General features: G+C 49.6%; 2 protein-coding genes across 12 annotated transcripts; one reads left to right on the top strand and one right to left on the bottom strand.

Annotated features, from left to right (window-relative positions):
* Window positions 1-1,761: 1,761 nt before the first annotated feature.
* NOD2 (nucleotide binding oligomerization domain containing 2) lies at window positions 1,762-37,557 on the bottom strand. Of its 10 annotated transcripts, none has more exons than XM_032486284.1 (13): window positions 37,497-37,557; window positions 32,582-32,841; window positions 31,232-31,698; window positions 24,509-24,614; window positions 20,060-21,875; window positions 15,648-15,731; window positions 15,343-15,426; window positions 12,892-12,975; window positions 10,881-10,964; window positions 10,357-10,440; window positions 8,581-8,664; window positions 5,089-5,172; window positions 1,762-3,581 (listed from the first exon to the last, which is right to left on the bottom strand). In XM_032486284.1, the coding sequence occupies exons 3-13, from the start codon at window positions 31,688-31,690 to the stop codon at window positions 3,509-3,511; spliced, it is 3,042 nt and encodes a 1,013-aa protein (XP_032342175.1). In that variant the 5' UTR covers window positions 31,691-31,698; window positions 32,582-32,841; window positions 37,497-37,557; the 3' UTR covers window positions 1,762-3,508. The 10 variants fall into 10 exon arrangements, 9 of the variants coding, with proteins under 9 accessions (XP_032342175.1, XP_032342176.1, XP_014413737.2 ...); XM_032486285.1 differs by having other exon boundaries at window positions 32,582-32,773; window positions 37,497-37,528; XM_014558251.2 differs by lacking the exon at window positions 37,497-37,557 and having other exon boundaries at window positions 32,582-37,480.
* A 5,461-nt stretch (window positions 37,558-43,018) lies between these two features.
* Window positions 43,019-51,762, top strand: SNX20 (sorting nexin 20). Of its 2 annotated transcripts, XM_006183536.3 has the most exons (4): window positions 44,075-44,206; window positions 46,914-47,052; window positions 48,433-48,584; window positions 49,837-51,753. In XM_006183536.3, exons 2-4 carry the CDS (start codon window positions 46,923-46,925, stop codon window positions 50,503-50,505), a joined length of 951 nt encoding a protein of 316 aa, XP_006183598.1. In that variant the 5' UTR covers window positions 44,075-44,206; window positions 46,914-46,922; the 3' UTR covers window positions 50,506-51,753. The 2 variants fall into 2 exon arrangements, with proteins under 2 accessions (XP_032342174.1, XP_006183598.1); XM_032486283.1 differs by lacking the exons at window positions 44,075-44,206; window positions 46,914-47,052 and adding an exon at window positions 43,019-43,023 and having other exon boundaries at window positions 47,064-48,584; window positions 49,837-51,762.
* Window positions 51,763-53,928: the final 2,166 nt, after the last annotated feature.

The raw sequence follows: 53,928 nt of genomic DNA, 5'->3' as shown, positions 1-53,928 counted from the left end.
GGGCCTAGGCTGCTTTTGGTGGATCTACAGGGCTTTCTCAAGTTAAGAAGCTTCCACTCTGAGCTCTAATGGTAATCACGTGTCAGTACCACCCTTACCTGGGCCCTCTCGATCTCTTCTTTCTCCATAATCTCTCCCTGGGTTATGTCATCCAGGCCCAAGGACCCCGTTCCCCTTCTGATGCTGAGGACCCCCATGCTGACACTTATATCTCATGGTGACCTCTCCCATGGGCTCTAGACCCACACCTAACTTGGCGTCTCCATCTGACTTTCCCACTTAGATACCTCAAACTTGAAAATCCAAAACAGAAGTCTCTTTGGCTTCCAAATTTGTTTCCTACCTGTCTTCCCCAGGTCCCCCATTACTCAGGTCAAAAATCCAGGAGTCATCCTTGGGTCTTCCCTTTCACTCATCCCTCTCATCCTTTCTATTTGGAAACCTTTGAAAATTTACCACTAGAATATCTCTGGAATCCATCCTTTTCCCTCCACTTCCATTGATCCCTCCTTAGGTTGCCCAGCTGCCTCTCCCCTGCAGTGATTCCTAGGTGGTCTCTCTAGTTCCTCTCCCCCTCACCCCTGCCCCTGTGCATTCCAGTCCCCTCTCCACCCTGGGAACAAGAGAGATCTTCTTTAAATGTAATGGGATCGCACTGTCTCTGCTTAGAACTCTCCAGTGGCCTGCCGTGACTCTTGACCATGGCCAACTAGGCCCTTCATAGACTAGCCCTACCTGCCTCTGTAGACCCATGTGGTGAACTCTCCCCTTTACCTGCCTCAGACATACGTTATCAGTTTCCTGTGGCTGCTGTTACAGATCACCACTCACTTGGTGGCTTAAAAATGACACAGATTAATTCTCTTACAGTCCTGGAGGCCAGAAGCCCAAAATAGGCTGGAACCAAGAGAGCTGCAGGACTGCACTTCCTTCAGAGGCTCCAGGGGGAAATCTGGTTCCTTGCCTTTTCCAGCTTCTAGGGCTGCACTCCTCCGTCCACAAGGTCCCTTCCTCCACCTTCAAAGCCAGCGATATAGCATCTTAATTCAGTGGCCACACTGCCGCCTTCTTCTATGTCAAATCTCCCTTTGCCTATCTCTTATAAAGACACCTGTGGTTGCATGTGGGTCTATCCAGATTACCTAGGATCATCTCTCCATCTCAAAACCCTTAACTTAATCACATCTTTAAAGTTCCTTTTGCCACATAAAGCAACATTCACAGGTTCCAAGGACTAGGACCTGGATATTTGGGGTCCCTTATTCAGCCTACCACACCTAACAAGCTCTTTCCCACGGCAGGGTCTTTGTACAGCTTGCCCCCTGTGCCTGGAATGTTCCCCCATGACCCCCTTTACTCCTTGCATGGCCAATTCCTTCTCATTTAGGGGGCTGTCACCTCCTCAGAGAACCTGTCTCTGAGCCACCCCCAATCTGAAGAAGGTTTCCCTCTATCTTGAACCTTTGTTTATTTCCTCCCTTGCACTTGCCACGGTGGACCTTATGTTATATATTTTCCAGTTTACTTGTTTTCCACCTGCCTCTGCATCTCCCCTCCCCATCAGTGCTTTGAGGACAGGGATGATGTCTGTTTTGTTCAGATGGCTTTGCAATCCAAGATGGCGCTAGGCAAATGGGCTGCTCTGTCTACTCTTTTGAGAAAGCAGGCCCCTCTCCATCTCCCTCCTGATCTTCTCTGTTCAAAACCATGGTCTGGAGAGAATCTGACACCACCAACAAAGAGAACCCACAGACAGGCTCACGTGGGCAGCGGCCCAGGGAGATGCCGCAGCATTTAATGAGCCAGGAACACACGAAACCTTTCAAAAGAAGCAGGTCCCACCTTGGTGCGCATCCACCTGAGTCCTAATTAAATGCAGCGAAGAATTATTTCGCTGAGTACTACCCAGGAGGCTGCTTGCTGAGGAGAGCTGTTTCCAAATCTTCTCCATCCTTCTCTTGCTAAAGACTCCTGAAGCCTTTTGGAGAAAATCGAGGGAGACCCAGAGGCCTTCCTACATGTCTCACATTCTCTACAGCCTTTCAGCTGGGGCACCACGAGGCTCTTGCACAGCTTAAAACTTCATGCTGGGTTAGATTTTTCTAAACCAAAGCCAAATGTGTTTTGATTGCAAGGCTGTTTTTAAAAATTGCTTGTGCCTTAAGCAATACATTATCTGGTCGAAACATCATGTTTTTCTCCCTTCAAGTAGAAAATTGTGCTTTGATATTTGACATTGTTCAGGAATATTTTAAAATGTTTGGTCACAATGAAGATAGCTTTGGTGACTCAATAGTCTTCTCTGCAATTATTTACAGCATAAAATTCATGGTCGTGTTTTTTATAAAAGCATAAACTTGGGAGAATAAAACAAAGTGGTTGATAAATATTAACCAGTTTTCACAAATAACAGTGTTTAAAATAATAACACTGGCACAGCACCTGACAGTTTACAAAAGCTTCAACACACTTCATTTTGAAAAATCCAGAAAAACATCTTCTTCTTAAGGAAGGGCCTTTGATTTTGCCACTGTAAACTTCTGATCCATAACTTTATATCCTAAAGCATTCTGGCACCAAAAAAAAAAACAAAACAACCTGAACCATCTTTTATGAATATATTTTGGAAGTCTGCTGTCAGAATTCAGCTCATAGGCATCAAACAGAGACCTAGTGGAGCTGTTCAAAATTCTGGCCCAGATTAATTTTAAAAAGCTGCATTTGGATAGGGAGTTGTTTCCAAAGGTTGAACTGAAGAATAATTGATTTCACCAGAAATCAAAGTCCAGATATGATACTAGCTGTAGAGTGGTCATATTTTTCTTGAAAATCTGGAATGTCTTAGGGAACAAATGGCTGTCACATGTCTGCTCCCTTTCAATAATGTCTTAATTACCAGAAAGGAGAGAAGGGTTAAATTGTAGCCCTTCCCACTCTGCGTGTAGGGGTTTGGGGGTGGGGAATGGGAGGATGGGAGTACGGCTGGGGTGTAAGAGAAACAGCAAAGGTGAGAACACACTATTCTGAATCTTCAGCCACAGACGAAGGGCCCAGGACGAGTGGAGGAACCAGATCCAGAGAACAATCTATGTGGATGACCATGAGTTGAGACACGGCAGGAAGTCACTTCCTGAACAGCCCTTACTGTGAGAGGAGGTGGGAGGGGACTTTCACACAGAGCTCTCTACACCAATAAGCACTCGGTGACATCCGTGGGCCCCACTGACCTGTGTCAGGTTGGCCAGAGGCCAGTCTTATAATGTCCAGGAGGGCTGCCCGTCTTCTACATCCCAGGATTGAATCTTGGGAAGAATTTGATGGAAAAGTAGGCTTTGGGAAAGTCTACTCAGCAGGGCACTGATGCACGGAACAGAGGTGACCTATTGTGTTAGCCCGGGACAGGACAGGGCTCCGTCTGACTGGGCTGCTGTCAGATGTCATCCCCACTTCTGGGACCCAAACCCACAGAACGCTCCCAAACAAACAGGTGAACGTCGGTCCACAGACATCAGAGCAAGAGTCTGGTGTCCCTGCGGCTGAGCTTCCCAGTTTCCTCTGGAGAAAAAGTGTTTCCTCGGAGCCTGAAGGGGATAAAGCAAAGAGAGGCTTGCGTGAGGGCAGGACCAGAGCCGTGCCGTCAGTTGGAAGCTGCCCACTTTCTAACCCCGTGCCCAGAAGGCCTGGCCCTCCAGCCCAGCTGCAGCTCTCCTGGGAGGGCAAGTCTATGCTGGTTTCACCCTCTGTCAGCTGGGGCGGCTCATGAATCACTGTGCACGATTTAACAAGCCTCCGTGACTCTGCAGAGTCCACACCAGACCCAGCCAGCCCTGACTTCCAAGGCCGGCGATTCTTTTTAAGGCAACAGCAGAATCTGTCAAGAATGCAATGCGCCAGTCCTGATGTCCTCCCAAGCTCTGCCAACGGGCAGCAAATAACATCAGAACCCTTAAAATATCAACCTGACGCCGGCTTGCTCCGCCCGGACACAGAATGTGACATTTCTCAGAACTGTGCAATGATTTTAAAAAAACAAAACAAAACAAAAGCCAGGCTCTGTCCAGGACCTGAGGACCTTACAGGCTACAGGAATTATATAACTGCACAGAAAGGAAAAAATCTCTCCATCACAGGACAGATTTTTAGAAGTCTTTTATTTTTAACTTCATCATTTGATAGCTACAGTTGGTACTGCCTTGATATGCTTTTTGAGGGAGGGACAAATCTGCATATTTAAGGTGGGGTCCATGAGCTTCCAGGGCTGTGGTACATAACCTGCGGCAGCCAAAGGGGTCTGGGCCCAGACGATCAGCTAGTGGGATCTGGGGTCAGCGTGAGCCCGTTTGCCCAGACGAGTGGCATCGGCCCTTCCTCTACACTGCTTAAGTACTGGCATTCCAAATGGGGGCCCAGAGTCACCAGCTTTTTTGAGAAACTCCCGAAAGATAGATTTCTTTTTCATAGGGAATGTCCTCATTTTAAAATATTGGTTTCTAGCCCAGTGCCTAAAGCATATACAGCAATGTTCACTCATAACATGTTAAACCAGGGGAAATCTTTCCACTTATCAACTGAGTATTAAATAGAACCCTGGAAAGAAGAAGGATAAATCTTTGAAGTTGTGACAGTGCTTTTTTAAAAATATGTGAAGAAACGTGACTTTCAATTCTGTAGAAAGACTTGGAAACACTGTGTGGCAGTTCCCATTCTGTGTAACATCCACCCAGAACTGCAGAGGGTCTAATGCAACAACAGCCTTGGCCTGCGAAGGCAGGTGTCATGCTCAGCAGGGCAGGAGCTGATTTCTCTTCTCTGTTTCCCTCTTCAACCACACCCCAATTCCCACACTATTGCCTAGAACAGAGACATTTCTGAATAAATACTCATGATTTAAAAATGAAAGAGTTGGTGCCTGCTTAGAAACATGAAGATCTCTTTCCCAGAGAACCATATCCATCACATGCAGAGTGGCACCAAATGTTAGAGTCCCAAGGGATTTCAGGAATTCTCAAGTTCCTCTCTCACTTCACAATTTACAGATTGGAAAACTGAGGCTGAGAGAGGTTAAAGAGGTCTGCCCAGGGGTCTTACCAGACTTCCATGATGGTGTCATTCTTTTCAAGGGCCTGCAGGAGGGCTTCTGCCCCAAGGGAGGTGATGCAATTGTTGGACAGCCTGGAGAGGAAGATGGAATGGTGAGCTTCAAGGATGCTCATGAGCCTGTCCAGTTCAAGGAGGCTTTGGGAGTCAGCCAGCCTCCCGAAGCCCACCTGCCCCCCTCAGAATGTCCCTCTCCTGCCTGAGATTCCCAGTGAGCTCATCAACAAAGGTTCAATGCCCCAAGTGAAATGCACTCCCCTCTCCTCCATTCACCAGGTGAGTATATCTAATGAGGTAGCTGCTCCCTTAAGAAGGAACTATGACGTGGTAGTTAAGTATGTGCATTTTAGCGCCAGACTTCCCGGGTTCAAATCCACCTTACACTACTTCCTTTTTGATCTCAGGCAAATTAGTCCCAATTTCTTCATCTGAAAAATGAACCTAAAAGGGTACCCACCTCATGGAGCATAAGAATTAAACAAAGAATGGCATATTCTAAAGCAGTGGGGGCCTCTACTTAACGGATAGAAAATAATCCATGAACAGTAATATTTTCATCTGAGGGCCTCGGGGGCACAGGGACACAGACAGATTAAAGAAAATATAAGGTTGGCAGAAAGACTCACAGACATAGAAAACAAACTGTGGTTACCAGGGGGGAAAGGGGTAGAGGAGGGATAGATTAGAAGTTTGGAATTAACAGACACACGTCACTATATATAAAATAAACGACAAGGACCTACAATATAGCACAGGGAACTATATTCAATTTCTTGTAATGAGCCCTAATGGAAAGAAAATTGAAAATATATACATGTATGTATGTATGTGTATAACTGAACCGCTTTGCTATACAGCTGAAACTAACATTGTAAATCAACTACACTTCAATAAAAAATAAGAATAAAAAAGAAGAATATATGAGGTTGGGAATAGGGAGGGCAGATGGCATACAGTCAGGAATAGCGGGGGAGAGCCAAGGGTTCCCCACGCTGTTCTTTCACTCATAGCTTGGCCTTCTAGGTTATCTCCACTACCCATCTTCCCCCTGCACAGTTTCAGGAACTTCTGAGAAGCTGTCCCTAAGGCAGTGCTAATAATAACAGCAGCCAGCGTCGGTCCAGCTCTTACCACGAGCCAGCTCATTACTGACATCCTCTCAGTGCGTGCGCAGAACCCTGGGGCGAGGGTTCAGCTATTACCCCATTTACACTTAAGGCAACTGAGACCCAAATCCAGGGAGGACCAATGTTAATGGTGCAGCTGGGGCCCAAACCCCGGCCACCAGGCTCCACTCTTAACCAATGCTCGGCAGAGACTGAGCCTGGAAGAAAGATGTAGGCTTCGCTTTGCTTTTTTAAGATATGTGAGCAGCTCGATTTTTATGGGGAAACAGTGGAGGAGGATAAAGTTCAGTGATGCTGAATTATAAGACTCTCAACGAGGCAGCGTGGGACAGCGGCCGCTGCCACTGCCTGGCGTCCGTAGGGGCCCTAAGTGGGTTAAGTCTGTGACAATGAGTGGGGACAACTTGGCCTCATTCACACCTCTTCGATAATAAACCAGGCATTGCCAAGGTCCCCCAGGGTGCAAAGCAGGTTGTCCCAGCTCAGACCAACCTAGGCTCCACCCTGGGCCTCCCAGCCCAAGCTTCACCCATGTGACGGTGGAAGTGTTTTCCCCAAATATTTGGAAACTTCCGAGCCCCTGTGAAGCAACACAAGCAAGTGCTGCCAGGGTGGATGGCGGGCTGGCAGCAAAGCAGACGTTCTCCCAGAGGCAGCTGTCTGCCTGTCTTGGAAGGCGGGTGTTTTCCCTGGGCCCCGTTTGCCAGGGCAGATGCCACGCTCCTTTAGCAAAAGGAGCCATCTGTTGGTGCCCTGACGTCCCCAGGAAATGAGGCCTCTGGCACCACGGCTGGTGTGGCGCCAGCCTCAGAGAGCAGCACTTCACAAGCCAGCCTCCCGCTCACATCCGCCATCCCTGTCCCTGTGGCATGAGTCCCTGCCCGCTGAATCCATCACCCATGGTACCCCGATCATTTCCCCAGCAACACTGCCGCAGCCCAGCCCCCTAGCTCTGGACCTGCAGGACCTCCACGAGCTCCGGTCCCTGTTCACCCTTCCTCCACTGCCATCAGCCTGATCCAGTCTCCTTCATCACCCAGAAGGCTGCAGGAGCCTCCTGGCTGGTCTCCCTGCTTCCCTCTTGCCCCTTCCACCTGTTCTGCACAAAACAACAAGCATGATCTTTCCATGATATAAATCAGATCACGTGACTGCCCTCATTCAAACCCTCCAAAGGCTTTAGAAAGTCCTTAGGATATACCCCCAAATCCTTCCCATGGCCCTGAGGGCCCTATGGCCTGTTCCCCCCACCTCTGCCCCGCCACCATCTGCCACAGGCCAACCTCACAGGCCCTCCTTCTGTTCTCAGAATCACCAACCTTGTTTCTGCCACAGGGCCTTTGTACTTGCCATCCTGGCCACCTGGAATGCATGTCCCTAAGACCTCACATGGCGGGAACCTTCTTGTTATTCAGGTTTCAACTCAGATGCCACCTTCTCAGAGAGGCCTTGCCCAGCAGCAGCTACCCCACCCTCTCCGGTCAATCCCTGTCATCTCTCTCTTGAATTTTCTTGAGAGTACTTATTACTAACAGAAATGATCTTATGTTTATCTGTTTACTTGTTCATTATCTGTCTCTCTCATTCAAGTCTAAGACCTCCGTGAGCAGGGCCTTTTTGCCCACTATATCCTCAGTGCCTCAAACAGAGCCTGGCACAGAGTGGGTGCCCCAGAAGCATTTCTTGTATCAACACATAAATGAGTAAGTGCACAGAGAAATAAAAGCAAGCACGCCTGCCTGCATAACACACCAAGAGGAACCCCTGGAGATGACCGTCAAAATCCTCCCACCTGAGTCAGAGGACCCGTGGAGAGGGGGATAGAAGCAGGTGCTGTGGGCACCCTAAACATATCTGCTCAGCTCTCACCTCTAATTCTGAGGGCTGCTTGCTGAGAAGTTTCTACTCTCTGCCTGAGGCCCTTCTGCTGACCTGAGGAGCATGCCCAGCCACGTTCAGGGCAAGCCAGAAGTGCTAGAAATTGAATATCTCCACCAGCACCCTTCAACATATGACGGACAGGCAGTTGGTGGATAAATAACCCCACTGCCTCACGCCTGTAGGATTGTGCCCCAGTGGTCCCCAGTGATAACCAGTTCCATGACACACCCTTTCTTGGTTACCTTCCTTCCCAGCCTCACTTAACCACTCTCTCACCAGTGTTTGCCGGGACCACCTCCCAAGTAATCAGTGCACACTGGAATCCCTGCCTGTGCTTGGGGGAACCCAGCTGCCTTCCACCTGGCCACCTTGTGTGAGTTAGCCAGGCTGGGAAGCTGCCCAGATCTCTGATTCAGAAACACCCCCTCCCAAGGCCGGTCATCACTGTCCAGGCCCCTGCTTACAGGTTCCTTACTTCAGTACTTTCAAAGTTGAATTTCTCTTAAGTCCTTCAGCGAGAAAGCACACACCTTCATCCTGGACATGGTTCTCCTCCAGGCTGGCAAGAACAAGAGGGAAAACCCAGTTGATAGGGTGATGTTCATTATGGAAGGTGATGTCAATAAAGATGAATCCAGGTGCCCCCCCCCCAACACCATTTAGAAAATCCAACATCTGAAAACCCACATTTACCAATGAAGTAAGAACACATAAAGCAGTGTGTGAGGGTTCTCAGTTCCTGGGACATCTGTAGGAGAGAATTCGCCCAGAGCTCCTCCACATATGAAGTTCCCTTACGTCCCCATAACCCAATGCCCATTTCCCCTTTCTTTCTTTTTAATGGAAACCTAACTTCATTTGGGGCAGCCATGTGCTTGGTGGAAAAACCACATTTCCCACTCTCCACTGCAGCCAGGGTTGGCTAAACAGCATCCACATGGCCATCAAAACATACGGAGAAGTTAACAGATGAGGCCTCTAGGGATGCTCTTTAAAGAAGAAAGACCCAGTTGGCCTGTGCCTTTTGACCTTCCTGGATATACAGACTGAACCTGGAATACAGACAAAGTGCTGCAGGTGCAGCAGCCATCTTGTGACCATGAGGCAACCAACCACGAGGATGAAGCCGCACACTGAGGATGTAAAGGAGCTGAGAGAGACACAGTCCAGACCCCTGCTGGCCTCGTGGAGCCGCCATATCAGCCCTATGCTGCCTACCTCCAAACTGCATACACAGGAACAAAATCATTCCTTTATTGGTTTAAGCCACAGTAGATGGAGCTTTTCCATCACTTGTGGCCTAATGTAGTCATAAACGATACACTCATAGTGAGGCAAGCCTCTAACAAGAAATTCCGAGTGCTAGAACCCAATCAAGAGACACTCCATGGTACACTGGCAGAGAAGGGAGCCCTGCTGACAGCCGAGGCCCATCAGCAAAGTCCACTTTGTGGCCATGCTCATAGATTTCAGTGCCTTTATGCTTCCTGGAGAAAATCAAACATTCAGCACTGTATGTCCCTGATATAGTTTGGAACTGCCCAGAATATGTCATAAGAAGACCAGGCGTCTAAAGGATGGAAAGCTTGGAATCAGGTCAACAGAGTAAATATGATTCATGGTTCATCTTTTAACTTCCCCCAAAGCCCACTCCACCTTGTAGGTGACGCTGACTCTAATGGCCAGTGCCCTAGGCACTCAGGCTCACCATGAAATGACAAAGCTGTAGTGGTAGCAGCAGCCACAGCAGTAATACTGTTACTACTACAATTTCACATGGACGCAGTGCTGACACATATGCCAGGCATGGGGTTAAGCTCCATACAGGCATTGTCTCATTTAATTCTTACCAAAGTGTTCTATAGTTGGAAGCAACCACACTCCCATTTTACAGCTAAGAAACCTGAGATTCAGAGACGGTTACTGAATTTGCCTAAGATCACAACAGACCTTGAGGCCCAGCCTGCTGGATTCCAAATTCTTTGCTCGTACCATTATGCCACACGGAGGCGGTAAATGAACCAACAATCCTTATTGGCAAGCTACCCACAATTAAATGAAAAGAATTGGCACCTATACACCAGGCTCTATAAGCTTCATGCCACTCAGGACACAGAAGGACAAACACAATCACCCAGTCACTCAAGCATCCACCTTGGTCTTATCCACACACCTGCTTCTACAGATGAGGCCAGGGAATGAAGAAAGGCTGGTGTCTGCCTCCCCCAAGTGACAAATCCCCCAAACTCACCAGAGCTCTTCCAGGGCCACATTCTTTTCCAACATCAATGCTAAGGCTCGGGCACCCACACTGCCGATGTTGTTTCCCACCAGGCTGGGTGGAACCAAGGAACAAAACTGTGTCAGAGCAGGGAGGGACCTCAGAGATAAGATAACCTATGAAAGGCAAAAATGCATGGCAAGCACAGCCCCATGTCCTCATCTGCTCCATTTCAGACATCACTAATTGATTACAGTGCTCTTTTTCATTAAGCCCAGAGGTAGCCCTAGAATCCTTCCCAATGTGATGTACTGGGCAGCCAGTACTAATGGATTGGAGTTGATCCTTTAGATAAAATGTATCTGATCCAGCCCAAGATCTTCAATGTACAGACAGAAAATCAAGGCCCTTGAGGGAAGGGACTCAAAATTTCATGGCTCCAATCCAATGGTCTTTCTTTCTCATCCCCATTGTCTAACATGGAGGGGTAAAAATGCAGTTCAACGAACTTCAAAACCAGCCCAAGCTCCTCCCTCCTCATACTGGCTCCTTACCTGAGCCACCTCAAACTCTGGTGATCACCCAATGCTTCAGCCAAGGCCTGGGCCCCCTTGTCACCCACCTTGTTGCCCCAGAACCTGAAAAGTCCAACAGAGTCAACAGATATGTCAGTGAGAACCCGCTATATGTTATACACATGTGCCCTTCCTCTCTACAGCCCCAGCCAGAGGGGAAGGACCACTCAACCCTAGAAAGGTCTCAGGGGGACTCTGAGGTCCCAGCAAAGTGGACCTGCCTCCATCTTTTTGGAGAGACAGCCAAACTTCACTCCAAATGGGTTTTTTAGCTTCTTTAAATCAGACTTACAAAATAATTAGAAGGCCATCCAGTGTATACCCTCAGAGAACGGGGAATTTACTCTCAGTGGCAATTCATGGCTGGGACTTTTTTTTTTTGGCATGAGTGTCAGACCTGCTTCCGCTAACTGCCACCCACAAGTCCTTAACCACCTCTGGGACCACCCAGAACAAGGCAGCCAGCTCTTCACCTCTGGCTCCTCCTCTACAACCCCAGTTCCCTTACAGTGTCTTACTCCTTCGCCTTCTGACTCATCCTCCTCAGATCCACCATAATTTGGAAACACCCCTTTTCAAAGGTAGAGCCCAGCTCATACCTTGGGACCCGGCCATATTACATACGGGCAGTTAGACTGGACCTGCAGGTGCCCTCGTGAGCAGAGACAGTGGCACTGGGATGTTCACTACACTCTCACTCCTTAATAGTTACTCATCTCTGGCTCTGTGCCAGCACTGCTCTGCGCTCCGGGGATGTGAGACTGTAACAGCAAAAGCCCTGGAAACAACCTAAAGTGTGCATCACCGTGAGACCAGCGAGAGCGATCACAATAGCCAAGCACTGGAATACTAAGCAGCTACTCTTTTTTAAAAATGAGGTCATGTGACATGAAAAACAAACAAACAAAAACACCTGTAATATATCGTTAAGGCGAAAAAATGCAAGTTAACAGAACAGTTTGTATCATATGACAGTGTTTGGGGGTTATTCAGCACAGGCCCTGACCCAGCCAGGTGCCTTAATAAATATGCTGAAAGATAAACACCCCAGATGTGTCAGATGCGACCTCAAGCAGGAAAGAGCTCAGAGAGGCTGAGGCCACACTTTTTTAGATTCTCTGCTGCTACTAATGCATCTCAGAAGAGGTGTTGCTCTTTCCAGCAACACGGTCCCATTCTGGGCTCAAACGGAGCTTGTGGGTAGCTTGCCTGTCTGTAAAATGGGTTGGAACACCTGGGCCTGAAGGTTATTCTTTCTTCCTACAGCCCTGGGTTCTAAAACTCCCAGTTGTCGTCAAATGGATCCTAGTTCACACCAGGGCAAGACAGGACAGGAGAGGGGCCTCCCGGGGGGCATCACTCCGCCCAGCAAACAGAGGAAGCCCCCCTCGGGGGCCCTGCGGTCTGCGGGACTGCCCTCCCTGCCTGTGTCTGATTCCCCTCCCCTCCCTGGCAGGCCCAGCCGCGGCCACAGGAAACAAGGGCTCTGAAGGACCTGGCGCAGCCCCCTCCCACCCTGGATCCAGTGTCAAGCCTTCCCCACTTCCTTCTCTCTCCTTGGTTCTCACCCCTGGCTGCACATCGTCCGGGGAGCCTTTCAGAATGACTGATTCTTAGACCCCGGCATCTAGATATGTTATTGAATTAGTCTGGGGTGGGGCCCAGACAATGGTGTTCTTCAGAAGCTACCAAGTGGTTCTAAGGGACAGACGAAGGAGAGAAGGACAACCCGAGCACCGTCGAGGACCAGAGGGTTTCCTGCTGCCATTCATGGGCACTGCCCTCCCCCAACCCTGACATCCTGAACTTCCTGTTTATCGAGTGAAAAGCAAGGCAGAGGCAGCCCGGGCCGCCCACTTGCTCCCTGCCTCACCCTCCCCACTGCAACCTGCGCGTCCTTTTCTGGCTAAAGGGTTCATGTCACCTGCCCCTTAATCCTCACAAGCCCCAAACCCCTCTGTGCGCCCCCTCCCCCCAGAATCCCACCTACCCCAGGAACTGCAGGGAGGTGTTGGCTCTGAGCCCGTGGGCCAGCACCTGGGCTCCTGCAGCAGTGATGTGGTTATTCCCCAGCCTGGAAGGGAAGACAGAGGAGGCTGAGAAAGAGAGAGGACACAGGGACCCTTAGTGCCCTGAGGCCCGGGTCAGGTCGGGGAAAGCGCAGCCTGGACAGAGAAACAAAGAAAGCTTTGAAGACCTCTCTGCAGGATGCAGGATGCGGGAACCAGTCCTCTAGCTCCAGCCGAGCAAGTGCATGGGTGCTGTGTGTGCTCAGGGAGCTCCCTCAACGCTCCTGCAACTTCATTTTCCACCAGCAAAGGGAAAGTAGTGAAAGGGCCTGTTTTGCAAAGCAGTGTGAGAGGCACCAACAGGCACCAACAGGCAGCTGTCCATGGAGGTGGTTTCCCCAGAGGACAAGGGTGACTCACTGTCACATCTCCTCCCGTCTCAGCCCCCTGCAGCCTTCCCAGATCCACTGTCACTGCAGGTAGCATTTATCTGATCGGAAAGAGCCTGGGGCAGGCCCAGGTGGCTGGACAGAGGAAAGGATCCTCAAAGCCTTCGGGCAGGGGTTGAGGAGGGGGTTTCAGCAAAATCTATACACCTCAGAGAGTTTCAGGGAGGTCCCCAGAAATCTCACCCACGGCTCCCAGGCTTCCTGCAGTAATAATACGATTTCATCTTTCAAAGAACTTTCATACACTTGAAGCCACTCTGGCTCACAATAATCCTATAGGGCAGGTATTATTACTATCCCTTTTCAGAAGGGGTGTGGTAGCCTCTCAGGTCACTGACCTAGGTGTGTAACTAAGGGCCCCAGCTCTTATGCTGGGAGGTCCAATGTCCCCTCTGCACCAAGTCCCTCTTCCCACGGGCCGCTCCCAGCCTGGGACTGGGAGACATGAGACCCCTCTGCGGGGCTCGCTGGCTGGGGGACTCCCCAACAGCCTTCTGTCCTCTCTCGGAACTGCACTGGAGTCTAAGATTCTTCTTCCCAACCTTCCTTGCTTCCTTCTCTCCATCACTCAGGGTCAGACCTGCACTGCAGTCAGCTGATCCTCTCAGCCTCTCCCAGCTCCCTTCCCTAATTTCCCCTCACAGGCATTTCCCCAACAAATTTTTTTAATTCCCCCTTGGAGGGCTGGACTAATAGGATAAACATGCTGAGAACTTACATGATTTACCCGCCATCTTTCAGGCACCAAGCTCACTATATAAAGCAGTTACTATATTGTACCAGCTTTTTGCATATCAACTTGCTTAAATGTCACAACAACTATAAGATAGCTACAATTATTATCTCTTTTTTTTTTATGAGAGGGAGGTGATTGGGTTTATTTATTTATATTTGGAGGAGGTACTGGGGATTGAACCCAGGACCTCATGCATGCTAAGCACGCACTCTACCACTGAGCTATACCCTTCCCCAATTCCCATTTCATAGAAGGGAAAACAGAGGCACAGAGATATTGGGCTGACCCATGGTCACACAGCTAATGAGGATGCAAATCTCAGAGATGCTGGTCCGGTTCTAGAGCCCCGGGCTCTCAACAATGATGCTACATTAACCCAAAACCCAGGCCTCACATTCTTGGTGCAGCACCTTTCTGCTACCCTACAGCCCTCCCTGGAGGTTGGGCCAACCAGTTCGAGCCCCAGAGGCTCTCAGGTTTCTAAGTCTGTGGGAGCAGGTAGTAGTGGCAGAAGAGAGTCCTTGGCACAGAATGACAGCTCTAGGGTGGCCTTAGCAGCCCTGAGCCTGAGCTACACAGTCAGCAATTTAAAAACCGCAGCTCCCATCCCCAAAAGGATGGAAGCAAGTCTTCACTTTGTCTTCTTTTACTGCCTCATAAATCCAGGAGGCAAGATGATCCCAGAGAGAAAGAGAAGCCAGGCCAAACTGGGACCAGCTGGAAGGGCAATGTAATGGTACTAGACAGAAGAGAAACTCCAGCTAAGACCAAGGGGTTCAGGAGTTGCAGAAATGCAGACTTTCCAGACTAGGGTGCAAACCCTGCACCCACCATGCAGTAAAAGGACCTTCTGAGAGCTTTCTGGGAACTGGCTGCCACCGCTGTGGTGGCAAGTGACTGCTGCCTTCCTCCCTGCGCCCAGCACGTGCTCAGCGTACATCAGGGAACTTGTGAACCCCAGAGAGCTGGTGACACTTTTAGACACAAGGAAGAAAAAGGTCCTGGAAACCTTCTTCAGCCCTTAGGGGCTGAAGGTCAAAAGGCAGGAAGCCTCAGCAGAGCTGGTCCAGAGTTTGCTGGGGAGGTCACAGCTTTGGTGAAACTCTCCTCAAAATGAGACACTCGCCCTGTATTCAGCCTGCAGATCCTGTGCACCACACGGGCCAAACCAGGGCCAAGACCAGACCAAACTGACTCAGCTGTGGGGACAAAAAGCGGTTTCCAGGGTAGGGAGGCCCCAGGCTCACCTCAATGCCAAGAAGTTCTGCCTGCGTGCAAGGAGCCTAGCCATGGAGTGTGCACAGCCGTCGGTCAATCTGTTGTTGAATAGACTGGAAAGTTCCGAGAGAGGAGACATGGAGACGAGGCACAGTGGACAGTGACCACCTGAACCCCAGGTAGCCAGCTCCCTCAGGACAGGAGTCCCCTGTGCCCTCCAGCCATGCAAACACCCCTAGCCTGGCCCAGCCCTCGCTCACAGCTGCTGCCTAGGTGGCACAGCCTGGAGTGAGGCTGGGGACGTGGGGCCCAACGTCCGCCCAGCCTGACTTACGCTAGCTTCTGCAGCTGCTCACAGTGGAGAGCATGTTCGACGAGCTTGCAGATGCCTCGGTCTGAGATGTTGTTATCTCGCAAGCTACAAACAGATAAAAAAGATAAAGATAAACCTGAAATCAAAGCAGATGAGAGGGGGGGAAGAAAAAGAACAAAACCCCAAAAGAGACCTTTGCTCAACCCCGAAGTGCCAGCGTCTGTGCTTCTGGGAAACGCCACAAGGATGGAGGACCCCGGAAAATGGAGACTCCCCCCTGCCTGGCCAGGGTGCTGATGTCACGTACTCTGTGCGGGGGGGGGGGGGGGGGGGCGGTGACTCCAGAAGTGGGGACCCAGAGACCCTGCAAAAGAGCACTGGAAGCCTTGGAAAGGCACTACCTAACGGGAGGCACTGTTTCCAGCTTGTAAAAGGGAAAGGAGCATCACGAAGGCTCTGTGGTGGGATGGAGCAGGTATAGGGGAGGGCGCAGTGGGAACTAGACAGGCCACCATCCAGGGGAGTAGAAGGACCACCAGTTAAACAAGTTAGGCCAAAACTTTAAGAAACCAGCACTAACGGCAACGTTAATGCTCCCATAGGCCAGCCTCTGCCTGGCAGGTCTCTTCTGACACTCCCCTGGGGGCAGTGTTCCCAAAATTCACCTGATCACAAGATCGTCTGAAAGCATCCCTAAAATACAGACTCTCAGGACCCTGGCCTGCAAATTTTGAGTCTGCATGTGTGAGCTGGGGCTCAGACATCTGTGTATGTTAATAACTGCACCCAAGCTTCTGCCTCTTCAGGCCAACTTGGGAGGTCCCGACTTAAAGGTTAATACCTCAAGCTCTGAGATCCCTTAAAGGAAGTTCTGCTCCTGGGAAGCCACCTACTAGCTATTTGTTGGTCCCTTCATCTGTGTGAAAAAGAAAGGATAGTATTACTGACCTCTCTGGGTTCTGGTGAGGATTTAAAGAGACAGTGCACACAGTAAAAGCTGTGAGCACCTGGCACATAGTAAAAGCTACCTGTAATCTGATCCCTTGCACAGATGGATTGTCTGCTGTCCTAGGGCTGTCCTCAGCATGTCCCAATAGTAAGGATATTTAAATTTCACAGCCCACAAAGTAGGTACTACTACAATGTCCAACAGAGAGAAAGAAACTGAGGCACAGCACTTGATGTGACTTCACCAAGGTTGTACAGCACCTAAGGGATTTGGGGCTAGATGGTCTGGCTCCAAAGCCCACTCTTAGCCACGACCTTGTACGGCCCTCTCCCTTCCCACCTGCTCTGGGCTCTAAGGTCAGATTTCACGCATTGGGGAGTCACAAAATCAATTCTGACGGTTCTGAGCAGGATTTTTAAGCACAAAAAGAACAGAAAGGAAAAAGAGAGCAGAGTGTGTCTGGGTTAATCAGAGAAAGTCATTAAATGAAATTTCAGTTTTACATGCCTGCTCATACCCTCTATCACTGCGGGTCACAGTCAACAAACTTTCAAAGCCATCGCCTAGACCTAGAGTCAGAAGCAGGGTCTAAAGAAACCTACGTGCACAGGGGCACTTCGTGTATGGGGCTTCTTGACGTCTGAGGACTTGGGTTGGCATGGGAACGTCTGAAGTGGGAGAGAGGCGGCTGGGCACCGTGGGAGAGAAATTTCTCTCTCTCTCTCCCCCTCCCCTCTCCCTGCCTCTGTCTCTTTCTCTCTGCCTCTCTGCCCCCCTCCCTCACTCCCTCTCTGTCCCCGTGCCTCACACACACAGGAAAAGCCCACGCAGCAACTTCATGGCTGTCTGCACACCTCCCCTCCCCCCCGGCCCCGACCCCGGCAGCAATGGCAGTTTCAGTACTAAGCGTGTGTGGGGTAAAGGGCAGCGGAACTTGGTCAGGGACTTTCACTGCCAGGGGGAAATCAAGCAGGTTCCCACAGGTCCTCACAGGGTGGTCTCTAAAGTGCTTGTGTCAGAATCACTTTTTTCTTTCTTTCTTTTTTTTGGTGGGGGGGGGTAATTAGGTTTTGTTTCTTTTCTTTTTTTCTTTTTAATGCAGGTGCTGGAGAGTGAACCCAGGACCTGCTGCCTGGTAGGCATGCACTCTACCACTGAGCTATATCCTCCCCGCTCAGAATCACTATGTTTAAAAACAGGGATTCCTGGGCCCCCACCTCAGATCTACAGAATGGGAACCGCTGAGCACAGGCCCAAGACTCTGCATTTCCACAAGCCCTGGTGCACACGACGGTCTGAGCACAATAATCAGACCTCACCTTTCTCTGAAAAGAGAGGCTGGCCCACAGCCTCCACTCAGCCCTTCCACACACCCGGGGAGTCACGTGGGCCTTCCCACCCGGGGACGGGGTGTCCCTTCATGCTAGGGATCCATCTGCGAGGACCACCCAGGCCGAGTGGTTCCTGACCTCTTGGGGTTCAAGGACTCCTCTGAGAACTACCAGTCCACTCTCTGGAAAAATGCACATTCACAATTCTATCAGGAAAACAGCGCCCACAGAGAGCTCTCCAAATTCCTGGGTGAAAATACCAGGTTCCTCCTTCCGAGGGAAGCACTGTGCTGTCCTATTGTGTCCACCTGGCCAGATGCTCTCGCCCCCTTCCCTGCCCGGCTCTCGGTCCTGGACTACATCAGCAGACCCCCTGCTCTGGCTCCCTGTGGGTTAAGGCAAGAGTAGGGAGGAGAGGACGGGCCAGGGATTCCCCCCAGACCTCACCCTCACACTGTGCAGCCTCAGTCCTTTCAGCCAAGAACCACTCGGCCCGCCCCCACTTCAGGCCTAAGGAGGTTGACGGCCCTCTCTCTACCCCAGCCCCACTGCCTTAGCCCAGGACCCTTCACCGCCCCTTTCTGCTCTTCTAACTCCTGCCCAAGCTTTTGCAAACAGTCCCTTTATTGAACTCTCCTCAAAGCATCCAATTTAAGTGTCCTCAGCTTCCTCCTGATACATTCATACTTACCATATATATTAACTCTCATCGTCTATATATTAACTCTCTATGATGTGCTATATATTACATTATTATTGCATTATATTTATAAATCTACGACCATGGTCCCTCTGTAAGGGACAGCAAGGACCACCACATGGTTTCCAGTAGACTTTCATGTGTTTGCTCGATGGAGAATAAAATCTTCCTATCTTCCTGCTTTGGCCCAGAGAAGGTGTGTCACCTTAATACATTCAAGGAGAGGTTCATCCTTTGCTCAGGGTGAAATAAGGTCACCTGAGGGAGACCAAAAGCCCTGGGAGGCTGTGAGTTGATTTCAACTTTGAGCTATAACTTCTGCTTTCTCAGAGGTTTAAAATAGGGAGCAGGACATCCCCTGCAAGGCTGTAAGAGAAGCTGGGGTGCCCGCAGCATGCCCTCTGCCCTCGCCTGGCCCAAGATGTGCAGAGAGGCCCATGGGTGCTAAGGCACAGCCATTCCTCTGAGGGAAAGCTCACACCTTCAACAGGGGGCTGAAAGCAGGCAGTACAGTGCCAAAATCTCTGCGCTTCATAAGGAATAAAAAAAAAAGCAGGTGTTGCTCTGTGGCCACTTTCTATCTCTTGAGTGTCAAAATTCCATCTCATTGGGATTTTAAAGTCTCTCATGGGGATCATATGGGATTAACAGATGCACGCTACCATATATAAAAATAGATAAAATAGATAAACAATAATAAATAGATTTACTGGACAGCACAGGGAACTATATTCAATATCTTGTAACAAACTAGGATGGGAAAGAATTGAAAAAAAGAATACAGATATATACATATGCGTATGTGTCACGAATCGCTTTGCTGTACATCTGAAACAAACACAATATTGTAAATCAACTACACTTCAATTTCAAAAATAAATAAACTTTAAAAAAATGAAATAAAATAAAGTGTCTCATGAGGCACAAGTCACCTCCGATTTGGGAGTAGTTCCTAACACAGACATATGTGACACAAAACTTGCCTGTGATTTCCAGGTTGCCTTAGTGCCTCTGAAGCCCATCCACAGACAGCTTGCTTGTGGGGAGCAAAGACTTGTTACCAGAAAGATGTGATTTGTGAATCCCAGCTCTGCCATTTCCTGCGTGACCCTGGACAAGTTACCTCACTTCTCGGAGCCTCAAATTGAGGATAACGGAAATAATAACATCTCTGCCTACAGCCCAGGGTGGTCGTGGAGACAGAAGGATGTAATTCTGGGCCGTGTGTAACACAGAGCCTGGCACATGGGACACTCAGTGAATTATGGCCATTGTTAACCTATGTTGAAGCTAAGGCCCAGACTAGGGAAGGGACTTGGCTGCAGTTGTACAGAAGGGGTGGCAGGGCTGGGGCTGGGCCCAGACTCCCGGATCCCAGCACGGAGCTCCCATACCTGCATCCCGATGCTGGTATTCCCACCGTGCCCAGCCAGCATCGCCCAGCATCACTCACTAAAGAGCCTTGCAGACACTGAGGCAAGGCAGCAGCTGCTCCACGCCAATGTCGCCCACAGAGTTGTGGTCCAGCTGCAGGGCCACAGGCTGCTGGAGGTGCCGCAGCACGAAGGCCAGGGCAGCACACTCGGCAGGGCCCACACTGCAGAACGTCAGCTTGAGGTGCCCAACGTTCAGCCCACGCACGGCCTCCCGCGCCAGCCGCTCCTCCTGCATCTCATACAGACTCCGGATGAGCCAGATGAACCCGGGCATGGCGTGCATGCTCTTGGCCTCACCCGGCACGGCTGATGGGATGGAGTGGAAGTGCTTATGGAGGCTGCGGGCCAGACACCACCGGGCGCAGGCCTGGCGCCGGAGCAGGGCCTTCTCAGATGCCTGGCACTCGGCCAGCAGGTCCCGGTGCTCCTGGGACAACAGCCCTGCCAGGAAGGCCGCTGTGATCTGGAGGTTGTGCAGCTCAGCCTCCTGCAGCAAAGCAGCCACACTGCCTTCCTTGCACCCCGAGCCCCGCACGCACAGTTTGGGCAGCAGCCTGGCCAGCGGCAAGCTGCTGGGCTTGTGGCAGTTGAAGAGATGCCTGAGTGAGGATGGAGACATGTCAGCACTAAGGGCGAGGTAGAATGCAGCAAAAAAGCACTGGAAGGTGATGTGCAGGAATTCCAGGGGGGCCGTACTCCCGGGCACAGCCCTCTTGGCCTGCACCAGGAAGCCAAGAGAAACATCCTCACTGTTGACGTACGCTGCCTGCAGTTGCTTGGCTGAGAACACATAGCAGCACGTGCCCAGGCCCCGGAGAGCCAGGAGGCCAAGGTGCAGGAGGGTGGGGAGCCTGCCCCGAAGCAGGCTGGGCCCCAGACCGTGGGCAGCTGAGTCTGGGGGACAGGCGTGCAGCAGAAAATGCTGCAGGATCAGCAGGTACATATCCGTGGTGGTCTTTGGGGACCCTCCGCCCTGCAGCAACAGTTCTTGGTGGCACTTGGACACCATCCATGAGAAGACGGGCATGTGGCACAGACCATGCAGGGCTGAGGTGGCTCTGAGCAGGCGGATGAGGCGATCGGCCACCCCAGGCTCACGATGGCGCTTCCTCAGGTACAGTTCGATGCCCTCTTCGGAGAAACCCTTGAGGTTGAGTTCCACGCGCACGTGCTTCCTAAGGCCCGCTGACACCGCGTCCGGACGGCTGGTCAACACCTTGTGGGCATTCTTTAGCAGGTTGCCCTGCAGGAGGTTGAAGAGCAAACTCTGGACAGACGTAGGGGTGGTGGGAGAGCAGTGACGCTCGCGATCCGTGAACCTGAACCTGAACTCATCAAAGCCATCGAAGGTTAAGAGGATGCGCTCAGGATGGTCAAGGAGGACCTGGAAGATGTCCTGTTGGCCAAGGTCGGGCCAACAGCAGTGTTCAAAGAGCAGCATCTGCATGGACAGCGGTTTCGCCAGGCACTGCAGCTGCCGGCAGCTGAATGGGAAGACGAAAAGGAATTCCTGGAAGCCCCGCCCCGAGGCCCACAGCAGGTGCAGCTGCTGCAGGAGCGTGCTCTTGCCGCTGCCCGCCTCGCCCACCACCAGCACGGTGTCTGCGTCTCCGTTGATGTGGCCTCTGGTGCTGAAGAGCTCCTCCAGGCGCAGGGTGGCAGGGCTCTGCTGCGGAGGTCCAGCCGTGCCTGCCTCCGTCCGGATCTCCAGAACATTCTCTGTATATATTTCTTCCAGGCAAAGATTCTCTGCCCCATCGTAGGTGCTCAGAAAGCGAGACTGAGCAGATACCGTGGTCCTCAGCTTGGTCATGTACTTTTTACAGGCGGCATCTGGAAGACGGAAGAAGAACCAGATGAGGCGGTACCATGATGAAGATGAGGCCTGACCAGAGAGTGGGCTGCCGGAGGGAAGGGGACGTCACACGTGGGTGAGAATGGCTGGCGGCACCCGTCCTGGCTCTCCACTCACAAGCTGTGGACTTTGAGGTTGGTCATGTAAACTTCCTAAGCCTCAGTTTTCTCCTGTGTAGAAGAAATGGTCCCTACCTTACTACCTTACGCAGGCAGGGACCCACGTGAAAAACCATGGATCAGTGAAGATAATACATTGTTTAGTGCTTTGTTCGGTGTCCAACACAAAGTGCTCAAAAGATACTACTTAGCACTATTATTATTACTGACATCGGAAAAAGCTGTAGAAGATTAGAAGAAGCACCAGGCTGGGGTCAGAAGACCCACATTCTGATGCCTGTCCCACCATATTGGTTTGGTAGCCTTAGACAAATCCCTTTACCAGTCAGCCTCAGTTGTCCGTCTAAAGGGAAACAAAAGATCTAAGGGCTTGGGAGCCCAGTTTCTTAAGTCAGAAACACCTGAGTTTGAAACCTGGGTCCACTACCAGCTGGGGCAAGTCACTCATCTTCTGTGGCCTCACTATTCTTCTCTAAAATTGGGGACAATCCACATTTTCAAGGATTATTTTATGAAGAAATGAGATAAAACAGAGTTTAGAAGAATGGTGACATACCCTCCCAAAATGGTGTTTATTATCATTATTATTATTGGGTGTGGGAGATACAACGGTCCTAGATGTCCACATCCTAATCCCCAGGATCTGTGAATATGTTAACTTGCTTGCAAAAAAGACTAGCCAGATGTGATTAAAGGCCCTGAGACAGGAAATGTATCATGTGGGTGGACCTAGCACTGGATGGCGTCTGGGTCACTGGGGTGTCCAGGGCATATGCCCTTGGACAAGATTCCGTGATCAAGATCCACTTCCCCATCCTCTTCATACAACCCTCTGCAATAAAATTCTCATGTGTAGGATGTGTCCAAAAAGCTGCTGTTTTTTTCTGTATTATCCTAACACTAACATGTGCAAACCACTCCCTGTGTCAGGGTTTAGTTCTTTTTATAGGAAATGGGGAAGTGATGGTCCAGAGCCCCAGGGTGATGTGACCTCAGAGCATCACAGCCCCACTGCCCCCAACCAAGTACTGGCCCAGTTTTTCTCAACGCAAAGGCTAACCAACAGGTAATTTTCACAGAGCGCTCTCAGCACACAGAAGCTGTGTTTACAGTGGTCCAAAGGACGTGCCCTGTGATTGTGTTTCCTCTTCTGTTCCCAAAGCTAATGATTGGCATTGCTTTTAGCGCTGCTTGGATAAACCAGGAGCACTGAATGAAGACCATAAAATGTACTTTTCCCTCTCTAATACCCTGATTTCCTATACAGGTTTCCCAGCTGCTACCAATGCTATCAAAATTCTCCAGGAAAAAAAAATCTCTCATTTTAAAAATAAACATATATTGTCACCTTTAGAACTGTCACCCTGGGGAATTTTGCACCATGGCACAGTGTTACAACACACGAAGAGCCAGCTGTGCTTGATGACATCAATAGCAAACATTAACCAAGGGCCAAGCTGGCACCACGCTCTGGGCTATGCATCCCCTGTCACGCACCGATGCCTGCGGTCTGTTCTCAAATGAGATGGTGCACACCCAGGCGCCAAGCACAGGCTTCCGGGAATCCTCCCCATAGGCAGGCTCACTGCCCAGAGGGCAGGGCCCAGGGTGATAAATCCACCTGCCAGCACCATGCACAGTTCAGGGGCCCTTGGTGCCAATGAGCCTTCCCTACAGTGACGTGGGAACAAGACATATCAGGCTTGCATCCTCTCTTTACAACTGACAATCTCTTCTCCTAAGAGAAAGCAGAGAAGCAGATGGTCTGAAACCAGATCCATCCTCCTCTACCTCGTCACTTGACCTCCCTGCCCCAGTCTCCACATCTGTAGGGTGGAGAAAACAATACCTAATTCTCAGGGTTGTCGCCAAGGACAGACATCAGCAATAAAGCACCTGGCAGGATGTCTGCGCTGTTCAAGCTGTGTTATCTAAGCCTCTCCAGTTCCTGAGTTGGGGAGGGGACCATGTGAAATGTGAAATACCACATTGTCTAAATCCATTTGGCTCCAGAGTTTCTGATGGTGAGTAGCTAAACTGCAGAGATCAAGTGATACCATCCATCAGAAAGTGTATCCACCAGGGGAGGGTACAGCTCAGTGGTAGAGTGCATGCTTAGCATGCATGAGGTCCTGGGTTCAATCTCCAGTACCTCCATTTTTTAAAAAAGTGTATCCACATCTTTCCAGAACAGATAACGAGAGTACGGCTAGTAAGGAGCACCTGAATTAGCCCTCGGTAGCTTCCTGCAGTGCAGGAAGAAATAAAAGCAAACCCTAATACTACACACAGTAATCTTGTTAATCCTTCTAATAGCCCAGTGAGCCAGTGGTGGTGCCATCCCTAAAATGAGGACAGCGAGTCTCAGGGAGGTTTGCACAGCCAGTAAGTGGGATTCTAATTGACGAGTCTCACGACGGAGTTTTTGTTCCCAGCCACAAATCTGAACAGCCTTTCTTCCACTCTCTGATGAACTGAGAACACATATACACCTTCAAAAGGCAGGGCCAAAGGGACGGGTAATTCCTGAACATGTTGCAGAAGGAAAGCAGCCAATCCGTTTGTCTTCACTGTGGCAAGATTGAGGAGCCTTCTTGCCTGTGGGGAAAGCAAAAGTCATTATTTTTCCAGAGAGGTGTGGGAAGGTTTCTATTGATTACAATGTCATGGGCATCTCTCTTCCACCACAATAAAAGGTCAGAAAAACATCCAAACAACAAGATGCATTTAAAGAAGTCACTCAAGTACTGAATGGTGAAATGGACACTTGAACACACATATCCAATCTGGCTGCCTCTCAAAACCCACTGGAAGAGTGACTAACTGAAACACACACACACACACACACACACACACACACAAATACATAAACCTATAAACCTACAACAATAGGAAAAACAATTCTGGAAGCCAGAAATCACTTAGATGAGAGGTGATTTCATCGAGAGCCTTGAAATACCATGTTTGCATATGACCCCCATGTTCCCCTCTCCAAACTGAACTGTTCACCTGGGCCTTGAACATGCACATCCACTGCTTACTGACCATCTCCACTTAGATGTCTTATCAACTTAACCTCCAACCTAAAACATCCAAAACTAAAGTCCTAATCAACATGCACATGCCAAATCCATAGCCTTCTTTGTCTCAGCTAATAATATGACCCCCATCCTTCCAGTTGCTCAGCTCCAAAGTGTTGGAGTCACCCCTGAAGCCTCTCCCCTGAGATCCACCAACAACTCCTATTGGCTCCACCTCTAAAATGTATCCAGCACAGCACTGCTCACTGGAAGCACAGTGCAGAACACAAATGCAAGACACATGTGCAATTTTGAGTCTTCTACTAGTCACATTTTTTAAAGTAAAAAAAAAAAAGAAATTGATTTTACTATGTCTTATTTAACCCAATACAGCTATAATATTACCATTTTAACATGTAATCAATACAAAAATTGGTGAGCTATTTCACATTCTTTCTTTCATATTAAGTCTTTGAAACAATTTTATTGTGGACCAGCCACATTTCAAGTGCTCAGTAGCCGGATGGTCTATGTCTACCATGTCGTATGCACAGCTGTAGAGCCCCACTCCTTCTTGTCACCTTCCGCCATCCTAGTCCAAGCCACCATTACTGCTCACCTGGAAAACTGCAAAGCCTGCCTATCTGATCTCCCTGCTTCTGTCCCCAGGCACACAATCTACGCTCAACACCATAGTCAGAGTGTAATTCTTTAAAAATGATAGCCAGGTCATACCACTCCTGTTACAAACATCCTAACAGTCCCAGCATTTTCTCAGATTAAAAGCCCAAGTCCAGCTGTAATCTATCAGGCTGCAAACAGGCAAAAGTCCTGGCTGTAACCATCTGGACCACGCTGGTTACTTCTCTGACCTCACCTCTTACTCCTCTTCCCCTGCTCATTCCATTCAGCACACCAGCCTCTGGCTTCCTGAAAATATCAAGCATGCTCCCACCTCTGGGCCTTTGTCCTGCTGTCCCCCCAATTCGAAATTCCCTTCCCCCAGCTATCCACGTGACTCGTTCCATCTCCTTCTAGAATTGCTCAAATTTCACCTCCTCAGTTCTCCCTGACCACTCAGTTTAAAACTGCAATCACTTAACCACCATACCCTGCAACTGTCAAGCCCCAAACCCACTCTACTTATTTTCTATGGTACATATCACTTTCTAACCTACTCTGTCATTTTTTTCTTTTGCTTATTGTCTATCTCTCTCCCCCATCACTGGAATGTGAGCATCTCCAGGACAAAGATCTTTTTCCACTTTGTTTTGTTCTCTGATGTATCCCCAACACTTAGAAGAGTACCTGGCACACAGTAGGCACTCAAAGACTTGAGGAGGATGTGGAGAAAAGGGAATCTTTGTACACTGTTGATGGAACTATAAACTGGTGCAGCTGCAATGGAAAGCAGTATAGAGATTCCTCAAAAAATTAAGAATATAACTACATATGACCCAGCTATTCCACTTCTGGGTATTTATCCAAAGAACACGAAAATACTAATTCTAAAAGGTATCTGCATCCCTATGTTCATTGCAGCATTATTTACAACAGCCAAGATATGGAAACAACCTAAGAATCCACTGATGGATGAATGGATAAAGAAGATGTCGTGTACACACACACACACAGTGGAACACTACTCAGCCATAAAAAAGAAATAAATCCTACTATTTGTGACAAGACAGATGGACCTTGAAGGTCTCATGCTAAGTGAAATAAGTCAGATGGAGAAAGACAAATATCATATGATTTCACTCATATGTGGAAACTTAAAAAAAATGAACAAACAAAATAAAACAAAAACAAACTCATAGACATGGAAAACAGATTAATGGTTACCAGATGGGAAGGGGGTTGGGGAGTCGGCAAAATGGGTGAAGAGGGTCAAAGGTACAGTGATGGATAGTAACTAGGCTTGTGGTGGTGGTCACTTTGTAAAGTATATAGATATGATACACCTGAAACTTAATAGATAGATAAATAAATAAGGTTCTATAATGAGAAAAGAGGAAAAAACAGGAAGGAAACATCAATAAACTAATTAAGAAAAATTTCCAGAACATAAAGACATGAATTTCCAGATTCAAAATGCTTCTTGGGGACCTAGTACATTGGAAGAACACTAAGACACATAGCTGTGACATTTCAGAATGTTAGGGACCAAAGGAAATTTTTACAAGTTCCCAGAAAGAGTTATCATTGGTTTTGAAATTCTTCCAGCAATTCTTCTCTGGGAAAAGGTAGATAAGGGAGTAATGCTCTCAAAAATTCTGAAGGAAAATAATGGCCAAAATGGCAGAATTTTATACCCAGGAAAACTGCCAATCAAATACAAGGGAACTTTTAGACATGTAAGAGCTTAGAGATTTTAACTCCCATACACTCGTTCTAAAGAACTGACTGGAGGACATGATCTACCAAAATAGAGCAAACCAACAAAAAGAAAGGTACAAGAGAACCAACACAAGAGGACCATGCAGGAAATTTCTGGATGACAGCTCCAGCCTACAAGTACAGGGCCACCAGTCCAGAGAGATCGGAGCAGTGTAACTCAGGATTCAGACATGTTAAGAACAGTTACTTCCTAGGTGTCCAGGCAGGCCTGGATCTAACCCTTACCGATACTTGGCTTGTCTGTACCATGGTCTACTATCATTCTTTCTTTTAGCCCATGTTGCCTGGGTCAGCTAAGGACACTCACCTCACCCCACAGAATTGTGGAGCCTGGCCCTGGTCCTGCATGCTGGAAGAGCCACTGGCAAGCTTACAACTGAACATCCAGAGCAGCCCACTTCCTCTGATCATATTCCTGCTGGACACCCAGCCCCTGACTCGCATCTTCCGAACCGGATCCACCAGCTGGAGTGAGCCCTCCATGTCCCAGGACTCACTCATCACCTTGCCCACTGACTTCCCAGATGGGCCCTTGTAAACCCCCAGACCCTGTTCAGCCTCCCTGCTCCTGGAAGTCTTCACCTAAAAAGGAAAGACAATCCTGCCCTTTCCTGACACAGCTACGTTTGTGCTTGCTACTCAGCTTTTCAAAACAAAACTATCCATCGGGGATTTATTTTACAAGGTGTTAAAACTATACAGAAAAAAAGCAAAGAAATGATTAACACAAAAGTCAGGCTAGTGGCATGCAATTGAGGAAGGGAACAGGTGCTGGTAACAACCTATTTCTTCACCTGGGTGATGGGAACATATTTATACCATAACATACGAAAGTAGATACTTTTCTGCAGGCGTGGGTACCTTTCCCAAGTTAAACATGCTAAGTTAAGATCCTCGTGAAGGAGCCAAGCCATTCCATCCGACACTCGCCCCATCAACTTCCGCAGTTGCATGAGTCAGATGGGCAGCTGGTATTACAGCTGGTGTTTAGACTCAGGTTTGCTAACAACTGTTATGCCCAAATGAGTAAATTTACCATGAGAAGCACCCATGTTTCATGTCAGAGAGAGAGGACCACAAGCTTTGGAGACCGGTGGGCATGGATTCAAATTCTGGCTGGGCCACTTCTCAGTGGGTGACTTGGGCAGTTTCTGCATTGTTAAGGAAGAGTGTAGCCACACTACACCAGCGGAAGGCAGTGGTGTGGCTTAAATGAGATAATAAATGTAAAGGGCTAAGCACAGTGCCTGGTACAGTAGACACTCCCTCAGTAAATAGTAATCATGGGTAGTTAGGGATTTAGTTCTTTAACTTGAACTTTGTTTCATTTCACAGCATTTTTTTAAGCCTTCAACCTGCAATCCATGACAGCCACCTCTTTATAGGATATTACAAGGTCAATTTATGAGACTATACAAGGCAGTCCTGGATTAGCGGGGGAGTGAGTTGGATAAACCGCAAATACCACTCACATTAAATCAGAAGTTCAGCCACTGAAGGAAGGCCACCGAGTTAGAGAATCACAGAGAGCCAGAGCTCACAGGAGGCTCAGAGAGAGCTGGATTCTAAAACTTAAGTCTCAGGCAGCTCAGTTCCTTTGTAAACTCATAATTCTCAGATTTCCTGTCTGCTGTCTTTCTACCTGCTCATCTCAGTGCCTATCCGCCATGTTTTTGCTATCTACCTAGCCCTTTTATTAGCCTCATTTTAATGAGCTAATGGATTCTTTTCTCATTGAAATGAAGCCTTTCTTCTTTCCTAATATAAACATTTAAAGCTATAAATTTCCCTCTATGTTCTGTTTTAGCTGCAACCCATAAATTTTCATAAATCACATTCCCATTATAATTTGGTTCTGAATATTTTCTGATTCCCACCTCCTTTGATCCCTGAGTTCTCCTACTTTCTTTTCCTCATTCATCCAAATACTTCCTTTAATCATGCCTGTCCCCTCCAGGGCCTAGAGTTCTAGGCCACCTTCTCTAAACCCCAGAGCATTCCACACTAGACCACACTGTTGGACACTTGATCAAAGGTAAAAAGCACATAATACTGTACATCAACTACACCTCAATTAAAAAAAAAAAAAGATGACAAGCACAATCCTATAACCATGTGGGCTGATTCAATCCCAGCAACAGATCACAAAAAATACCAAGGTAGGTACAATAACAAACATGTCTTCTGTAATTCCCACAAGGCCAGGCTCAAGGAGATGGTGCTTAGGGTACAACTGTAGGTTTCAGCTACACTAGTGAGAGAGGACCGCATCATGTCTACTCTATAAATACTTGGCCATCTTGAACCAGTTTTTTTTTTTTTAATTTTTTATTTTTTTACTTTTATTGTGGGGGGAAGTAATTAGGTTTATTACTTATTTATTTAATGGAGGTGCTGGGGATTGAACCCAGGATCTCATGCGTGCTAGGCATACACTCTACCACTGAGCTATATACCCTTTGGACAGGCTTATTCCATCAGCCTCAACTAGGCTTACCTAAACTCACTTGGACAACACATACATATTTTAAAAAATAGATTAAAAAAAAAGGCTAGAAAGCCCCTAACCCAGACCATCTTATCAATCTCATGTTATTCTAATTCATTCATTCATTCAATAATTCATGTATTTTTTTAAATTTATTTATTATTTTCAGTTTTTTTTTTTTTTTTGAGAGGGAGGTAATTAGGCTTATTTATTTCTGTCTTAATGGAGGTACTGGGATTGAACCCAGGAGCTGTGTGTGCTAAGCAGGCACTCCACCACTGAGCTACACCCTTCCTCTCTAACAATTCATGTATTTCATCAACAAGTAGTTCTTGAGTACCTACTATGTATAATATAAGGTCTGAACACAATAAGCTCTAAGACACAGCCTGGCATGTAGTAAGTATCAAAATAGATTCTGGTTGAGTAAATGAATGAATAAATTAATGATGAACGAATAAGCCAAGGCACTAGGTCCAGCAGTGGCCCTCTCATTAACTACTGTAAGCTCATTCAAACCCTTTTCTGGGCCTCAATTTCCTAATCCATAAAGTGGGGTATTAATGACTGTTCCACCTGCATCACAGGAGGACTGAGGTTCACTATTTGGGGGAAAATAAAACAAAGAGTTTCAGAAATACCCAAAAGATGCTCTTCTGTCCTTGTGAAATAGGATTTTCAGAGGCAATTATATCCCAACTCCAAATGTCTATGATCTAATGCAATTTCATATTAGAAATCCTATGCGGGCATTTAAACTATATTAGTACATAGCATGCTATAGTAATTATTAAATACAGATTTGATAAAATGAATTTTGAGGACCTGTTGAGCTGTTAATTTAAAGCAGGCAGCAATAAAAGTGCACAAGTACAGAATACCACTGAAAACAGAATTGACAGTAGCCAAAGGTAATGCTTATGAGTGTCTGCTATGTGGACACCGTTGTGTTACACAGCTCACCTCACTGAATTCTCCCCAGAACCTTACTGATGTTTCACATATGCAGAATCTGAGACAGGAGAGATTAAGGATGGAGAGTTTCCACAGAGAAGTCTGAAGTCACACGCCTTGAGCCTGTGCCGTCCCGACTCCAGAACCCACGATGCTGGCCACCACACAACACTGCCTCTCATCAGAAGTGGTATGATACCAGAAATCCAGAGCAACTTCTCCCTGCCTGGCTACCTTTAAAGGGGGAGCACCACGACTCACGTCTCCCCGTAGGGCTGACTTCAAGAATTAGTCTTGGCAACTAAGCACCGTTTTCCTGTGAATACTGATTAGCCAAGAGGGACGCGCCTTACCCGCTGGGATGATGTGAAGATAGGCAGCCGGATTTCATCACTTTCGTACCGGCTGATGAAACCCTGCTCTTGCGTCCGGTCCAGCACATCCTCCACGTGACTGTAGAGTCTCCTGACGATGGCTGGCCGGTGCCTCTGGAGGTCACGGACTGGGTGGGGTGAGTGGGGGTCCCAGCAGCCAGAAAGCTCGGGGGGTTGGCTGTCAGCTTGGGACTTTTGCACAGCTGTGATGAGTTGTTCACAGCCCCAACCACCCTTATTCCAGACAGTGTCCAGGAGGCGCCTGGCCAAGTGGGAGAGGGGCTGGCCCAGGAGGCTGAACCCCTCATAGTCCTCCCAGGAGAGAACTTCCCAGGAAAGCAGCCAGTCCAGGATGCTCTCGAAGCCCTCCAGGGACCCCGAGACCAGCAGCTCCACCAGCTGGCTCCTTTGGGCCTGGAAAGCCTCATGAGAGCACATTTCACAATCTGGGGAGGAGAATGAGGTCAGTACAGGAAGGACTTCTCAGGAAGCAGGTGGGGGGTAGGGAAGAGGGCAAGTCAGCTCCCCAACCCCGAGTCCAAGTCAGCCCTGGTTCTACCCTCAGACATCACCAATCCAAGCTGCCCACTGTACAGATGTACAGACTGAGGACCAGAGAAGGCAAAAAACTAGCTCAAGGTCTTGCAGAGGGTTTGAAGCAGTCAGGAGTTAAATCAAGGCCCCTGGCTCACACATCTAGGCTTCACCCCTTGTTTAAGAAGTTTAAAAAGGCTTGAGCTAATATTAGGAACAATGTCTCCCAAAGGACCAGAGAATCTATCCTCTTTGAGGCTGTATGGCCCGTAGGGCCTCTGGCCCTTCCATGCTGGTTGAACTCAGGCTATAGCAGCTCTCTCTTCAATAATAGCTAATACATACTATCCACATGCTATGTGGCAGGCCCCATTCTAAGTGCTTTCACATGTGACTTCATTGACCCCTCCCAACCACTCTGAAGTAGGTACTGGGAGAAGTCCCATTTTACAGATGAAGAAACTGAGGCACAGAGAGGCTAAGTGGCTTGGAAAAAGATAAGGGTTCAAAGCTAGATGAGGTAGAGCTAGGCTTTGAACCCAAGCAGTGCAACTCCAGAATGCATGCCTTTAATTCCCTTCTATTTGGGTACCCCACAGGAGCCCGAGCCCATGACTCTGTAGGTAACCCACCGCTACCCCACGGGGCAGACCCAGAACACTGCCATAAAGATCTCCCCCAGGTGAAGCAAAACTCATGGTACAAACTAAGTCACTTCAAAGCTTATGGGTGCACTGATCCCAGTTCACTGCCCCTTCCCAAAGGCCCAAGCCCTCATATCCCCCCGCAACTCACCAGTCACCACCGCACACTATGTGCTGTCACCTCTGTCAGGGGCTTACTCTGGGCTCAGCCGTCAGACTCAGGGTTCTGGAGATTTGCAGGAGGCGATCTCATGGAGCTTCCAGCCCTGGAAGTGTCCCCATGAGGCAGAGAAAATCTCAGCAAGGTCTATTCTGCGACTGTCACGGAGTCCAGGGATGTGGGCTGGTGGCCCACAGAAAATAAAAGCGAAAGGACGTAGGCATGGAAAGAAGAGGAATGCCAGCTTCTTTCTACAAAACAGGGACATTCCAAGGTACTTGAGGGAGCAGACGCCAAGGAGCCTGGAGCGACTGCATCTTTCTTATTGGTTGTTTATGTGTCTAACTCCTTTCCTGGCCCAAGTTGAAACCTGGGTCTTACTCATCCTGGCACCGCTAAGCTTGGCACAGGGCTGGGCCAAGGGGAGGCTCGGAGGGAATGTTCATGAATCAGAACATCTACTGCGGGAGGGGAGGGGCTGGAACATTCTGTGCCTGTCCTCGCGTGCCAGCCAAAGTAAGGGAAAGGAGCAGTCCCCAGCTCAGAACGCTGCCAACACTTAGGCTGGAAGCCTTGTGCTGGCCAGAGGAGGAAACCAAGGCAATGAGGTGACCCGTGGGTCTGGCCACTTGGGAAGGAGGGCATCCCTGATGCAGAGGCCACCGTAAACCTAGGAAGTGACACAATTCTCTCTGGCCAAGCAGGCCTCCTCCCTGTGTCCACTGCCAAGCAAAGGAGTCAAGAGGGTAGAGGTGGGGAGAGGGGAGAGGAGAGAACGGGGCAGGTAGGAGGAGCTCTGAGCTTGACCCTGGAGTGGTCCTCAGCTGTGGAAATGCCAGCCCCATCACCCCCTGTTCCCAGGTCCTAGGGAAAAGAACCACCCACCCCTCCGGAAATAACCCAGAATTTGGGTCAGAGCTCTCTCTCTGACCCAATGCCTGCAGGGCATGTGTGCAGCCAGGAATTAAAGACATTGAAGAGTTAAGATGAGATAGGACAACACCTGCCCCTCTCACCCAGAGGATGCCTGAGGATGGACAGCTGCTGTCTCCTCCACACTGGGAGAGCCTGGACCACCCTGTCCCCCATCGAAGATCATGAGGCTTGGGGAAGCAGGCATGGCCAAGTCATTTGCAGGCAGGCCTTTAGCAGGAAGGCAAGGCTGCGTGGCACAGGACTGGAAGGTCTAGATTGGCCCACAGACCCTACCTCCCTCCTGGGAAAACCCCTAGACAATGGGCACACCCACAGATGTGCTCGCCCACAAGGGGACAAGCTACAAGGAAGCAGGGGCCCTTCCCAAACACACCAAGTCTAGGTCAGCCAGTTGGCTTGAGCCACACATGTCCAGCTAGTGATGTTAGGGAAAAGGTAGAAAGAGGCAGGCCCAAGCCATAAGGTTTGGCACTCTATCCTCCCTGTAGCTGGAAAGTCCCATCTCCGTCCTGGCCTTCTTCTGGAAACCTCGGAGCCAGGAGAATCTCCAAGAACCAATTTGGCCAGCACCCGTCTCTAAGAAGGCATTGTCTTTTCTCATCTAGCAGGGAGGACCAGGCCTTGTTGCTGTCCCCACTACCCAGTTCAGGAAGTTCCTCATTATGTCTAACTGAAGTTTTTCCTGCTTCTGTTTCCACTGGGAATGAGAGAAAACAGATGTCCACTCATGACCTATTTCATTAACACTGTCCCTAAAATCCTGCCTTTTGCCACTTTATTCCCTGCTCAGACTTCCCCTCTTCAGATGAAATAAATCAGCCTCTCTCCACTGCCTTTTCTTCTCTACTTCAATCACTGCCACTTTGGAGTCATTATCGTCTTTCCTCCAGGAAGGTGAGGTCTGTACAAAGAAAAGGGCACTTCCTTGTGGAAACAGAGGGTCAAGTGGAAGGGGCAGCCCACACGGGCCCTCTTTTATCCCCAAGCCAAGTCCTGACACCTCTTTCCTTCCTGAGACACAGCCAACCCAGTTCTCTGGAATCCTGAGCCCATGGATTTACTTAAGTGTTGCAGTCTCAGCCTGAGGCAGCTGCAGACAGGAGAGAGGGAGGCCCTGAAGCACAGCTTCTGGAATCTCCGGGCTCTCAGCTGGGGCCACGCTCCCCTGGGGCACTGGACCCATCCCCCTCACTTTCGGCAGCCAGCCTCCGTTGTAGCCCTCTTCACCGAGCTTCTTTCTGGGAGAGCAGTTCTCACCAGCATACAGACATACTGGAATTTCTCCATCCAACCCCATTTCTCTGTCCATCTTCACAGCAGCTTTTCTTGTCTGTTGTCTGTACTGCTGCCCTCAAGTCCTCCTCTCCTATCCCCTCCAATCGTGTCCCCCTTGACTCCAGCTGCTTTTGTAGTTGTCACCAGTGACCTCCAGGTTGCTGGATTCTCAGTCCTCACCTCGCTGGCTCAGGGCACCAGGAGAAAGAGGCAGACTCAAGCCATCTGTTAATCACTCCCTCTCTCCTCCTTGAAGTACCTCCCTGACTGCCATCCAGAAAACGCCAACTCTCTGGTTTTTCCTCCCATCTCACTGGCTGCTCTTTTCTGTCTCCTTGGCTGGTTCCCAATGCTGAGAGCTCAGAACTCCCTGGTGGGATCTCTTTTCTCTGCATCACTCTCTCCCTAAGTGAGCTTCCCTGCTCTTATGGCTTTAAATATCAGCTATAAGGTGATGATGCCCCAAATTTTATTTCCAGTTCCAACCTCCCCACTAAACTTTTCCAACTGCCTAATGGTCATCAAAACCAAACTCCAGATCTTCCCCCTAAACAGCTCCCATCTCAGCTGATGTCTGCTCCACAGAACAAAAAATCTCTGGGTCATCTTTGACTCCACCTTTCTCTCACATTCTAAATCCTATCTCCCCTACCTTGAAAATACATCCCAAATCCTATCTCCCCTACCTTGAAAATACATCCCAAATCTGAAAATCTCATATTTTTTCACCACCTCTGTGCCATGGGTATAAGGCCCCATGGTCTTTCCTCAGAATGACAACTGTGATCCCCTCACTGGTCCCCCCACCCTTTTGCCCTCACCTCCCTAAAGACTATCTCTTGCCCACAGCCAGATAAACCTGCTAACATCTAGGTCAGAGTAGGTGATGCCTCCGCTCAAAGCCCTCCAGTGGCTCCCACTAAACTCAGTGAACACTAAAGCCCTCCCAGTGGCCTTCAAGACTGCATGCAGTGGATCCCCACCTCTCCACCCCTTACCTCTCTGTGCTCCTTTCCTACTAATCCTCGCCCACCCTGCCCCAGCCACACTGGCCTTGTTTCTAGAACAAGCCAGACCTGCTCCCACCTGTCATGCTTCTGCCCCAGGGCTTCTGCACACGCTCTTCTCTCTGTGGGTGCACTGTCTTCTCCCTCAGATATTCACATAGCTCCCCCCTCACCTCCTTCAAGGCTTTGCTCCACTGTCATGATCTCAAAGAGGCCCTCCCTGACTATGCTTTATAAAATCACAATACCCAGCCCAACACTTCATCCTCCTTGCCTGCTTCATTTTTGTCCATAGTACTTCTCACCACCTGACACACTGTGTATTTACGAATTGGACTGGTGTCCAACTCCTTTCTAGAATACAAACCCCATGAGGGCAAGGAATTTGGTCTGAATTTTTCATTACTATATCCCCAGTGTCTCATCCAGTGCACTGATAAAGACTGTGTGAGTGAATAAAAGAATGAATTCACTTTGCATGGTTCCAGAGGCAGAAGTGAAAGGAGAGGTAGAATCTGCAAGCCACAGATTTTAGCTAACTGAAGCCAGAGCAGCAGGACACTGAACTGTGCCTCAGAAGTAATGAGCCCCCCGTCACTGAGTGTATGCAGCAGAGGGATCCTGCACTGAGTGGGGGCATCAGTGGGCTAGATGGGGTCCCTTCCCACCTGAGATCCCAGTGTGCAGATTGGCTAAGGGGATCTGAGTAACCAACAAACTTAGCGGCAGAGTGATTGGGACAGGAGAGCAAAAGCAACAGGAATGCCACTCTGGTTTTTACAAAGGGGTCAGGGGATTGGTGACATGGTGAGCTTCTCCCCTCTACGGGACAAGGACCCTGTGGCCAGGTAACAGCCCATGGGGAGATGGAGGCCACCACAGGGAACGGCCTAAGAGCTCAGAAAGAGGGAGAGAAGCAAGAGCAGACTCAGAGCCAAGGGTCCAGCTGTGAGAGGCCCTCCTGGAGAGGATGGGAAGGCCTTTTAGTTTGTTGCAAAGCAAGTAGGACCAGATGGCTATTCCTCAATGTGAAGAGCAAAGGAGAGGATGAAGGCACAGAGGATGAGATGCTGTGGGCCTGCCTGGGCAGGGATGGGGGCTGAGCCAGGGTCTCCACACCCACCAAGGTAGGGAAGAGGAGGAGGCAGGAGTCTCCCAGGAGAGTTACCAGACCACAGGTAGGGTTAGAGAGCAAACCGGCACTCTGGCACGCCCACTTATAACAACCCATTCACAGGCAAGGTAAAAGTGGGGAAACTGAGGGAGAGAGGAGGGACTGAACAGAGTAGACCCTGCTCAGACCTGAAGCCTGACTTCATTCCCAGGCCCGCCCGGAACCTCAGGACTTCTCATCCTGCACGTTCCGCCCACCCCAATCCGCCTCCACCCCCAAATCACAGCCTCTCTCCAGACCTCAGAGGCTCCTGAGGCTGAAATTCTCTCCACGTCCCCAAGCTCCTCATCTTCTGTTAACTACAGCCCGGCAGGAGGCTCCCCAATCTCAAAACGCCCCCTTTCCTTCCACCTTCCATCTAGACCCGGGGACTCCCAAAGAGAAAACTGAGGCAGCCCCTCTCTAAGCCCGGCGGCCTGGACGGCTCAGAAGCCAGATGTCCCAGTACCGGAGGCGGACCCCTCAGCGCCTGCCGTCTGCCCGCCGCCCCAGCGCTGGGCTCGGGAGCACTCACCACCAGCACACTGACTCCTCCGCGCGCGCCGTGGGAGCTGCGACTCCCGGGCTCAGCTCCCGCCCGGGATGCAATGGGAGCTCGGCCCCGCCCCGGCCTGGCCCCGCCCCTTCCCCTAGATCGTTCTCAACGGAGCGCTGAGGAGGGACCGGGCGCACTGCGGGGCTGGACGACCTGTGCTATGTGACCTGGGACAGATGCGTCCCCTTCCTGAGCCACCTTTCAACCGGAGGGAAGGGAATGGAAGAGTCTCTCAGGACAAGTCCCTTTCCCAACACAGACACAGACACACAGACACACACACAGACACACACACACACACACACACACACACACACACACACACACACACACACACACACACACAGACACACACACACACACACACACACACACACACACACACACACACGGAGATAAACTACGAATGGAAAAACTAGGAAGGCTGTTGGGACAGTATTAAACCACGCACCCTCTGAGGGTCAGTAAGTCCATAGTCATCTAAAGCCTTAATATTGTGAAGTCCCAGCACAGGGTTTTCCGGGGTGTGATAGTTACATGTTTGGTAAGAGTGGACAAGACATTTAAAGTTCCTCTTTCTACATTTTTCTTTCGATTCTTCTAAGTTCAGGCAAGCCATCTCAGTTTGGCACCAATAGGGCTTGAACTCCTCCCTAACACTGCCTGGTCGACTTAGCTCTGCAACAGTACCTAATTAGAATTTACCACTGCTGTTCTGTTTACATTAAACTTATTGTATTTTCTGATTTCTTACTCTTCCCAGCAAGTGATCACTGGTTTTTCATTGAAGGTATTCATATAAACGTTCTTTTTAAAACATTTGTTCTTGGAAATGTTTAAATGTGAATTCACCTTCAAGGAAAAGAACTGACATTGTCTAGTGCTTTTTACAGACATTAACTCACTTAATTCTACCTATGGAGTATTGACTACCATTACCCTAATTTATAGAGGAAGAAACTGAAGCACAAAAAAGTTAATGAATCTATCCAAATAGTGACAGCAGAGCCAAGGTAGGCTCTGACACCAAAGTTCATGCTCAAACGACTAGCCTACACTGCCTCCAGGTAAATACCTGCACAGGTGGTGCACAGTCGGCTGAGGCTGGGAAACGCTGCATGAGGAGGGACTAAATATACCCCAGGAAAATCATTCCAGATGGTGTATAGATCTTCTTCAAGGATGTTCACTACCATATTATCTATAACAGCAAAAAGCTGGAAGCCTCCTAAATGCCCAATAATAGCAAGTTACTTAGGAAAAGTGACAAAGCAACTGAACCTGGAAAACTTAATTGACTCATTTCTCTTATACCCCACACCCATCCTGGGAGCAAATTTGTCAACTTGACCTTCAAAATATATCCAGAATTCACGCCTTACTCTATCTACCATTACCACCTGGGTTCAAATCACTGCCATCTTTCACCAGGGTATGGCAAGAGCTCCCAGCCATTCTGATGATTCCAAATAATCTTTCTTCAACCCCAGCCTCACACTGGGCCACAGTCTCCATGCTGGGCACCTGCTCCAAGCAGCCCACTGACCCACCAGTGTCCAGACCCTTCCACAACCAGGACGAAATGAATGAACACATGATACACCAGCATCCAGCATCCTTATAGTTCTTGGTCCTCCCATCTCTGTGCTTTGCTTGCTCAGTGCCCCAGTGGGAGGCAACAGGCTGAATAGCATAGGCTTTGGGCTCAAGCAAGCCTGGATTTGAATTTCAGCTCTCTATGTCCTTGGGCGAGTTATTTAAACTTGGCCTCTGTTTCCCTAACAGCTCAGTGGTGCGAATCATCCACTTAGATCTTGTCATGAGGAATACATAGGTAGAGCTTTGCACGTGGTAAGCACTGAACACTCTATAATATGAATGCTATTTATTGAGCACTTACTATATGCCAGGTACTGTACCCTTATCCATCATATGATCCTCACAGCATCTTTATGGAATAGGTACTATTCTTTGTCCATATTCTCAAGAAGAAGAGACTGAAGTTCCAAAAGGTAAATAATTTCCCTAAGAAGACTCAGCTGTGGGATGGTGGACCTGTGAATTAAGCTCACATCCCTTGTTCCCTCCTTCTGTTGGGACTTGCCTATCCTTCAATGCCCACCTCCCTCAGGGAAGCTTTCCAGACCCCCAATGTCCCCCATGGAAGTCTTCAGTCCTCTGAGCTGCCAAGGAGCAGCCTGCTCGTGGTCTTGTTTGCTCTCAGCCTACATGTTGTTCTGGTTTAGCTCATGCTCCATGTGTCCTTCCTGTTTCTCCACTGCTTGAGACATCCTTTCCCCATCTTCTGACCCAGAGCTTGGCCCAAGTTTGTTGAATGACTTATTAAAAGAGAGACAATGCACGATGGAAAGACACAGGAGAGCAGGCAGCTCTCTACTGAGCTGCCGCAAGCCTGGAGAACCTGATTTACCTGGGGCCCTTGACCAGCCTCTGGTCTCACCCCATCCCCTCCTCAAGACCAGACCCCGCATTTTGTCCCCTCACCCCACCTCAAGCCCTAACCCAACTCCAAGCTCATCAGTGAACTGGGCAGGTCTTGCTGAAAATCAGACAACCAACAAATCCAGCTCCCCTCCTCCACAGACCCCTTACTGTGTCTCCTCTCTCTTATCCCCCTCCCCATATGGTTTCCAGAATCATCTTCATTTTCTCAAATCCTTTGTTATAGCCCCAAGCTTACAAGTTCCACCAGCTGAACAAACTGTCTTTGAAAAACAGCTCCTCGATCCTCCATAATTAGTTCACTCACAGCCAGCCCACATCATGCTTATTTTCAAATTAGAAAAAGGCACTCCTTTTACCTGCATGGACACAAAGCCGGCTTGGCAAAGCGGAGTAAAGGCTGGATTTCAGCCCCACTCCTGCCCTCTTGAGTCGCTCTGTGCAGGGTGCAAACCTTCAAATTACATATGATGGCCCTAAACTCCCACCCAAACTCATCAAAGCCTTCACCTAAGCAAACAGATCTCCCAGGAACACAAGGTGTTTGTGTTCTGCTGATAATTAAAGTTAGATTTTCTCCACATACTAGCCATGAATCCTTACACAGATCAGAAGAGCTGACAGTCCTGAGCTTGCACAAGGCCCAGGAGGGCCAGAGGGCTTTCCCCAGTCTGCAGTGTAGAAATGAGGCCTGCACTCTGGCCCCCCTGCTATGTCTCAGGATAACCACAGCCCCACAGCGCACTCTGTCTGTGACCCTCAGCTTTAAAATCTTGCAGTATTAAGAAACTTTGAGATTTTTAAAAGCCTAACGTGTCTTTACCCAGCTATAGAAAAACAACACTGACACAAACAAATTTTGCTTCACCTACCAACAAGCACCTCATTGATTTGCAATTTAATTTAATCTCACGTTGCAATTAGGGAAACTGACATTCAGAGAGGGCGGTGGCCTGGCCAGGACTCACAGTGAGTCAGAGCTGAGCTGGAGTCACAGCCCTGATCTCCACGTCTCTGCATTGGCCCACTCATTCATTCACTCACATAATCACTGAGCACCCACTAGGTGGCAGATGCTGTGGTGGGTGCCGGGGACAGAATGCTGACACAGACCAAGTCCCTGCCATCGTGGTGTCTGAGACTGGCAATAAACAAGTAAACAAACAAGCAAAATGATGATAAGTCTTGACAGAAGGGTCAGGGAAGGCTGCACAAAGGAGAGACCATCAAGCTACACCCTGAGGATGAGAAAGAACCCATCATGGAAGGAACCCAGAGAAGGACATTACCGGCTGAAGGAATGGTGAGGACAAAGGCTCTGAAACACGTTTGAGGAACAGAAAGCCCTCCAGGAGGGCTGGTGTGCGCTCAGTGATGCCAGGAGGGGTGCAACATGAGGTCAGAAAAGGAGCAAGCCCCGGATCACGGAGGCCTCAGCAGGGGGTCCGGTTTACTCGGGATGTAGTGGGAGGCCACCACCGAGTGGTCCAAGCGGTGTGAATTCTAGGAGAGACACCTAGACCCTGAGACTCCAGCACTTCCTGTCCTGACCCCTCAGGCCCCTCGGTGTCCCCTCCTCACCATCTGGCTCCAGATGTTGCAGTAGTGGGACACCCACTCCTGTCCCCCCATGACAGTGAGGCCTTGCCTGCCCTGTAGACACGTACATGGTGTAGAGCACTGTGCTGCAGACAGAAGCCAACACCTGGCAGGTGGCCAAGGGGGCATCTCCAGGTCACTCTGGTGCAGCTAGGTCCTTCCTATGCAGGCCAGGCTCCCCTGGGTGCCTGGGGGTTTCCAAAAAGCATTTCCCGCCCCCAGAAGAGGAAGCAGTGGCTTCTACAGACTGTTCCTCATGGCTGCTGGCTGCTGGGTGATAGGCTGACAGAGCTGCAGGGAAGGGCTCAGAGTCCACCCTGGCGTCTGGCAGATTCCAGGCCCGGGCAGAGAGTAACGGAGAAGACTGGAAAGCGGAAGGAGGAGGGGAGAGGGAGTTTTAATCTTATTCTACATAAAGCCCGCGCCTCCCGGCCATATCAGGCCATCGGGAGAGATGCGGTCCCTGTTCTCAAGGGGCTCACCAGCTCGTAGGCACACTGTTGATGGCTCTCCCCTTGAGCTAAGCAGACCCTGTCATGTGTGGATACTGTTTTTATAACAGTGATGGCACTGCAGAGCAGTGGACTGGGTGGCCATTTCAATAAACAAGGCCAGCAGGTGCACATGGGGCGGGGAATTCACTGGCCCGCCTCCCTCACACCACACACAAAAATCTACTTACTCTCAGTGCATGATAGAGCCCCAAGTGAGAAAGCCAAACTAGAATGTTTTTTAGAATAACACGAATTTCCTGCACTTGTACAGTGCTTACTATGTATCAGCGTGCTTTGCACATCTTAATTCATCTGAAGCCTCCCAGTGGCCTGTGAAGCTGTCACAGAAATGGCAATAAGTGGGGAGGGTGTAGCTCAGTGGTAGAGTGGGTGCTTAGCATGCACAAGGTCCTGGGTTCAATCCTCAGTACTTCCGTTTAACAATGAATTAATTAAAAAAAGAAATAAGCCTAATTATACCCGCCACCCCCCAGTTTTTTTTAATTTAAAAAGAAATAACAATAAAGAATAATAAAGGAGAAATGTCCATGATCTTAAGATATGACATTGGCTGTGAAAGATTGATACGGTTGAATACTTTAAAGTTGACAACTTCTATTTATCCAAAGACCCCATAAGAAGCACAAATGCAAACTACAAGATGGGAAAGGATATTGGGAAGTGTATGAACCACCAAATGAGTACATAAAAAAAACACCCACAAACCACTGAGAAAATAATCTAATCAAAATGAGCAGTGGAGTCGAACAGACCCTTCACCAAAGAGGACATAAGGATGGCAAAAAAAACAAACAAACAAAAAAGCCCATGAAAAGATGCTCAGGATCACGAGTCATTAGGGAAATGCAATTTAAAACCGTGATGAGACACCACCACGTATCCATTGGGGAACGGCTCACATAAAAAAATACTGGCCCTAACAAGTGGAGGTGAGGATGCGGAGTACCAGAACTCTCGTGTGGGACGGCAGATGCCTCAGCCACCCAGGAAGCGGCTTGGCGTAATCCAGTACAGCTGAAGTTTATTCATACTCTAAGACCCAGTAATTTCTCCCCAGATAAACATGTGCCCCTGGATGAATGAGTAAGAATACTCCCAGCAGCACTGATCACGGTGGCCCGAACTAGAAACAGTCCAAATGCACGTCAACAGACACACACACACAAAAGGTAAGTACTGGTGTATTCAAACAACGTGTATTCACAACAGTGAAGATGAAAAAAACTTCAGCTACCCGCAAAACATTGACGAATCTTATTCACATTAATGCTGAAATGAAAGAAGCAAGGCACCAATGCATATGAACAGTATGTGTGGCTCAATTTACATACAATTCAAAAACGAGTAAAACGAAACTCGATTGTTCAGGAGTCTGTTCGTAGGTGGTACATTACAAAGAGAAGCAAGGAAATGACCCCCATCACAATCAGAACCGGGGAGGGGAGGACTCTCAGCTGGGGAGAGGCACAGGGTGGCCCTTTCTGGGGGCTGGAGAGGTTTTATTTTCAGTCTTGTCCCGGCCTTCTGCCCTCTAGGCCACAATACTGTTGGCCACAAATCACACTATTGCCCAGAGGTTTGGCTTCCCTGGTACTTTCTGTCAGATGTATGAGATGCAGCTTCGCCCCGATAAAGGTAAGTCTACCCCACCTCCCTTTCTCATCAGGCACTGGCTCTGTGTCCCACCAGCTCTCTGCTCCAAGCCTCAGTTTCCCCATCTTTCAATGCCTTGCTCACAGGGTAGGATAATGAACAGTAAAGAGCTTAGGGAATTTATGTCCAAATGCCAGAGATAGTCAAGGACCCTGAGGGTCAGCCAGGCTGCTGCAAGGCTGTGGGAACTGAGGTCCAGGCCCACCCTGCCCAACCCAGCCCTGCCCAGCGGGGCAGCCTCAGGCTGTCTGCCAGTTGAGTTCACTACTATCTTTCATCAGCCAATAGACTGAGGCGACCAGGAGCGGATCACACAGCCTATTTCCTGTTTTCATACGGGGAACTTAGCAAAGCCACAGCCACTAGCCTGCTCGCCCGGAGCTTGGAACAGAGAGCCAAAGGGGGGCCATGTGATACCCCTCCCAGACCCTTGGACACGCACAGGACCAGAGGCCTCAGGTCAGTGTTTGATCTCAAGCTCAGTGGGCCTCTGCCCACCTGTGGCCTGAGCCTCCTCTTCCTCTGACTCTCCCTCAGTACTCCTTGGGGGCAGGGTGGGACGGAGAAGGGTTTGTGACAGCCTCTGTACACCGGGCTCCCCTTGGAGACTTGCGGTAGAGCAGGGAGCAGCTCCTTGACCCTCCATCATCTCAATTCCTTTTTTTAAATTGAAATATAGTTGATTTACAATGTTGTGTTAGTTTCTGGTATACAGCGTAGTGATTCAGTTATACATACATCCCTTTTCATATTCTTTTTCATTATAGGTTATTACAAGATATTAAATATCTTTCCCTGTGCTATACAGATAAACCTCGTTGTTTATCTATTTTATATATGGTAGTTAGTATCTGCAAATCCCAGACTCCCTCCCTTTCCCCTTGGTAAGTATAAGTTTGTTTTCTATGTCTGTGAATTTCTTTCTGTTTTGTAAATAAGTTCATTTGTGCCACTTTTTAGATTCCACATATAAGTGGTATCATATGGTATTTGTCTTTCTCTGTCTGACTTACTTCACTTAGTATGACAATCTCCAGGTCCATCCATGTTGCTGCAGATGGCATTATTTCATTCTTTTTTATGGTTGAGTAGTATCCTTTTGTGTATAGATACACAATTCTAGTGTGTGTGTGTGTGTGTGTGTATACACCACTTCTTCTTTATCCAGTCATATGCTGATGGACATTTAGGTTGCCTCGATTCCTTCTGAAGTGCCAACTGTTTCTCCACCATTGAGCTTGAGCTTGAGCTTGGGGAATAATCCACCACACCTGTGTTTCTCAAAAAGTGGTGCCAGGGAGCCCCTGTGTCAGCACAGCTCTCAGGACTTGTGAAAATGCAGACTCCAGGGCTCACCCTCAGATCTGCTAGGTTGGACTCTCTGAGGTTGGGAGCAGGAGGTCAGCTTTGGACAAACCCTCAGCACCGCCACTGCCTCCCCCAGGAGGTTCTGATGCGTGCTCACGTTTGTCAGTGTGCCCCTCCAATGACCATAAACGTCTGTCTCCCAGGTCAGACCAGGGTGTTTACTCTGCTGGAGTCTCCAATCTGATGGAAAGTCCCCTGCCGCCCTCTCAGAAAGGTAGCATGGGCTCTGAAAGGTGCCCTGTGTGCCCACCAGAAGAAGGCTGGACATGGCAGGTGGCCCTGGGAGGGAGAATTGATGCTCAGGCATCTCAGGAGGGAAGGAATAGGGTGATCACTCGTGGAGCTGGATGGCAGAGGGACTGGGAAGCTGCTGTCACCCTAGGCCAAGGGCAGGTTCCCAAGCCGACAGCACCAACACTTGCCATATATTATTGTAAAGTCTAGACATCATTGCTCTCCAGGCTGTGGAGAGGGGAGGGAAGGGCCCGCAGAGCCCCCTGTACAGCTGTCCCTAAAGAGCTTTTGGATGACAGGATTGTTTGCCCCATTTCACAGAAAGGGAAACTGAGGCCTAGAGACTCCATGGATGCACCAATGACAACTTTCTCCTTGACACTTTCCACTCTCAATCCGTCCCATGAGAGAAAATGGAGAGCCTGCTTTGGCTGCTGAATTTGATTTTTATCCTAAGCCCTGGGTTCATGCTCAGCTTTCCCAGATCTTAATTCAGAGTCATATATCTCTCAGATATTTCCCAGAGCATCTGTCCTGTGTCAGATGCTGACAAGGGGGACTATTATATGATGCCTGATATGTTCAGGGCCCTGAGCTGACACTGCATAGTCCGCCTGACTTAACTCTCACACCGGCCTCATGAAGGTGGGGGCTGTTATCAGGCCCCTTTTGTAGGAAACTGGGGCCCAGAGGAGTTCAGTAACTTCCAGGCACTGCTCACCTTGTTCCCTTGCCTGGATCATAGACAGAATTATGCATAAACTGAACCCCAGGACTCCTGCTGCCTGCCCTCCCCTGAGTATTGGGGCAAGGGGGCGGGGTGTAGGAGTCTGAAGTTAGAGCAGCCTGCATCTGTGTCCTGTCCACCAATGACCAGCTCTTGATCCTGGGCAACTCATTTTCTTTATCATCAAATGGAGATGAAAAACTCCTCCTGTACATGGATTCGGATTAAGTGAGAGAGCAGGTGTGGAGCGCAGCGGGTGGAGCTAGCCTGTTGTGAGAATTTGGCTTTGCTTGTTGGGCATACAGACCAGCCACGTGACCTTGGGCTAAACCTCAGTTTCCTCATCTGTTACTGGGATCATGACAGATTATTGTGGATGCGAACAGCCTAGGTGCATACGAAGTGGGTATAACATGTTAGTAAATGTCTGCTAAAGGATAAAAAGGGTTGGGGGGAAGGAAAGGATACATCCCAATCTCCCTGCTTTGGACACTGAAATTTCATATGCACGTGTAATATAAAATGGAGTGTTAGCACGTTTTTCTGGACAAGCCAGCATCTTTCTCCCAAGTAGTCATGAAAGCCATTATGTTTGCTTGACATCACCTCATTTAAAATTCGAAGCAACTCAATAACATAAAGATCCTAACGTTAAGAGAAGGTTCTGCTCAGCCTAGGAGACATCCAGTCCAGCCAAGGGCCAGGCTGCCATCTGGCCATTGCGTGGACAGCCAGGTGGGCAGTGGAGGGCACAGCAGTGGGGACTAGGCACCCCAGGACCCACCGGGCACCCCAGCAGGAGTAGGGACTCACTCTCCTCTCTTGTCCCCCCGGCAGCCTTGGAGCATGGCAAATCCCAAGCACCACGGGAGCCCTGGATGGACAGAACCTATACACCAGTGCATGGCGGGGACCAAGCCAAAAGCAGCGGCCCCTGGCCCAGACCTCCCACGTCCAGGACCTGAAGAGCACTTAGGTGGGCTTGAGGCTTGGGGCAGGGTCGGGGGATAGAGGTTTGAAGACATACGAAATACCAATGTGGTTGCTTCAGCAGATGCCATCAGAAAGCAAGACAGCTCACTTAACTTGGGGAGATATCTGGGAGATGATCCCAGGAGGTATGGCAGGGACTGGGAAGGTGAGGAAAGGAAGGGCAGCAAGCCAGAACAGAGTGTTGATGAACAGGTTACCACTGTGGGCAGGTGGGGTCCAGTCCCAACGGGGGTTCTCTGGGAGAATGCATGGAACACACCTCAGACTGTCCCATCCCAGAGGCAGGGAGGCCAGGCTGCGATCCACCAGCCCATCCTCCATCAGCTGAGGGACTTTCCGCAGCATGCTAATATGGCTGGAGAAAGCCCTCACGGGGAGAGTCGTAGGTGTGTCCAGTGGGAAGCCAGTGGGATGTTCCAGAACAATGAGTACCAAGGGGAGTGGCAGGGCACTGACCCATCTGCTACAGCGCCATCTCCTGGAGCAAAAAATTATCCACCATATTCATGCCATGGTTCAAGATGCCTGCCTTGTACCTGGCCCTGTGTGGGCGCTGGGGAAACAGGAGCCAACAAGCCCCGTGTTTAGTTAGGGAAACAGACCTGTGGGATATAATGTAAGATCCCACGGAAAGGGCTACGGGGACAAGGTGGGAGGCTCTTACTCCAACGCCAGGGGGTGGTTGAAGGGATAAGTGGGCTGGGTCTTGGACATGTTGGAGAAGGGCTCCTGGGACACAAATCCCTTGAAATGAATTTTATAGTGATTTGTGCATTTGGGGTGAGAAATGATTCTAATCTTTCCCAAGATTCTCAGAATGGCCCACGGCTCAAGTGAGGTTTAAGAAACACTTTGTTTTCCCAGAAGGGAAAGAGGAGGAGGCATTTAAGGCAGAAGGGGTGGCTGATGCAAGAAAAAGCCCAGAGTGTGGGAAATGAGATGAGATTTAGGAGCTGAGCCTGGAGCCTCAGCATCCTCTCAACTCCCTCCGCCGTCTGCTGGTGTGTGCTCAGCGGGCGATGACCACGGAGTCAAGGCTGTAGGGAGGGCAGAAACAAACCATCTACATCCCTGCTCTCCAGGAGCATGGGATTTCACAAGGGCCAAAAGTGGACGATGCATCCCAAACACGCTCCAGTTTCATAACCAAGAAGCCACCTGGAGACAATGGGCTCTGCCAGGTCGTCAGCGACAGGATGCATTCAGCTGGGCTGTGTGCAGGGGCCTGGCTGATGCCCAACTGGGCCTATAAATGGTGGGATGGGGGAGGGAGGTATTCACAGCTCTTCCGGATCCTGTCCCCAAGCCCTTGCCCCCAAAGCGCACTGACCCATGCTAGTCCTTAAGGGTGCGGTCCTTCCAGATGTCCACAGCAGCCCAAGCTCCAACTCCAACATGACCACCCGGGAGCTGCAGGAGTACTGGCGCAGCGAGAAGTGCTGCTGGAAGCACGTCAAACTGCTCTTTGAGATTGCGTCTGCCCGCATCGAGGAGAGGAGGGTCTCCAAGTTTGTGGTAAGCAGAGACTAGGAAATCATGGCATGCCTTTCACCACCTCTATCCTGGCCCTGGGCAAGGCTGGTGGAGCCTCAGTCTCCCCATCGTGAAATGGGTTGACACACATGAACTCACAGGGTTATGGAGAAAATGGTCCCCCTCACGGCACTGTGAGGGTTGGAGACGTAGGAGTCAAGGTCCCTGATCCTAAGAAGGATTCAGCCCCAGTTTAATCCATGTTACCCAGTTTCTGTGTCCCTTCTTCACTGCATTTGACATCCCTGTATCATTTTTATTATTCTTTACCTAATTTTTTTTCTTTAAAGTGGATCACTCTTTTAAGACACTGAATAGATGTATTTCAGAGGGAAATATCTTAAATGGAAAAACCAGAATCCCATGGCATCAGAAAAGGTCATTATAAAAGTAAACACAAGGAAAGCTCAGTGCTGGTACGAAATTCTGGCTGGTTATGGTGGCTGGTGGAAAGCTGTGCCTGGGGGCTGCTCTCTTTGTGGAAACGGAGTTTCAGCCCACGTTGGGGGAAAGGTTAATGACTACAGAAGAGCCACACAGCCTTTCTCCCCCCACACCTACCCCCCTTGATTGGGATGGAATGGTCACAATAGCTGACACTGTGTGCTGACTGCATGTCATGGTTATTAACTCATTTAATCCTCACCCAGTGAGGCAGGCACCATTCCTATCCTCAGTGTATGGATGGGAAAACTGAGGCTCAGAGAGGTTAAAGTCCCTACCTAAAACCACACAGCAAGATGGTGGTGGAATTATAACCCAGGCAGTCTGTGCCCCTAATCAGCATTCTCTTAAAAGAGAAGATAAAGGAATAATTTTCTCACTGTACTAACATCACTGCCAATAGATCACCTAACACCACCTCCCCGGAGTTCCACACTTGCAAAACACAGACCTTATTAATCCAAGCTTCCCAGTCCAGGAACCTGAGGCCCAGTTTTGACCATGTAAGACTGAGAGCACCCCCAGGCCCCCCAGCCCAGCAGGTCCCCGCTCCTCCTGGCCCAGGATGCCTCTGTGTCACTGTTTGTTATTCTTCGTTTGACTCTTGTCTTGATTCGCTTTTACAGCTCAGCCAATGCTGACGGCAATTTAAAACAGAATTGCAGATAACGATCACCCATTTCCAGGGCCTGCTTTAAATGATGATCATTATTTTATTTCCTGGGCTCGCTCTGGAAGTTCAAACCCTCCGTCAGGATGTACTCAAAGGCGCTCTCTCTTTGCACCACAGATGTACCAGATCGTAGTCATCCAGACCGGGAGTTTTGACAGCAACAAAGCCATCCTGGAACGGCGCTATTCAGACTTCGAGAGGCTCCAGAAAAAACTCCTAAAGACTTTCAGGGAAGAGATCGAAGATGTCGTCTTCCCCAAAAAGCTCCTGGTGGGGAACTTCACCGAGGAGATGATCTCAGAGCGCAAGCTGGCCCTCAAAGAGTACCTGCGCCTGCTGTACGCCATCCGCTGCGTGCGCCGCTCGCGCGAGTTCATCGACTTCCTGACGCGGCCCGAGCTGAAGGAGGCCTTCGGCTGCCTGCGGGCGGGCCAGTACGCCAAGGCGCTGGACATCCTGGTGCGCGTGGTGCCGCTGCAGGAGAAGCTGACGTCCCACTGCCCGCTGATGCTGGTGCCGTCCCTGTGCGCCATGCTGGTGTGCCACCGCGACATGGAGCGCCCTGCCGAGGCCTTTGCCGCCGGGGAGAGGGCCCTGCAGTGCCTGCAGGCCCGGGAGAGCCACCGCTACTACGCCCCGCTGCTGGAGGCCATGGCCCGCCTGGCCTACGCGCTGGGCAAGGACTTTGTGTCCCTGCAGGAGAGGCTGGAGGAGAGCCAGCTTCGGAAGCCCGCCCTGCGGGGCTTCACCCTGAAGGAACTCACCGTCCAAGAATATCTGTACTGAGTCCCCGGGAAGGAAGCTGGACAGCTGGGATGACCATTGCTCTTGGGCTGTTTGGGACTCATGCTAAGCAGGACATGCCACTCTGGGCTCTAGCTTGCTGGGTGACTTTGAATAAGCCCCTCCTCTCGTCCTGTGTCCCCGTCTGTGTTGAACAGAGGTGCTCCCGGGTGTCCTTGGAAGCCTCTGCTTGTGTCCTCTGTCCCCTTGACACCAGACCCACTTCATCTCAAACCCAGCTGCCAAAGCACTGGAGAAGAAGATGCACTTTACTCACTTTAGCTGGAGAGGTTTACACTGCACATCACAAGCAAAGCCTAATCTGCTTCCTCACAGACGTCTCTCTCGCCGCCTGTTCTGAGTCTTTTCTCTCTGCTCCTCCCCCTCGACCTTGCTTGCAAATATTCCCACCCACTATCCTAAGTACACAGCTCTCCCCTCTTTCCAGTAGATCCAACGCAGCAAAACAAAAGGTTACCTACTGCTCCTCAAGGCCAGCTCTGTCCCCAGGATGGGCTGTATGTCATCCTTTGAAGGGTGGGAGGATCCTGGGCTGGAACGCAGTCCTGCCTTAAGAGTTTGTGACGCAAGGCATCTTGAGCAAGGGGAGTTGCCTGAGGTTTTCTGGTTAGGATGATGTAACTCATTGCCTAGGGTGGGTTTTCATTTGTCAGGCAACTGTCCCTTGAATGGCCTCGCTGGATTATGTAGACATAACCTGAAGGGAGATGGAAGAAGATACTCAGTGGGGCCTCTGGGTAGAAGAGATTGAATCAACCCCCCCCCCACACCTCATCTGAGGGACAATGGGTTGGGAGGCCCTGGACTGAAGTCTGCTGTCAGGCCCCCAAGCAAAGTGGATTCTGGACCAATGCCCTGGGCTCAAGCAGAGTCAGGAGCGGATGGTACAGGCTGGTTTTGGTCCCAGGCTCCTTCCTGAAGGTTCCAAACAGACTGACACCTTCAAACAAAGAAAGCCTTCAAGTATCTCAATTTACTCCAGGAGAAGGACACTTCAAGTGGGAGAGACTGGGTTTCTTGAAATTCTGGGCATGTGGAAAATTAAAGTGTTAAATGGGAGAACAAAAAGAGCTGCAACTCTTTTATAACATAAGGGTAAAGAAGATCGTGCTGATTTTACAAGTTCTTTCATCAAATATGGAATGCTCTCAGCCCTTAGACGCACCAAATATTCACTAAGAAAGAAAAAAAAAGCCCAATATGGGGAGTTTAGTAGGAGTTTCCAACAAAAAGCTGGGAGCAAAAGTTAGCCCCCAATGAACACAAGGGTCAATGTGGAATAAACCTGTTTTGTAGAAAAGGCCATGAAGGAGGGAGGGCATGAATCAGACTTGGGGCTGGGTGGAGGGTGGGGAATCTTCTCCCAGAACTTGACTGCAAGCTCTACTCCCCCAAGTTTAAGGTCTAAATACACACGATGTGGTCCAAAATACCTCAAGCAGAGCCGTGATGGCAAAGAGGTTCAGGCACCTTGCACCACAAATGCAAATTCTCTCTGAAGGAAGTCAGCATCGATCCAGGCCAAAAGAGAGCAAGATGCCCTTGACTTCAGAGGTGCGACAATGTGTGGGGTGGGGGACCGTGCATCGCAAAGTCACACATTTATGGTGTGTGTGTGTGTGGTGCAGAGAAGGAGGGGGAAAACCTTCTGCAAGGTAGAAGGGTCCGAAGAAACCATATGGGGGAGCTCCCCATCAGTATCCTTATTTGAAAAAGAAACTTACTATGATGACCCCCAGTGGAAAATCAGAACCACTTGCTCTAATTAGAAGGTAGCTATAAAAATAAACACAGAAACCTAGTGCTGCTGTGACACCTCAGTGGCATTTGTCTGAGACTGGCCTTGAGTCTGAGGCCACTGGACATCCTCTGTTACAAGAGACAGAGACCAGCCTCAGAGATCGTTGTCACCAAGTTGAGACTGCTCTTTAATTTCCCCAGAAAGAATGGAAAATACTGCAAAGGGAAATAAGCTTCTGACTGCAGACCCTGGATCATCCAATGTTATCTGGGTGCCGTCTCAGACCGGCTGGGGTCTTGCTCCTTTTCCCCCAGCCCCAGTGCCCTGTTCCATATCAGCCCTGATTGCTCTCCAGTTCTCTGCTGTGTTTGATTTCATCTTTGATAGACCTCCTTGGCTTTCCACACCCCAACTGGGAGGTGGTACCCAGGCACCGGCTCTGGGCTTCACACCTCAATATCAGATAAGACCCCCAAATGGAGGGAGATTCTGGTTTGGTCAAAGCCAGAACCTGTTGCGAGTCCTCTACTTGGAGTCACTGTGCTCCTTGGAAGAGGCCCTACATGAGCCCCACCTGCCCGGTCAGCAGCAAAGGGCCCCTCACCAGCCTTACCATCTGTCTATGCGTGTTCGCATCTCTCAGTAAACAATGACTCATGATGTTCCTACTCTGTTAGACCCTGTGAAGAGCACAAACAGGACAGATTCAGGTCCCCGCCCTCATCAAGGGGACCCCTCACAGAGCAAGCTGAAGCTGGGACAGAATGGTCACCCTTGGCCAGATGGTCAGGGAAGGCTTCTGGGTGGAGGAGATATTTGAGGGAGCCGTAGGGAGGCGGCCACGGCAGCGTGGGGAGGGGAGACTCTGCAGCAGAGGGAAAGCGGAAGCACAGCCCTGAGGAAACTCCTCTGTCCCGGGGAGAGGCCTCAGCCCAGGCCTGGGCCCAGAAAGGGAGCAGGCAGGCCCAGGATGCTCTTCCCCTGCTGGGATACCTGGCTGGGCCCACGGGAGGAGGGGCTCCACGTGCCGCTGACAGTCTCCTGAAACTGGCTCATTGTGACGTGAACTAGCAGCACACAGACCCTTTGGTTGCAAGTGACAGAAAGCCAGGCTAATCTGATGAGGAGGAACTGATCCTCTGAAAAGTCCAGGAATAAATTAGCATTAAGCTAAGTTGCAGCCCCAATCCCCGATATCCACATCTGGTGTCTTTCTCACTTTCTCTTTCTCTCTTAGGTTTCATTTCCTGGAATTCACCTTCTCTCTCAACAAGTTCTCCTCCTGGTGACAAGGTGGCTACAGCACCACCAGGCATCTATGCTCCCTCCTCGGCACCCCCAGATGAACCCCCGGCAGGCTCTTGTGAAGACCTGGTCTACAGGAAACACCCTCCCACATGCCTTTTCCTGTGGAGCAGGACCGCAGGGCAGACCGCAATCAACTCACCCTGCCTTCAACGGAAATCGATCTTCACATACTGGTTTGTAATCTACTTTTTAATTTTTAAAATAGACTTTCTTTCTTTAGCGCGGTTGTACATTCATAGCAAGATTGGATGGGAGGTACTGATATTTCTTCTATTTCTCATACAGCCCCTGCCCCCACACATGATAACCTTCCCACCAGAGTGGGGCCTTTGTTACAAGGGATGAGACTCCACTGA

The sequence above is a fragment of the Camelus ferus genome, chromosome 9, assembly GCF_009834535.1.
Source record: "Camelus ferus isolate YT-003-E chromosome 9, BCGSAC_Cfer_1.0, whole genome shotgun sequence".
Lineage (NCBI taxonomy): Eukaryota > Metazoa > Chordata > Mammalia > Artiodactyla > Camelidae > Camelus > Camelus ferus.
This window is presented reverse-complemented; position numbering and strand designations above follow the sequence as displayed.

Excerpts from the sequence above, each read along its gene's own strand:
- NOD2 (XM_032486284.1), bottom strand. The coding sequence starts at position 31,690 with ATGTGCTCTCATGAGGCTTTCCAGGCCCAAAGGAGCCAGCTGGTGGAG. Across the intron at positions 21,876-24,508 it reads TTTGGCCCTGCCTTTTGAAG|ATGCCGCCTGTAAAAAGTAC; the intron begins GTGTATATGTGT and ends TCCGTCTTCCAG. Across the intron at positions 8,665-10,356 it reads GTGGCCCTGGAAGAGCTCTG|CCTGGAGGAGAACCATGTCC; the intron begins GTGAGTTTGGGG and ends TGTTCTTGCCAG.
- SNX20 (XM_006183536.3), top strand. The coding sequence starts at position 46,923 with ATGGCAAATCCCAAGCACCACGGGAGCCCTGGATGGACAGAACCTATA. Across the intron at positions 47,053-48,432 it reads AGGACCTGAAGAGCACTTAG|ATGTCCACAGCAGCCCAAGC; the intron begins GTGGGCTTGAGG and ends CGGTCCTTCCAG. Across the intron at positions 48,585-49,836 it reads GGAGGGTCTCCAAGTTTGTG|ATGTACCAGATCGTAGTCAT; the intron begins GTAAGCAGAGAC and ends TTTGCACCACAG.